Here is a 62362-nt window from a genome sequence, read left to right as displayed (position 1 = left end):
TACCACAAATTAGAAAAAATACAAACCTTCTTGAATACCACAAGATGTTTCTCTGCTTGGGATGCGGAAACCTTTCCTGGTCTCTTCCGACCCTGAGCGGAGGGTGGAATCAGGTGTATAAGCAGTAAAACCGATGACAGATCACTGTCCCAACCTGTAACAACACAAGTTCAATGTTAACACACTTCAGTTACGTTGTTTTCTTTACAAAAGACCCCCAGACAGACAGCAGTTCTACATCACAAGAAGTTCTCTAACTAAAACATCCACAGGGCTGAGTCAAATCTCAAAAGTTTTGTTCAATATACTGCTACAGAACGTACTCGTAAATCTTTCACAGATCCAGCTTCTTAGTATTATGTTGATATTTAAATGTTTACACATAATGTTGATATTGCAATACAACACAAAAGGTAGGCTTACAAGCATCTTACCAAAGTCAACATCCAATTCAGTGCCATCCTCAGGAGGATCAGCTGCCAGCAAGAGTTCTTCAAGCTCACTTGTGGATGGAAGCTTTCTGCATTGTTTGATGATCTTTTTCTTGAACGTGACCGGCCACCTTTCCAGAAGCTTGCTTGAGGTATCCTCTCCGAACATTAGAACAAAATCCTGTTCAACCTGGAGTGGGGTGGTGTTGGTGACAATTTCAGTTATTTGACAGCCAATCAAATTGTATTGCGTGCTAGTTTAGCTAGCTAGTATCACTACAATGTCTTACAAAACAATTCACTTGTCATAGTATTTTCAAAATAACATAATTACCAAGCTTTTGACGTCTTTAAAACGTGGAAACTCAGACAGTATGTTGCTTGACTGCTGGGGGTCGAGGATCATTTTGCGGCGATACACAAACGTCAGTTCCATTTTCTTCTTGATTGTGTCTGCATCAGCAGAATGTTTCATCAGTGAGATTGCTTTGTTGCACTCATCATCAGTCAGGGCAGTCTCTGGAACAAACTGGGATTCTCGTCTGACAGTCGGTCCTCCAGACATGTCTTCACCAGTTGATCCTTTGGCTGATTCTACACAACACGGGAAAATTTCAATCATGTCAAAAGTTTTAGTAGCCTGGCTAACTTTTAAAGGAAGTACTCCACTGTAAAATATACTTTTTGAGCTGTAAACTAAATGATATGAATGATATGTTTGATGCTAGGGAGTGTGGCAAGCTGGTTTAGCCAAGGCCAAATGGGAAGAAGGCCAAATTACAGGTGTTGGCCATCTGAGGGGCAGAGGACAGCAAAGGGGGGGGGGTGGTTACATGATATATATGAATGTATATGGAGCGTGATAAAAAGGTGACCTTGAAATTGTGGCGTTAATGGCGACGCAAGGAAAAAATTTGGGTGCACCTACATTTTGTGCTGGTGCACCTAAATAAAAAAGTTAGGCGCACAAGTGCAACCAAGACAAAAAGTTAGTGTGGAGCCCTGCATCAATGCTGGTGTTAATATTGACATTATTTCTTCACAATTTATGAAATCTGCAGTTTGTGGGTTGAAAAATGTATGAAAATGCCATCTACTGGTTTAAATCACCCTAAAGTTTGCAAGGCCAGTTTGCCAGGGGTTGCCTCGACCAGTCAGTGTCGAGGCAACCCCCCCCTTATGTCACAGTCCTTTGTAGGTCTCTGATGCATATTTTCTTTAAATTTGCTAAGAGGGAGGGAGCTAGCAGAATTGAAGGATGTAGTTACACATTATACTATATGTCTGAGAAATAGTGCAACAAATGCAATTATTGATCTAGCAACTGTTTTGTTCCATACATTTTCCAGTATTACCTCCGAATGATGATCGCCTGTCTTTGGCGGTGCCTCTCTGAATAGTTTTAATCCTCCAGGCCAAGTACCCAGTTCCACTCTCGCCATCATAATAATGCTCCTTGAAGGATGAAAGGATAACAAAAATGGATACTTCATTGAAAACAACATGGTCTGGTAGGATTCAAAAACTTCCAATAATATTTAACATTACAACTATTACTGTGTGCAACTCACATAGCCATTCTTAGAGAATGGGTCACTGAGGTACGGGAATAAGGTCACTATTCCTTTGGCATACATTTCTTTCACCTGTCTGGGTGGAGATGTACTGCAAAATTGAAGAAGAAAGGATTGTGCAGTCATATTCACTTAGATTCAGATTTAGATTTACAGATTGAGAACACAAGGACTATTAACAAATTACCCATTCATTTCTGTCATGTCAGCTGCCAGCATGTTCACCATTTTGCGTCTTGTTTCATCCGTCAAGGACTTGGTTCGGTTGTATTCATTTATTATACGTTCCCCACCGGTTTTGTTGGTAAGAGCTGATTCCACCAACTTAAAACAAAATGCATAACAATTCTGCATGTTATGTCCACTGCAAATAAACTGGAAATAAACTAATATGATGTCAGAGGATGTCCCGATCCAATCTCAAAGATTGCAAGTGCTACAAAAATCCAATGAAAAAGCCAATAATGGTAAGAAACTCCCTCCAGACAGCGACAATAACTTGAATGTACTCGAAGTGTGCACTGTATTATCAATAAATAAATAAAAGTATCTGATCAGGACTCAATATCAGCAGATACTTTTTTTAATCGGATAGGGCGCTTTAAAAAAACTTGATCGGGACATCCCTAATCAGGACTTCAAAAATGTTTTGAAACCATGTAATTTACAATGTATATTAATGTAATTTTAATTCTCTGAGAACAGATTCAAGAACAGAATTTAAAATGTCAGAATTGTCTTACTTGCTTGGCTTCTGTATCCAGCCTCTGGCGTTTTCTGGAGGGGCTATCTGAAATAATGACTGTATCCTCAGAGTCCAAGGTATCAAGGGATGATGGTTGGGATTGCTCAGAAGAGGCCACCATGGAGACAGATTCTAACCATGATTTTTAGAAGAAAAAGAATTATATATAGTTCCCTCATAATCTAAGACACTTATTTAATAGACACCATGAACTTCATAAAACAAAGAAATAACGTATTCATTAATTAGTCTAATTAACTGAAACAAACTTGAGTCATATTTGATGGTTAGCACCCCAGTTGAGGGATCCTTTATAATATCCTCAAAAACATCATCATCCAATTCAGTCCCTGAACTGTCAACAATTTTCACACCTTCTGTTACAGCTGGGACACCAAACTTTGCAAATGCTAGAAAAAACAGGGATAAAAGCTTGTGTAAACAAAAGTAAATCATTATTTATATAATAATTTCACTGTGTACACCTACCTTACCCTATAAAATAGGTTTTAAACAAACACTATTAAGTGATTAAAATGTTTTTTTTTGTAGCATCATAACTATACCTTAAGCAATGCATCCACAATTAAAGTGTAGTTACCAAGGGCAAAACAGAAGAAATTTAGACGTACAAAAATGGACCAGTTCCAAAAACCTGAGAACTTAACATGTCCCATCATTTTAGGAATATTCCAGTATATCAATTTTAAACAGCTAAATTCAGACAGTTATTACTAACATTGTCAAATTCTTACCTGCAATCAAAAAGTCTTTCAGATTTGGCTCAGTTATTCTGACAAATTTTTGGACATCTCCAAGTTTAGCTTTAAGCAGCATGCTCCCTGCAAATAGTATCAGTACAATTTCTCACAGTTAAAAAGTTGATGGTCTTATTTTAGCAGTATTTCCTCAAATATAAGAAAAAATATTGTTTCAAGCCACCAAAGTGCTGAGAAATGATCAGCACTTTTGCAGAAATGGCCAGTTAAATTGAAGTTACTGTCAAACACATTAAAAAGGATAACGTCTGATTTTCATCCTTGTAACATTAATGTTACCGCCTTGCCCGCACAATTACTGCAATTGTTGGGTCTTGGTATATTATAGAGTGTGGTCTAGACCTACTCTGTCTGTAAAGTGTCTTGAGATAACTCTTGTTATGATTTGACAATATAAATAACATTGAATTGAATAATGTTAGCTAAACGTTACACCATAAGTGTGTGCTAAGATAGTGCTTAAGTATTTTAACAGTACTGCTGCTGCTTTGAAACCCGAAAGTCATTTTGTATAATATCCAGGAAAAAAATAAAGGCACACCGCTTAAGCAGTGTCCAAGGTTAATGTCTACCCGCCGTTAACATAATAAATCCATGCCACCCGCACATAGTTAGCCAGTCAAGCTAACGTAGCTAACTGTAGCTAGTTTAGCCAACTCCCCTTAGTCTTTGCTATGTTCCTGTAATATCTGAACGTTAACAAGAAGTACACAATCCCCCCTCCACGTTGTATTAACATAACTTACAATAAATCGGGCTGACATTGTCTAGTTTGAACGTTATGTTCGTCAGTTAATGTTAATTAACGTTAGCTTAATACTGCTGGCACATGGACTGGACAGAAGTCAGTCACAACATGTTAACGTTAGCCTTTTTAAAATTCGACATTTTAAGACCTAAAACCAACTAGAGTGCACTGTTAGCAACGATATAAAGTAATTCTTAAATGCTGCTTCTGTTAAAATGACAAATAATGTGTGTATAGTCGCTTAGGAGAAACTTACCGCAGTCATTCCACATGAAGAAAATGGCGCCGTGAAAATGTGTGGTCCGTTTGAGACGAGTCGTAGGTGGGCGGAGCTTTCCAGAGTACGTCTGACACTGCGTCTTTTAACAACGTACTTTTTCACCAACACTGGGCGGTATCTTACTCCAACTGTTGTAGTAATAACTCTGTAAGAGTCAATGTACTTTGACACTGCATATTTAACACTATGGAATTTACTGTGTAGGTACACGTCAACTATGACAGACAAATTGAGGAGAAAAGAATCCAGAAAATCACATTGTAGGATTTTTTAATGAATTTATTTGCAAATTATGGTGGAAAATAAGTATTTGGTCACCTACAAACAAGCAAGATTTCTGGCTCTCACAGACCTGTAACTTCTTCTTTAAGAGGCTCCTCTGTCCTCCACTCGTTACCTGTATTAATGGCACCTGTTTGAACTTGTTATCAGTATAAAAGACACCTGTCCACAACCTCAAACAGTCACACTCCAAACTCCACTATGGCCAAGACCAAAGAGCTGTCAAAGGACACCAGAAACAAAATTGTAGACCTGCACTAGGCTGGGAAGACTGAATCTGCAATAGGTAAGCAGCTTGGTTTGAAGAAATCAACTGTGGGAGCAATTATTAGGAAATGGAAGACATACAAGACCACTGATAATCTCCCTCGATCTGGGGCTCCACGCAAGATCTCACCCCGTGGGGTCAAAATGATCACAAGCACGGTGAGCAAAAATCCCTGAACCACACGGGGGGACCTAGTGAATGACCTGCAGAGAGCTGGGACCAAAGTAACAAAGCCTACCATCAGTAACACACTACGCCGCCAGGGACTCAAATCCTGCAGTGCCAGACGTGTCCCCCTGCTTAAGCCAGTACATGTCCAGGCCCGTCTGAAGTTTGCTAGAGTGCATTTGGATGATCCAGAAGAGGATTGGGAGAATGTCATATGGTCAGATGAAACCAAAATATAACTTTTTGGTAAAAACTCAACTCGTCGTGTTTGGAGGACAAAGAATGCTGAGTTGCATCCAAAGAACACCATACCTACTGTGAAGCATGGGGGTGGAAACATCATGCTTTGGGGCTGTTTTTCTGCAAAGGGACCAGGACGACTGATCCGTGTAAAGGAAAGAATGAATGGGGCCATGTATCGTGAGATTTTGAGTGAAAACCTCCTTCCATCAGCAAGGGCATTGAAGATGAAACGTGGCTGGGTCTTTCAGCATGACAATGATCCCAAACACACCGCCCGGGCAACGAAGGAGTGGCTTCGTAAGAAGCATTTCAAGGTCCTGGAGTGGCCTAGCCAGTCTCCAGATCTCAACCCCATAGAAAATCTTTGGAGGGAGTTGAAAGTCCATGTTGCCCAGCGACAGCCCCAAAACATCACTGCTCTAGAGATCTGCATGGAGGAATGGGCCAAAATACCAGCAACAGTGTGTGAAAACCTTATGAAGACTTACAGAAAACATTTGACCTGTGTCATTGCCAACAAAGGGTATATAACAAAGTATTGAGAAACTTTTGTTATTGACCAAATACTTATTTTCCACCATAATTTGCAAATGAATTCATTAAAAATCCTACAATGTGATTTTCTGGATATTTTTCTCATTTTGTCTGTCATAGTTGACATGTAACTATGATGAAAATTACAGGCCTCATCTTTTTAAGTGGGAGAACTTGCACAATTGGTGGCTGACTAAATACTTTTTTCCCCCACTGTACGTTATGTCTAGTCTATAGACCAGGCTGTTTTCAGGAGCATAGATGTTCAAGAAGAGTACAGTCTAGTAAATACATCTAAAACCATTCCAAATGTACAATAAATTATGCCTATATGCTAGGTCAAAAATTCACAAATATGGTTTCTCACAGAAGTTTGTTGCCCACACAAACTTCCCTTATTGTTTGGTTTGTTGGCACCGTTTTCAACACTTCCTGTGAGCAACAAAGACTGACAACATGGAAAGCTCAGCTCCTTCCCTGCTCCAAGGTTTGCTAACTGCATCCAGTGTTGCGTGGCGACTCCTCTAAGCTGTAGTTGCTCAGCCGTTGTTGGGGGCACTTCAGGGAATCTTCGTATGTAGGTTTATAAACTGCTCACGCACCAATATTTACAAGACGGTCACTCAAGACTGGAATTGATTCGCTTGTTCTAGCATTGATGTCACCAGAGCCGGGCTTTCGGCCGGAATGATTTTGTCTCCGGCCCGAGTCTTTTGCCCTGCTGGGATGGTGTAAAACTAGGCTACACTGCAATGAATACTCCAAACATCAGCCCTGGCCTGCCCTGCCTTTTTAGTGCTGCCCAAAACCAGCATTTCTGTGTATGTGGCACTTTAGGAGGCGGAGTCATAGACAGGTTTGCACCTACAGTTTAATTTTGTTTAATTTCTAATCTTTATGGATGGACTAACATCCTTGTACTGTGTAATAATTTGCAAACATTGTGAATATTTAGTTGGAGAAAGGATTGTATGCTGGTGTGTAAAATTGTGATGTCTTGTTACTACAGGGGTGTTGGAGGGGATGTATTTGTTTTTGTGCAATTAATTAGGTAGAAATATTGTCCTGTAGCTAATTGACCTGTGATTTATTAAAAATTATGATAAAATCCAGATTTTGGTGCCTGCGTTTGTACATATCTGCAAAAGTCCTGTGTCCCCCCTCACTCTGCAGTTAATAATAATAATACAAACCTACTGCTAATGTGAGTTTACACAGTTCCAACATAATCCAAAAACTGGTAGCCTAAAATCCCAATCCTGCTATATTGCAGGTAACTAGAACATTTCATGCAACAGTGGTTTAGGCTGCCACCATTTGGATTATTTTGGAACTGCACAGTGCAAGCAGCATGACTAGCTCACATTAGTTAGCAGTAATGTGACCAACATCAACACAAGGCTTTTTTATTTATTTATTGCCAATCAAATATTGGACATGGTTTATGAAAACATTGCAACAAAATGATACAAATACTTTCCCCAACCATTTTTCTTCATGAAAAATTACGATATAGTTATGCACTTGTAATTTGTACTTGCTAATAGATTTTTATAAATATTATTGACACCATATTCCATGGGTTTACTGTAGTGATGGGTCATGCGCACAAGCATCGGCTCTGAGAGCCGGCTCTTTGTAGTGAATCAGAAGAGCCGGCTCGCATCGAGTGAGAGCCGGCTCCCAGTTTTTTGCCCATTCGCTGCTTAGGTTTCACTTTCACAGAGGTCTGTTATGATTGGCCAGCATGGCGACCAGCATGCGGCATTCACGTGAGAATTAAGGATGTGTAAACAGAGAGGGGGCGGGGCAGACACACCACTTGACTCCACTGCAAGTGAAGAGAGAGACAGAGCGGACTGAGGAGCGTGTGTGCGTCTTGCATTGTCGTGTCGTTTAACTATGAGTGACACTAGAAAGCGAAGCAGCATCTGGCTGCAGTTTAAAGATATTGGGAACAAGAAAGCAGAGTGCCTTCACTGCAAAACGAAGGTCACTATAAGAGCAGGTTCCACCACAAACCTGCATAGACATACAAGAACTGTCCATCCTACAGTGCAGTTAGAGGAGAGAGGGCAAGCCAGCTCACCATCTACTGATCCTGGTGTGTCTCATACCAGAACAACAGCTGCTGTAACGTCTACTGCCATCCCCATGCGTGCAAGTATAACCTCTCCTACTGCAACTCAAAGCAAAATAAGTCAGTTTTTACCTAAACTGATGACCCCAGCCAAACAGCACAGTATTGATGATGAGTTGGCTAAAATGGTAGCTTCTGATTTTCAACCCTTTTCCATTGTGGAGGACAAAGGAATGAAAAACTTTGTCAAAGCCCTAAATCCCACATACACTCTACCCAGTAGAAAAACACTTTCCCAAACAATGATCCCAAAACTATATGACACAGAACGTGCATTATGGCAAGAAAGGGTGACAAAAGCTCCATCAGTTTGCCTGACAACTGACTGCTGGACCTCCAGAACAACCTGCTCTTTCATGTCTGTCACTTGCCACTTTATTGAAGATTACAAGATGACATCTTGCCTTCTGGACTGCTTCGAGTTCACCGACAGACACACTGCAGAAAACTTGGCAGTGGAGCTACTAAGAGTGGCAAAAGAGTGGCAAGTAGAGGACAAAGTGGTGTGCTGTGTGAGTGATAATGCTGCAAACATCACCAAAGCCATAAAAGTTTTGAAGTGGACCCATCACCCATGTCTGGCGCATACACTAAACCTGGTGGTTAGAGATGCTCTGAAGGTGATCAAAACAACCGTGGATAAGGTGAAGGCTGTTGTGGAGTTTTTCCACAAAAGCACAGTAGCAGCACAGAAGCTAAAGTCCACACAGCGCCAAATGGGGATTCCTGAACTGAGGCCCAAACAAGAGTGTGCCACCAGGTGGAACTCAACATTTGATATGTTGAAACGAATGCTTGAAATAAAAGATGCCATCATCTCCACCCTGGCCCTCATCAACGCATCTATTGAGCCATTAAGCCAAGAGGAATGGGAGCTGGTGAAAGAGGTCTGCGCCGTCCTGCAACCATTCCAGGAGGTGACTGTGGAGATAAGTGCAGACAGGTACCTAGAACCATTGAAGCATTGTTTTCTCTACTACTATTCAGTCACTATTATACATTGCAAACACAACACATACAGTATAATGCATCACGTATAATATGCCACATACTTTTAAAAAACTAAATTCTAAAAGTTGCTGTTTTCTCTCCTTCAGCTATGTCACAGCCTCGAAAATGCTCCTGCTTTGCAAAGGTCTGCAGCTGGTGACAGCCGAGAACCAATGGACAGTAACTGTGCAGAAAGTGAAGGAATTAGTTGCAGCTCTTTGTTCAGCCATGGACCGCAAATTTCTGCGGATGGAGTACAACACTGTCCTTTCAGAAACTACCTTATTGGATCCAAGGTTTAAAAAACTTGCCTTCAGTGATCGTAGAGCTGTTGATGAAGCTCTTCAGAGGATTAGTGCAGCAGCAGCAGCAAAATGCACCCCCAGCAGCCAGCCAGCTCCACCATTACAGGGCCAAGTGGAGGAGGAGCAGCAAACCTCTGCTGTTTGGAGGCTTTTTGATGACAGAGCTACAGGAGATGCTTCAAGGAGAAATCCGACAGCTGATGCTATAATGGAGGTGAGGAGCTACCTTGAGGAGCCCCTCATCCAGAGAGCAGAAGACCCACTGAGCTGGTGGCAGGCCAAGGCCTCAGTCTTTCCACTCCTGGTGAAGGTGATGGAGGGGAGACTATGTATTGTTGCCACATCAGTTCCTTCTGAGAGAATCTTCTCCAAAACAGGGCAGATACTCACGGAGAGGCGAAATCGTATCAGGCCTATCAGCCCATCCAAGCTGAGGCATCTGATCTTCCTGAATGCCAACCTGCCCTGAGGACTAATGCTGTTTGCTGGAGTTTGGTTCTGGTTTTGATTCTGTTCTGTGGATTTGTTTGAAGTTTATTGTTAATTTGTGCAATAAAAAAGTTTAATTGAAATAAACAAATGTAAGAGTGGTTTTGTCACAGAATAAATGCACAGAATTAGGCATTATAAGGTCTCTCATAAAAACACTGAAAGCAAAAGGGTTTTCAACACATAAACCATGATTTTTTTTCAAAGTTAAGGTAAAATATAGGCTACAAAAGATCCTAAATAAAGAGCCGTTCGGGAGTCGAAAGAGCCGGCTCTTCTTTGGGAGCCGAGTCAAAAGAGCCGGCTCTCAGAAAAGAGCCGAACTTCCCATCATTAGTTTACTGACCAAAATCCATTGAATTAATATAAAGAAGTGTTAATTATTTGGCTTCAGAGAGCAAAGCGCATGGAAGAAAGCAGTGAGATATGCAACATAGTGTTGTTTCTGCAAAATCTTCACTGCAAGAGTGCGGGGCGCTTCATTTCAGTCACGCAGGGATCAATGTGATTGGTCAAAAGACCAAAGTGGAGAAAAAAGATCAGAATTGGGCTGCCTGTGTAAACACAGCCTAAGTTTACTTGTCACAAACCATTGCACTTGACTAGGCAGTGATTGCTTCAGTAAATTAAACCAATCGCCTCCTAAACAATTTGTGCTTCTAATATGTAAGCTTATCAAATCAAACGACTATCATTTGCTAATTATTGAATTAGCTTGTGATAGCTGTATATATGATGCTCCTGTTAAGCCATAATCAGAAATTCTTCAACCAACCTTTAACAGTGTCTTATAAACATGTTTCCAGTTGCAGGTGGTTTGGAAAAATATTCTATACACTTCTTGGACTGTGCATGGAGGTTCCTTGACATCTTAGCTGTCGGAGATCTTGCATTTCCCAACATCTTTACAGGAACTAACGTAACAGTTATTTATAACGAGTAGAAGAGGATGACAGCGCGTCACAGTGTAACCCAATCAAAGATTTACACACACGACACCATTTATCACTCGGTACAGAAAGTGGATTTAATATGATTCTGAACATTTCCTTTTCGACCTGCAACTAGAAACAGGAGTTTGTGAAACACCGGTTCCTTCCAAATTGAGAATGAAGAAAGTATCGTCAAGTAAAATGTTGGTCGCAATATTAGGACCATAAGCACGACCTCAGACACTAGCTTTAGATTTGCTGCTGAGGTTCCAGTTCACATGGCTACTAATATGTCATTTCTGCCTTTGACATACCACCAAGGGTTTAAATACATCTTAGATTAGGTCTAATCTAGACTTTCTAAATCTAGGTTTATAATTGCACCACTTACATTTTTTAACTGGATTAGTTAATCTGAGGTTAAATCACTAAACTAAGATTAGTGACACATGTCATAATGGATTCACCATAGCAATATGTTCTAATTCTATGGAAACAAACTTGCACTGGTCATTGCTAGCTAGCAAAGTGAGTTTTCACTTCAGGCTAAGGAATAAATTAATAGCACTTTTTTGTCAAATAAATTAGCTGGCTAGTTGAGTTTAACAAACACGATAAGCCACAGGTGCTAAAATTGTTAATCACACTGAAAATAAAGCACATACACTAATATTTGCAGAATTTAAACCTCCTCCAGTGGTGGTTTAGATTTAATCCCAAAACTAAATTTACATTTGTAATTTTTTTTTTTGGTTTAAAGTCTCAATTAAATCTTTCTAAACTAAGTTTAAGTAGGATTAATTTAAAATAGGTTTAAAGTTTGGTGCAACAAGATGAATAGATAAACCTTGATTAAACCCAGTTTAAGAGTTAATCCATGTTGGTGCAACCCACCCTCAGTCTTGATATGTAAATGCTGATACTGTATTGCACATGTCATGCCTACCACTAGGGGATGTTGTGAATAGAGTTATGATGATACTGACTGAACAGATATATAATTAAATAAAAAAACAAAAACACCCCATCTTAGATTAACTTTTATTTTTCATCCATCAGAAAATGCAAAGTTCATTGCCGTCGTCAGGCTGTCTGAGAGTTTGGTAGCAATTTTGTCTGAAAATAAAATAGTGAGAAAGGAGAAATTGGATAATTCACAGATAAACCTATCAATTACAGTAGTAATGGTAGAATAAAAACACCTAAACCATATCTAAGTTAAAAACCTCAAGATAACAAAATATGGTTGTCAAGTGATCTACAAACCAAGGATTTATACAACACAATGTTAGTGTTAAAACATAAGACATACCAGCTCTTTTCTGTTGCTTCTTCCTCTTCTTCCCAGCAGCCATGAGTGCTTGGCCCTGCTGAAGAGGGTCTACATTCAAGATATCCTTTAAATCGAGGGTCCTGGGGGCAGCAGCATCAACTGAACCACCACTCTTTGCCCTTGGCGCTTTCATCTCCACAGTCATAGGTCCAAACTAGTGTTAAAGGATAAAAAAGACAAGATATACACTGAGTGTACAAAACACTAAGAACACCTTCCTAATATTGAGTTACAATATTAGGAAGGTGCACTCAGAACAGCCTCAATTCATCGGCATGGACTATACAGAGAAAGGGTAACTGCATTCCAATATGGCGACCGGAGCATGGGCGAGTGGGTGTGTCGAAAGGAAGGTAGTGGGCGTGTGGAAAGGAGTTGGTGTGTCGAAAGCGCTCTGCTATAGGTTAGACGGTTTTGATTGAGCAGTGTTGTTTTTCTTTCATTTTTTTTTACCAGGCAACTACCATACATTGAGCTACCATACCGCGAGAGTTTGGACTTCTGTATTTAAGCCAGAGGATGGATGAGTCAGTAGTATTTCACTGTCAGTTTTACGCAAATAATAGTACATTTTCAGTTAAAAAAAAGACAATTGTTTGTTTTTGATTAAAAGTATTGATGATGGGTGTACTGTTGCTTCATGCGTTGTATGCATTACTGTGACTGTCACCCTGATATTGTCTACTAGCTAGGTAGCTACTTACCACACCGTTGCCGGACAGTAGTGTTTGTCAAGCAGGAGCGAAGGGCACTGTGTCCCCGTGTTGCTGCCTTTCATGCCTTGGCCATTGAGTAGTAGACTGTATGTATATATGTATCAAGGTGACATCTAGATGGTTATCAATATTAGTTATTTCTTGTGTAGTAGGCTGCTATCCTACTTGAAATAAAAGCATGTTAGAGACAAAATTACTGCGATACCCAGTAGGAAGCACTTCAAGTCAGCACGTCGATACACCAGTGCACTGGTCACCGGCTTATCTCGTCGTGCAGCCCAATCAGCCACGCCAAACGGTCTTGAGTGCCAACAAATCTGCCCAATTAGCAGATTTGTTTTCCATACACCCACTCCTTTTGACACAACTACTCGCTGGTTGCCATAATGGGCTGCAGCTACCCATACTTGACTCTACAAGGTGTCGAAAGTGTTCCACAGGGATGCTGGCCCATGTTGACTCCAATGCTTCCCACAGTTGGCTGGATGTCCTTTAGGTGGTGGACCATTGATACACATGGGAAACGGTTGTGTGTGAAAAACCCAGCAGCGTTACAGTTCTTGACAAACCGGTGCATCTGGCACCTACTACCATCCCTGTTCAAAGGCACTTCAATCTTTTGCCTGAATGGCACACACAAAATCCATGTCTCAAGGCCTAAAAATCCTTCTTTAACCCGTCTCCTCCCCTTCATCTACACTGATTGAAGTGGATTTAACGAGTGACATCAATAAGGCATAGCTTTCACCTGGTCAGTCTGTCATGGAAAGAGCAAGTGTTCTTAATGTTTTGTACACTCAGTGTTAAAGGACTTTTAAGTGGAACCCAGCACAAGTCATAATACCACTGTAAAAGTTAAACAATACATTTTCATCTGGGTTGTGTTCAGTAGGCATGAAAATGGGGAGTTGCTACAGTAACTTAAAGTCATGCTCCGGAACTTTGGTGATTACTAAATACAAATGTTTTACTTCCTGCTCTGGCCTGGATGTGTGAATTTGTACCTCAATACATGCATAATATATGAGCAGAATTACTGTCATACCTCAATTGGCCACGAAATCCCTCGTTTGAAAGTTAGCGATTTTCTGGAAGCTGTGCTGTGCCGTGCCATTTGCCATACATTTCCCCCCAATTGGGCCAGCCCCCTAGCAATTCAAGTTCAACCAATGAGCTTCAGCCCCTCTTCATATGAGTGACAGCTAGCAAGATGCACCCACAGCAGAGCGAGAGAGAGCAACATAGGGGGACCACTTTCGGCTCATAAGCGCTACTTTAAGAACTACTGAAGTATACAAAAGTACTGCAGAATCCGTTGAACTTGTCAAGTAAAAGCACTGCAATACCTCAGGGTCCTGATCATCATCCATGGATTCAGTTTCATCCTTGGACTCAACTTCATCCAAAGCTCCACCTTCCATTTCCAGGTCACAAGGTGGTTCTTCTTGACCACCCTGAGTCATCCCAGCAGTTGCCATGCAGAAACCCATTTGGACATCAGTGCAAGACGACACTACAAGAAAAACAAACATTTAGCACATACATTCTTTTTATCCCAATATAACTTTTCAGTTACTAGGCAACTATAAAATGTGTGTGTGTGTATATCATACCAGCTAGCACTTCCTGGTTTCCCTTCTCTAGTTCCTCCCAGTCGAAAGCTTTGCCCATCTCTGCCACAATCTCAGCACTGACATGAGTGGGAAGAGTGTGCGTCTCCGGGGGGTGTGTAAAGTAGCTGATCCTACCCCTACAAGACCGTAAATTAAACAGAACAATGGGACTTTATTAGGTAGGTAGTAGCTTTGAAAACCTCAGACGTATTAAATGTTTTTACAGTTTGCACCTACCCTGTCCAGTCCATTAGGACACTCTTTGCCGCCTTGTCATTATCAGGCACTCCTCCCTTCCTCAACTTGCCCTGTCGCCGTGCCAACAAAGCCAGAAACTCTAGAGCTGTGTGGAAGTCTGGAACACCATAGTGTTCCATGATCTATGGAAAAACAAAATGAAAGAATATGACAACATGGACATAAAATCTGTCACTGCATTGCAGTGAATATGCCGTTAAATAATCTTTGGATACCTGTGTCTTATTGCAGCGTCTTAAGATGGCTTCGATTGGAGGTAGAGTGTCTACAAGCTGCTCAATCTTTACACAATTCCGAAGGATCATGGCCGCGTCAGTTGTCGAGGTTGCCATGACAATGCCAGGACAATCTAAAAGCTTGATGTGCTTGTCCAAGTGTATTTCCTGAAGGCACCTAAAAGCCATCATACAGGTCAGTCAAGCAAGGAAAGAACATGTAGGCCTAGACATAAATAAAGCCAAAAGCTTTGTACTTACTTGGTTACGCCAGGAGTGGCTCCAATATTGCATGCACGTGCCCGCTTCAAACTGTTTATCAGACTGCTCTTTCCAACATTGGGAAACCCTGAAAAAAAGAAAACCATCCAAAATATTTTATATCTTCAAAACTTTGCCCAGTTTAAACAGTTTGGAATTACATAAAAACATATGCTGAGGCGGCCATGATCCTGATTGAGCAGGAAGCCTAGTGGTTAGGAGCATTGGGCAAGTAAGTGAAAGGCTGCTGGTTTGAATCCCTGAGTCGACTAGGTGAAAAATCTGTCGATGTGCCATTGAGCAAGGCACTGAACCCTAATTGCTCCTATAAGTCACTCTGGATAACAGCGTCTGTTATATGACCAAAATGTGAATGTAAAATGTACCCACCAACCACACCAACAGTGATGGCTGTCTTAATGTCTAGGTTGCGGCAGTAGTTCCCCAATAGTTTCATCAGGCATTCCGCGCCCACACAGGCACTGCTACACAGGAGCTCAGCGGTGGCCTGGGTAACCGGTACATTGCTTCGCTTCTGCAAATGGAAAAACACATGCAAGTATAGCTACTAGATGCTAACTGAAAAAAGTGTATTCAGTTAGCATGTAGTACAGATGGCCTTATTGCTTAACAGTAAAACAGAAATATTGTATGGAACATGAATGGAAGAATGGATTTCAGTAAATGATGCTGTGCATGTTCTACATATGGCATTCTGAATTGTTTTACTCACCAAATTCTTGTTCTGTTGCTGCGTTGAGGCTTTGAAAGCCACAGTGGGAAATTCATTGCGAAGATACTTGATCCATTTCTCCACAATCTCCTTGGACACCAGGTCTAAGAGTACAGTGGAAAGACATGTCTGTCAGTTAAAGATAATCTGGCACCATGCTTTCTAATGTATAAACCATGCATATTAATGCATCTCTCTTACTCACTCACCAATCTTGTTAAGCACTAGGACTATTTTCTTGTCAGCGCCGCTTTGAATAACAGCCTGCTCCACCTGAGGACAACGGCAGCCAAGAGGGTCACGGGCATCCAGAACCTCCAGAATCACATCAGAGGCCTCAACCACCTTTCATACAGAACAGGGAATACAACACATTATTATCATAATTTACAAGACAATTCGACTTGATTAAAGAAAACATACCTTTTTGAATTCCCTGTAGTACGCCTTTCTTGAATTCTCATTTTCAAAATGGACATGCTTCTCTAAACTCCGCATCTCAGTTTCCTGCAATCAGAGAACAAAAAAACACTAATGACAAGCTCTCATTTAATGAGAAAAACAGCAATGGGAGAGCTGCTCTTTCTTGACAGACTATAATCTACACTAGTTAAATTACCCTCTGCTCAAACTCTCTTTGTCGCTGAAGAATATCTCTCTGAAAACTGTCCAGACTTCTCCTCTTCATCAGCTCCCGTTCTCTTGACAACCTCTGCTTTTCTTGGAGCTCCTGAAGCTGACCATGGCAAAGAGAGCAACACATTTTAAATACCTATAAATCAATTGCCAAACCAGAATTTCGCTATTGTCATGACAGAGATTAACAGTTGTAATAAAAATATATTTATATCATGGTTCACCCTTTTCTTCCGGACTTCTTCTGGTTTTCCATACTCTTTGAGATGGCGTGCAATGGACAGCTCTGAATTTATTTTCCCTCCTTGAGCATCAGTCTGTTGTCCATCGTTGCCCTTCAATTGAAATTAAACTCAAATGAGATACGGCCAATGATGTTAACATAATAAAAGTAGCTAAACTATAGTTAGTTAAACTATAACTAGTTAGTTACAGTATACAAAATGTGTACAGTGAGTCTACTTCACACGGAGTCAAAAAAGTATTATTATATTGGACTGCAGAGACCCTTCTCAGTTCATTAGCTATGTTTTTGTCAAAAACCGAGGTTTTCTGTAGCTATCAATGTTGTACAGTATACGGCAAAGTGAGATCAACTGGCTGGCAGTTTCGTGTCCAATGTGGTCACAACAGGTTAACTAGTCGCCGCAATTAGCAACTAGTGTATTGCTACTATACTTACCAGCGTCGCATGTAAAATTCAAATGGAATTTTATTCAACATTCTGGCTTGCAGTGCACTGTTCTAAAATATAATCTATTGAAAATTGTCCGACTGTGAATAACATGTTGCTAGCTAATTTATAACCTTACTAGCTAGCTAACTTTGAGTAGCAAGCAGGCCAGCTAAAAATACCTTTTGTTTTCCTCGGAAAAGTCTTTTCGCTCGCTTTTGTTCTGCAAAACCCACAACAAGAAAATAAGTTACACATCAACGAGCTACAATGTTAATTCAATGTTTAAAGGATCAACGTCATATGATATTAATTTAGCTACGCACTGCTGGCCTTCGACATGATTCCACATGTGGAGAAAGGTTGGTGATGGATTGCACGGATCTGACGTCAATTCACAATTTCCGGTTAATGCCCTTCAAAATAAAAGCTCAGCAAACCCAAGAGACGAGAAGCGCATGCAGCTGCAGATTATGCGCGCTGGAGGCTTCTTCTTCTTCGATGAGGTTTAACGGCGGTTGGCATCCAATTTGTTGCATTACCGCCACCTACTAGACTGGTGAACAACTCCCTTATATTTTGCTTGAAAAATAAAATAAAACAAAGAAATACCCTACCATCTAACACTACACTCACAAATTCAAAATTATTATTAATAATTAACACCACCCCACTCCACTATTTACATATATTCATTCCTACCTCATGCCCTCAACCTGAGATGATGGAACATCACCACTTAAATAATATAATAATATGCCATTTAGCAGACGCTTTTATCCAAAGCGACTTACAGTCATGCGTGCATACATTTTTTTGTGTATGGGTGGTCCCGGGGATCGAACCCACTACCTTGGCGTTACAAGCGCCGTGCTCTACCAGCTGAGCTACAGAGGACCACTTAACACTCCTTGTAACTCTTCTGATGTCAAGTCTCGCACACCCAAATACCTCTCTGCAGCTGCCACCACAACCTCAATTTTTTTCGACTTACGTTCCATCCCTGCAGTACAATTAATAACCATTGCTATAAATGCTGAAAATCCAATCTTACTGAAACATATCACTTGTTGTCCTATCCCTCTGTACTGGTACATCTCTACTACTCTCACCACTCCTCCCCCTTCCTCTACTTTCTTCATTGCCTCAGCATATGACAACTTGACAACTCAGTTGCCGGAGAGGAAGGAAACTGCTCATGGATTTCATTTGTGACTTTAAAACAGTTACAGAGTTTAATGACTGTGAAAACTGAGGATGGATCAACAACATTGTAGTCCTTCCACATTACTAACCTAAATGACAGAGTGAAAAGAAGAAGCCTGTACAGAATAACACATATTCCAAAACATGCATCCTGTTTGCAAAAAGGCACTAAAGTGAAACTGCAAAAAAATAGGTCAAAGAAATGAACTTTATGTCCTGAAAACAAAGTGTTAAGTTTGGGGCAAATCCAACACAACACATCACTGAGTATCACTCTTCATATTTTCAAGCATGGTGGTGGCTGTGGTTTGGGGCAAGGACTAGGGAGTAAAAATAAACAGAATAGAGCTAAGCACAGGCAAAGTCCTAGAGAAAAACCTGGTTCAGTCTGCTTTCCAACAGACACTGGGAGGCAAATTCACATTTCAGCAGGACAATAACCTAAAACACAAGGCCAAATATACACTGTAGTTGCTTACCAAGACGACATTGAATGTTCCTGAGTGGCCTAGTTACAGTTTTGACTTAAATCGGCTTGAAAATCCATGGCAGAACTTGAAAATGGCTGTCTAGCAATGATCAACAACCAACTTGACAGAGCTTGAAGAGTTTTAAAAGAATAATGTGCAAATATTGTACAATCCAGGTGTGCAAAGTTCTTAGAGACTTACCCAGAAAGACACAGCTGTAATCACTGCCAAAGGTGATTCTAACATGTATTGACCCAGGTATGTGAATAGTTATGCAAATTAGATATTTCTGTATTTCTAAAAACATGTTTTCACTTTGTCATTATGGGGTATTGTGTGTAGATGTGTGAGAAAAATCAATTTTGAATTCAGGCTGTAAAACAACAAAATGTGGAATAAATCAAGGGGTATGAATACTTTCTGTGTCTGGAGAAATTCTTCATCAAACGACAGTAAAACCTTCTTTCCTTCAGCTTTCCATCTACCAAGTGGTTCAAGCTATGTGCATCAGCTTCTCCTGGCATGTCCCAGGCTGGACCGAAACCACAGTATCTAAGGAGATGCTAGAGATTACACCTTTTGTCAGTACCCTACTCAGAAAATCATAGCACACCACGTCATACATCAATATTTTTGAGAGCCACAATGCACAATCCTTTTTCTCTTCTGACACACATGAAATGAACATCATACCACTCCTGGTCACTCTGACTGCCTCAACCTTTCCCCATGCATCCCTCCCAATCTCTGTGACAGCCAACGGGTCTCCCAAAAAACATCCTTACTCATGAATTGCTCTCCAACAAGGAACGAGGCATTAATAGACAGAGGTTTATCTTCATTAACAACTTTAGCCCATTAGCTCCTTTCTTAAATGTCACAGTATTTCACTAATTTTCTAAAATTTCACTCAACGCACCACCAGATTTGAACAGTACTTCCGCTTCAGCCATCTTTCTTCTAGCCATGGTTGTCTCTCCATCAAAGCATCAAATGTATCACTCTATATAGTTGATCTAATTTAGTCTGAATGTTTTCTTCAACACAACAGCATAATGGAGGTGATGATTCAGCAAATTCATTATATTTACTGTAATCAATCAACAGACAATCATCACCAAAGAAGATGAAAACCTGTCAAGTTGATGAATGTTCTGAGTATATATCAGAAATGGGGATTAATATGATAATTCCAATTTAATGGGTGTGTTTGTAAATTCAGAGGGTGTTCAGTGTTCAGAGTGCACACTGGACGCTCTGGCCGAGGAGTAGGGTTGATCTGAGCATTCTGACCTCACAATGGCAGTCAAGCACCCAAACTAACTGGTTAAAATTGGTTAGCTTGCTAGCTACTTCCAGACACAAATGAGAGAACACCTCACTCTGACCATTTTACTCACCCTAGCAGAGCTGGTTAGGCTGTTTTCATGTTATCTAGAGCGTTGGTGACTGTAACTGTGCTGCTGGCAACAATTTAATTATGTTTTTTGCCGACGTTTACTGACACCGGTCATATTCAACTGGTGTTGGGCGTTCGTAAATTCAACAGTTATTCTTCGCTCTGGCACACTCAGACAAGAGTGCTCTGAAATCGGAGTAGATAGCCAGAGTGAATTTACAAACACACCCTATGTATCACACCAGCCTGGTCTCATAGACTAAACGTAACATAGTAAAGGTAAATCCGGTTGATCACCAACACACACACTGTACACCACAAGTCATGACCCTCACCCTCTCATCCACACATTTTAAATACTTTATTTGAATCCACAAATCACCTACAATCATGAAGGATTCAAGCATTTCAAGGGTCTTTGTATGCATGGACACCACAGGAGGTTGGTGGCACCTTAATTGGGGAGGATGGGCTCGTGGTAATGGCTGGAGCAGAATAGGTGGAATGGTATTAAAAACATATGGTTTCCATGTGTTTGATGCCATTCCATTCACTCCGTTCCAGCCATTATTACAGTATGAGCAGACCTCCCCTCAGAAGGCTCCACTGATGGACACTTAAGAATACAGAAAGCACTTTCTTCTCCAAGCAGCTAGGCTGCGCATAACAGCTGAAACAGAGAAGTACCTAGCCTATTGCTTTGCTTTCTGGAGGCCACGTACTGTAAGCCTATCTCCATGGCCGAAACTGACAAATATCAGTGCTACTAACTTGCACCTATATCCGAGGCTGTCCAAGTGTGATACGAGGGGCTGGTATTTAAGTAGACTTCCAATCATTGCGCTAACGCTAGTTAGCATTGGCTCGCAAAACTACCGCTAACTTCCTTCATACTACACACAGAGACATACAATTTATATCCCAGAGTTAATCTGAATCTAGGTAAGTAGAACAAGACAGAATGCCAGAATCTCACATTTTCCCTTTAAGAAGCTTGTCAGCAAAAGTCTGCTTCATTTAACAGTCAAATGAGCAGCTCACTTCCAAAATGAACACACACACACACACTTGCTTATGGTAGTCCATCTTATCAGATGATGACCTTCCAATTCTGCCTCTATTTGTGAGTCTTTGTGAGACTCTTTGCAGACAGGGCATGTGAAGTCTCCGATTGGGGGTGTAGGTTCATTCCTGGCTTTCTTCTCCACAGCTCATTCCTCCTCAAGCTTTTGCACTCCTTGCTGGCAAAGCTGACACCAGATGGAGCGTTCAGAGGCAGTATCCTCCATCTGGGTAGGGTTAGGGCTGCACTTTTTCATTAGTTTGTCCTTGTAGTGCCTTTTCTGACCACCTGTAGAGCAGCGGCCCCAGGACCTTATGCGGCAGGCACTTCTTTGGCATCCTGATGTCGTGACCGAGCCAGCGGAGTTGGTGCTGGGTGATGGCAGTCTCCATACGGTTGCAGTTGGTTTTGCAGAGTATATCAGTGTGGGGCGTTCGGTCATGCCAAGTTATCCCCAGGATGCACTGGAGATACCTGAGCATCTTGAGCATCTTGATGTGGCGACTGTAGATGTTCCACGTCTCGCAGCTCTTGAGGAGAGTTGTGATGATCACTGCCTGGTAAAATTTTTGTCTGTATGTTGAGCATCGTCTTACGTCAGATAGCACGTTTATTCCGCCTGCACTGATCGGTTGAAGGAGGAGCGTCTGACGTAAGACAATTTAAGATTAGGTCATTGTTCTTTCAGATACACATGCATAGCTGCGGGAAGAGGTTTTGAATAGGGGGTGCTGAGATACTTTATAAAGTATTTCCAGGCTAACAATAAAATACAATTCCTAAAGTGATGATTAGCCTAAGCAAGGACAATTCGGTAACAGTAGTCACTGCAGCCTAAAGTCAATTGAAATACATTTGCCAGAATTATATAATTACTCTGTCTATACAGAAAGAAAGAAAATCATTAAAAATACTTCACCAGAGAGCATGACTTAGCCACGGTGTGATTGAGGATCATTATCTTGCTATGGATTGTTTCAAATCACAAGCGTGTAGGCCTATATGCCTAGTCGGGAAGCCCGCAACTTGGGCAGCGCACATTGTAATAGGTCTAGCTAATTATTGAGATGCGTCTGTCAGTGAAAAGCAATGCATCTAAAATATGTGAAGATAATGTGTCTTGAATATAATTTGAAATGTTGAGACACGAAGAAGGGGAAGGGTGTGTGGCAAAGGTATTGGCAGGTCTCTCTCCAGAATGCACTCAGCTCTCCAGAATGCGCTGAGCTGTCTCCCTCCAAATTCTTGCCCATTCATTGTTTTATTGTATTAATTGTTTGCCATTTGATTGTTTATGTTTTATCAAATCCCCATTACATACTGTATGTCACTAGTAGTAAATGTACCATTAATCCCCGTCATTTGGTTACATTTATTTCTGTTAATGCATGGATTTAATTAGGCCTACAGTCATTTGCCGTTCTCATTCTCGGACTGAAAACGTTGTTTGCAGAGTTTACAACCTGCTGCTACACTTGTGAGAAACAAGCTTTGGTTTATTTCATACCATCATATACGAGTTTTGAAATTTTTTCTGATTGTCTTAACTCACCACCACTAGTAAGCTGAGCTTCTCAGTCATATTTTTCTTCACCAGTCCATTGTGAATGATAATAATTCCTCACAGTATTAAAAAAATATTTTCAACACTATCCCCCTCGACAATCACCAGGCCTCGTTGTGAAAGAGCAAAATGTTATGCTCTGAGGATCCCATAGGCCTATATCCAGTGGAAACATCATAAAATACCTCAACACATTTCCCTTTGCTCAAAAACAGCTGTGTCTGTCCAGAGCTCACTGGCCTGGGAAACTCTGAGGGCCAGAAATAGGCTAGTTGATACAAAGTCGCAAGTTCGCAAGCGACAGCTTTGGCCGGACCTTCATGTATACAGTCTTTGGGGCGGACCCAGTTGATTGATTTGATAGGCTAAAATGTTATTGCACTTCACTAGCGATAGCTCAAGTCAAGACAGATAGAAAGGGAGGCAGACAGGAGTAGTAGAGAGATGAATGCGATTGAAAAAACCTGCATTTTCATCAGGATATCTTCTGTTTTTATTTGTCGGCTTTATGTTAGTTGACAATGGAAGTTATAGGCCTATACTGATACATTGGCCCAGGCTAGCTCTTAGTTCCAGGCACTCATTTCTTTAGTCGCCAATGGCTCACAGTGAATCAATGTGTCCATATGGCAGAGGCTGGTGGTCTCGCATTAGTGGAATTTTAACATTTAGATTTTTATCATTTTAATTCCAATGTATATTTTTTTACCACTTGACAATGATTTTGAGAAACTAAAACGTTATTATTTTAATGAAACTGATCAACAAAAATTGGCATATGAAAATCTTAACTAGCACATAGATTGGTAGAAATGGTTGGATAAATTGTAAGCTTCCCCAAACTTGAAACTCACAAACTTGAAACTCACATGCCACCTAGGAATAGACCGTTGTGAACAGAGTGCACATTTATTGGTAACACTTCATTTTAAAGGGTCCTTATTACAGTGTAATTACATATGTAGGTAGGCTAATTACACTGTAACAAGTATTGTAATTCATTGTAATAATTCATAGTTACACTGTAATAACAACACGTAGGCTAACTGGTGGTAATTGCACTCTGTATTTACAGGAGTATAACAACGAATGCTTGTTACCATGCTTGTTACAAATGTTAAAGTTTCCGATAGCATCCCAAGTCACCATATTTCAGCCTTCACAAACCACATGATAAGGGTAAGTCAATTGAAAATCGACCACCTCATTGACACAACTCTGCAATAAAGATCTGAAGTCTGATGCCCAAGCCCAATGGCAAATACGGGTTCACAAACGGTTTACATCATAGTAAACTTTAAATAGTTAAATAATTGAATGGTGCATTTGACAATGGGTTAATTACTTTAACCATCAATTAAACATTATTAGAGACATTAATAAACGTATATGGTTAACATCGGGAGATAGTCATTTGTGCTTGCCAAATGGTAAGCCTATTAAACTTGGTTGAATAATGATTTTATAAATGCACTTAAAATGGTAATAAGACAAACTCTTATTCCTTCATGTAACCTTGCAAGGGTTTCACTGTTGAGGAACATTCTCACCTTCTCACATTCTCACTTTGGAAAGCACGAACCACTGCATTTAACCATGGCAAGGTGACGGGGAATATGGCAGAATACAAACAGAGTGGTCGTTCCCTCCGCAAGGCAATCAAACAGGCAAAACGGCAATATCAAAACAAAGTGGAGTCGCAATTCAATGGCTCAGACACGAGACGTATGTGACAGGGTTTACAGACAATCACGGACTACAAAAGGAAAACCAGCCACGTCGCGGACACCGACGTCTTGCTGCCAGACAAGCTAAACAAGTTCTTTGCCCGCTTTGAGGATAACAAAGTGCCACTGACGCGGCCAGCTACCAAGGACTGTGGGCTCTCCTTCTCCGTGGCCGATGTGAGTAAGACATTTAAACGTTTTAACCCTCGCAAGGCTGCCGGCCCAGACGGCATTCCTAGAAATGTCCTCAGAGCATGCGCAGACCAGCTGGCTGGTATGTTTACGGACATATCCATTCTCTCCCTATCCCAGTCTGCTGTCCCCACATGCTTCAAGATGGCCACCATTGTTCCTGTACCCAAGAATGCAAAGGTAACTGAACTAAATGACTATAGCCCCGTAGCACTCACTTCTTTCATCATCGTGCTTTGAGAGACTAGTCAAGGATCATATCACCTCCACCTTACCTGTCACCCTAGACCCACTTCAATTTGCAACCCGCCCCAATAGGTCCACAGACGATGCAATCGCCATCACACTGCCCTATCCAATCTGGACAAGAGGAATACCTATGTAAGTATGCTGTTCATTCACTATAGCTCAGCATTCAACACCATAGTACCCTCCAAGGTCATCATCAAGCTTGAGGCCCTGGGTCTCAACCCCGCCCTGTGCAATTGGGTCCCGCTGATCCTCAACACTGGGGCCCCACAAGGGTGTCTGCTCAGCCCCCTCCTGTACTCCCTGTTCACCCATGACTGCAAAGCCATGCACGGATCCAACTCAATCATCAAGTTTGCAGACGACACAACATTAGTAGGATTGATTACCAACAACGATGAGACAGCCTACAGGGAGGAGGTGAGGGCTCTCGGAGTGTGGTGTCAGGAAAATAACCTCTCACTCAAAGTAAAAAAAAACAAGGAGATGATCGTGGACTTCAGGAAACAGCAGAGGGAGTACACCCCTATCCACATCGACAGGACAGCAGTGGAGAAGGTGGACAGTTTTAACTTCCTCGGCATACATATCACTGACAAACTGAAATGGTCCACCCACACAGATAGTGTGGTGAAGAAGGCGCAACAGCGTCTCTTCAATCTCAGGAGGATGAAGAAATTTGGCCTGTCACCTAAAACCCTCAAAAGCTTTTGCATATGCACAATTGAGAGCATCCTGTCGGGCTGTATCACCGCCTGGTACGGCAACTGCACCGTCCACAACCGCAGGGCTCTCCAGAGGGTGGTGCGGTCTGCACAACGCATCACCGGGGGCAAACTACCTGCCCTCCATGACACCTACAGCACCCGATGTCACAGGAAGGCCAAAAAGATAATCAAGGACAACTACCACCGAGCCACTGCCTGTTCACCCAGCTATCATCCAGAAGGTGAGGTCAGTACAGGTGCATCAAAGCTGGGACTGAGAGACTGAAAAACAGCTTCTATCTCAAGGCCAACAGACTGTTAAACAGCCATCACTAGCACAGAGAGGCTGCTGCCTACATACAGACTTGAAAATCACTGCCCACTTTAATAAAATGGAACACTAGTCACTTTAATAATGCCACTTAAATTATGTTTACATATCTTGCATTACCCATCTCATATGTATATACTGTATTATTTACTATCTTAATAATGTTTACATATCTTGCATTACCCATCTCATATGTATATACAGTATTCTATACTATTTATTGCATCTTAGCCTATGCCACTCTGATAATGACATTGCTCATCCATATATTTATATATTCTTATTCCATTCCTTTACTTAGATTTGTGTGTATTAGGTTTTAGTTGTGGAACTGTTAGATATTACTTGTTAGATGTTGCTGCACTGTCGGAACTAGAAGCACAAGCATTTCGCTATACTCACACTAACATCTGCTAACCATGTGTCTGTGACCAATAGATATTTCAAATCAAATCAAATCAAATGTTATTGGTCACATGCGCCGAATACAACAGGTGCAGACATTACAGTGAAATGCTTACTTACAGCCCTTAACCAACAGTGCATTTATTTTTAATGTTTTAATGTTTAAAAATAAAACAACAACAAAAAAAAGTGTTGAGAAAAAAAAGAGCAGAAGTAAAATAAAGTGACAGTAGGGAGGCTATATATGCAGGGGGGTACCGTTGCAGAGTCAATGTGCGGGGGCACCGGCTAGTTGAGGTAGTTGAGGTAATATGTACATGTGGGTAGAGTTAAAGTAACTATGCATAAATAATTAACAGAGTAGCAGCAGCGTGAAAAGGATGGGGTGGGGGGGCAGTGCAAATAGTCCGGGTAGCCATGATTAGCTGTTCAGGAGTCTTATGGCTTGGGGGTAGAAGCTGTTGAGAAGTCTTTTTGGTGCAATTATTTATTTATCCAAGGAATTAAGGCATCATGTCAAGATCTGCCCATCTGCACAACACGCTCGAATAACAACAACCTCGAACGTGCCCACATGCGTTGACACTGACATAATGTAACAGTGCGAAAAGAACGGGGTCGAGAAGAAGTTCTGTAGCTAGGTTTCCATCCAATTGCCGACAGAGTTTCATGCAAATATTCTAAAATCCGCAATAAGGTACAACATTTCCCGCCAGTGGTGTTTCCACCAAACTGACTTGGCAAGGAGGTTCAGGTTGTCATAATGGGTAATTGACACATTCATTATCAGTAATTTTTAAAAGTATAATATAGGATGACACCAGTATGGTAGACCCCAGGCAGTGACCTATATCTGATCTGTTATTCTAAACTCAATCAATTTAACCCAGATGGTACACTTCTTGCGGGGCAAATGCTAGCAACAAGTTTGAGTGGAGATTTTGAAGAGTGCACATTCACGGATAGGTAATTAGAGCCTATTGAGCCTCCAACCTTTAATCTCAGACACCCAGCACATCTGTCCACAAGAGATACAAACCTTGTGAAGGGTTATTACTGAATCAGATGCAGCTGAGAAGAAACTAAAGACTAAATTGGTGAATTTAGTGGAAACTTGACCATTTGTAACAAGCATGGTAACAAGCATTTGTTCTTACACCTCTGTAATTACAGACCGCAATTACCACCAGTTACATATTATTACAATCTAACTGAGCTATTACAATTGACTACAATACTTGTTACAGTGTAATTACACATGTAATGACACTGTAATAAGGATCCCTTAAAAGTGGTACCCATTTATTTGTACTGCATAATTACAATGGTTGTGGAGAGAGAGAGAGAGAGAGAGAGAGAGAGAGAGAGAGAGAGAGAGAGAGAGAGAGAGAGAGAGAGAGAGAGAGAGAGAGAGAGAGAGAGAGAGATGTAGTAACTAAGATAGTGCTTATTAAAACTGAGCATAAATGGACAGCTATGCGATCAATCGCGGAGAAAAGCGCTCACCTCAATCCAGCACCAGCGGGTGGAAGCACCACTCACTGGGCTGTGCCCAGCACCGTGTCGCTTGCTAGACGGGCTAGTACACCTTCCAGTGGGGGCTCCTCAGAGGAGGAAGGGGAGGACCGTCCTCCTCAGTGAATTTTATAAATATTAAAATAGTGAAACATTGAAAAAGTTATCCTTTTTAGATAAAACTATACTAAATATATTAACGTCACCAAATAATTGATTAAAATACATTGTTTTGCAATTAAGGTCTACAGTAGCCTCAACAGCACTAGGGTAGCACCATGGTGTAGCCGGAGGACAGCTAGTTTCCATCCTCCTCTGGGTATATTGACTTCAATACAAAACCTAGGAGGTTTGTGGTTCTCACCCCCTTCCACAGTAATTATGACAACTTAATGGTGCTGAAGGAGATGGCTGCCGTTTTACGGGCTCCTAACCAATTGTGCTATTGTGTGTTTTTTCGCGTTATTTGTAACTTATTTTGTACATAATGGTTTTGCCACCGTCTCTTATGACCGAAAAGAGCTTCTGGATATCAGGACAGTGATTACTCACCTCGTACTGTACGAAGATCTTTTCTTTAATGAGTCGGACGCGAAGGATTTTCTTCAGACACCCGACAAGGCCCAAATCCCTGTCATTCGCATGAGAAATAGACAGAGATATCGGGGACAAAGGTCGGGGTGCCTTGTGTAAGGATCCGACGGCAAGTGCGTAATCTGCCTCTACCATCAGTCCTATTAGCCAACATACAATCATTGGATAACAAAATAGACAAACTAAGATCACGGATATCCTACCAACGGGACATTAAAAACTGTTATATGTTTAGCCAAGTCATGGCTGAACGACAACATGGATAACATACAGCTGGCGGGATATACAGTGGCTTTCGAAAGTATTCACCCCCCTTGGCATTTTTCCTATTTTGTTGCCTTACAACCTGGAATTCAAATGGACTTTTGGGGGGCTTGTATCATTTGATTTACACAACATGCCTACCACTTTGAAGATGCAAAATATTTTATATGGTGAAACAAACAAACAAAAAAAAGAAAACTTGAGCGTGCATAACTATTTACCTCCCCAAAGTCAATACTTTGTAGAGCCACCTTTTGCAGCAATTACAGCTGCAAGTCTCTTGGGGTATGTCTCTATAAGCTTGGCACATCTAGCCACTGGGATTTTTGCCCATTCTTCAAGGCAAAACGGCTCCAGCTCCTTCAAGTTGGATGGGTTCCGCTGGTGTACAGCAATCTTTAAGTCATACCACAGATTCTCAATTGGATTGAGGTCTGGGCTTTGACTAGGCCATTCCAAGACATTTAAATGTTTCCCCTTAAACCACTCAAGTGTTGCTTTAGCAGTATGCTTAGGGTCATTGTCCTGCTGGAAGGTGAACCTCCGTCCCAGTCTCAAATCTCTGGAAGACTGAAACAGGTTTCCCTCATGAATTTCCCTGTATTTAGCGCATTCCTTCAATTCTGACCAGTTTCCCAGTCCCTGCCGATTAAGAACATCCCCACAACATGATGCTGCCACCACCATGCTTCACTGTGGGGATGGTGTTCTCGGGGTGATGAGAGGTTTCGGGTTTGCGCCAGACATAGCTTTTTCCTTGATGGCCAAAAAGCTCAATTTTAGTCTCATCTGACCAGAGTACCTTCTTCCATATGTTTTGGGAGACTCCCACATGCCTTTTGGCGAACACCAAACATGTTGGCTTATTTTTTTCTTTAAGCAATGGCTTTTTTCTGGCCACTTTTCCATAAAGCCCAGCTCTGTGGAGTGTACGGTTTAAAGTGGTCCTATGGACAGATACTCCAATCTCCGCTGTGGAGCTTTGCAGCTCCTTCAGGGTTATCTTTGGTCTCTTTGTTGCCTCTCTGATTAATGCCCTCCTCGCCTGGTCCGTGAGTTTTGGTGGGTGGCCCTCTCTTGGCAGGTTTGTTGTGGTGCTGTATTCTTTCAATTTTTTAATAATGGATTTAATGGTGCTCCGTGGGATATTCAACATTTCTGATATTTTTTTATAACCCATCTTATCTGTACTTCTCCACAACTTTGTCCCTTACAAATCCATTTAAATTACAGGTTGTAATGCAACAAAATAGGGAAAACGCCAAGGGGGATGAATACTTTTGCAAGGCACTGTATGCCGGACTTTGTGGTTCACTATGAGCAGACGAAAACACAGGAAGTCAAAACTTCCCAATTCTACCAGTGAAATTAAAATGTGCTAATTCTAGCTTGTGGTTTGGATAATTTTTATGTTTAGAACAAAAACGTAATGTTGTTAATATAGTAATGACTATATGCTGTGGCAGAGCCAGGATGAAATTTCCCTTTAACCCGTAATCCCTAGCCCAGCTAATGTTAGACACCTAGCCACCTAGCTAATGTTAGCTACAACAAATTGGAATTTCTAACATATCATAGGTATTGCAAATTCATAACATATAATACGAATTGCAATTCATAACATATCATACGAATTGTAATTCGTAACATATCATATGAAATGGATGATGGACATCCACAAATTAATACATACCATACCAAATGTAACATATCATACTAATTTGAGTGTCCCGGATTTACATTTACTATGCTACATCTACCCCTGAGTCTAGGTTGCAGGCAAGCAGGTATAAGGTCCCCAGCATACACAGTAAGCTATAATCATGGCAACAACCATCCTGGACACTTCCTTCTGAGCATTCTGTGTTGACTCAGAGTCTTTCTGCTGCACGGCAACCTAAAGTAGGGTCATTCGGAAGGAATTTTAAATGGTAAAATATGCCTTTTCAAAAGGTACACTTGACCATTACTGTAGTTTCTCGTCCTCTCCCACCTTTGGTTTTATTGCTGTTGGTGAAGGTGAAGGAAGATGATTTAGTTGTCTCTTGGTTATGTTGCCTGGCTGCAAAAGCAGCACTTCCCCAATCCTCTGACATTTCTGAGAAAGTATCTGAAGAATATGCTAATCAAGAAGACAACATATTATTTCCATTTCAGTCATTGAATTGTTCTAAAATATTTACCTTGCCAGTTGTTTGTTATCACAATTGTGTTTTTTGCCTTTACCTGTGGGCCGCTTTTTTTCTCTCTTGTGGTTGGCTTCTCTTGTCTTTTCTTGCTGATCATCTGTTGTGGTGTTAGCAACCAACAAGATGATGTACCCCAATCTGTGGGGTTTTATACCAGCCATGTTGTCATCAAGATTAATCTAAATCAGAAATGGTCACACACACACACACACACACACACACACACACACACACACACACACACACACACACACACACACACACACACACACACACACACACACAAAGTAAACAGGGAGTATTCTTTGGGAGGATAATCAGACGTTGGTCCTTTAGGCTGATTGGGGAGATAATCTCTATGCTATCTGCTTTACCATATAGTTCATTTGGGGTGTGTCATGTGAGTTTGGTCTTTAAACATGTAAACAATCACTGATAATTGTTATAAACAGTGGATAAAAATAGAAAGTGAGACCAGAGGGTATTTTCATTTTGCTGCATGCATGAAATTTATTTTAATCAGAAAAAAACATTGTTAAATACATTGTATACACAATTATCTATTTACTATTATAATTTTTTGTTTTGTTTTTTTATTTGCAAGAGGGATTCAAAATGTTTACCTCATAAGTTACTTTAAAAGTAAGGGGTTTTCAAACCATACATTGTTCACATCATTTTGAGATTATCAGATTTCCATTGCCAGTTTATTTCAGTTCTCCTTAGCTGTGATGCTGTCTAGTTTAGCCACTGCAGAGTGAAGGGAATGCCGTCCAAGATGACAACATTTTCTTGCCACTTGAACAGACATTGATAATAGTACTATATACACATTCCCATAATATACCACTCAAATAGCTATAGTATGCATATCAATTACCACACCATTCTCTGCTTGTTTAATTGAAGACCATGGATTAAAAAAGCTCCAAGGGGTGGTCCACAGCAATTTAGTTTTTGTGGGCAACGTTTTTACACACCTTGCAACTGTATGAGGTAAAGCTTAATAATCTCCTGAAAAGTTGTGGGAGAATATTTGTTTAAGAAAACAAGAGGATGTACTGTACATTTGAAAAGTTCCATTTGGAAAATCTCCTCAAAACGTTCACGATTGGTTTCCAAGAGGTACGATGTTGTCTGGGGTTTATGCAGGTGCCACAGAGGAAACCTCTGTTTTTGATGTAGACACTTCAGAGCCATCATCTTCTGCCTTTCCAAAGAGCTGCATGATGCAAGTACGGAACTGGAGAGAGAGGAATAATTAAAATTACTATCTAGAAATTGAGCGAACACATTGTCAGCTGATGCTTTTTAAAATAAATAAAAATGTACTTCACAAGAAAGGCAACTGTGAAACATTTAGAAAAATGTGTATTGTTAGAGCTTTGTTACACGAAATCAGTAAGATTAAATAAAAAACAGTGTCTGAGAATCCTGTTAAGACTTACCTGTCTATTCATGAAGACATATATAACTGGATTGTAGATGGTGGCGCTCTTGGCAAAGTAGGCAGGGATGGCGGCAGCCAGAGGGTGGAATGCATACCCAGGGTTAGCCGCAGCAAAGCAGGCAAAGCAGGTATAAGGTCCCCAGCATACACAGTAAGCTATAATCATGACAACAACCATCCTGGACACTTCCTTCTCAGCCTTCTGTGTTGACTCTGAGTCTTTCTGCTGCGCAGCAACCTGTGGTCATTCAGAAGGAATATCAAATGGTTAGATTTAACGCTCTAATATGCCTTTTCAAAAGGTACACTTGACCATTACTGTATTTAACAACGTAGTTGCTTGCTACAGTATAGTATATTTAAAATATAACTTACTGCACGGATGGCTAGCCACACGAAAATGTAGCAGAAGATGATCACGGCCAGGGGGAGGAAGCAGCATGTAATCATGAGAGTAATCATGTAGGACTTGACTCCAGGATCCTCATTGCCTCCGAACACATCAGGTCCACAGGAAGTCTTCAGGCCATGAGGCCAGTACCTGTTGGAGGGAGAGAGATAAAGAAATGTGTTAAATAATTTAATCTTTTGAACTTGAATCCTCAGTGAAATAAGAAGAGAAATCCACACCTGCTCCAGCCAAAGATGGGGGGAGCACACCAGAAAGCAGCCCAGACCCAGGAAAAGATAATGCCTCCCATGGCCCATTTGGCATCAAACTTGACACTTCCAAAGGGCTTGCACACCACCACCCATCTCTCCCAGGAGATGACAGCCAGGGACCACAGAGCAGCAATACCTGTGCATAATATATACATACACTGTAAATTAAACAAAAGAGAAATTCTGATTACTGTCACTATGCTATGTTCTGCCAATTACTATTTCTCAGCACTGTGTAGCAATTTATAATTTTATTGTTAAATATGAGATAATATTTTAGTCCATGTAAAACTGCATCTTACCGCACACAGAGACAGTGTATCCCTCAAAGACACACATTGGATGTCCCAGAATGAAGTAACCAAAAAACTGGTTGCAAACGCTGATGGTGCTAGCCAAAAGTGTTTCTCCAATGTCAGCAATAGCAAGGTTGACCAAGATCCAGTTGAGAGGGTGTTGGAGCTTCTTGAATTTTGCAGTGGCCACCAGTACCAGGCCATTGGTGAAGACTGAGAGGATGACCACTATGATCATCCAAAGTGTTGAAATATTGTACACCCATCTTGGAGCAATGTGGTAGTTGGGGCCCTCAAAGGGATCTGAGATAAAACAGAGAAAATTATTTTTCTAAGAATGTGAAAATGACAGGTGCAAGTGCCTGGTTATATTATCTACATGCTTTTAGATGATCAATTAAAATGCAAAAGCAATGCAAATTACATCAATGGTATTAATTCATTCAAATTATACGTATAAAGTGCAATTTTACTTATGCCATCTATGTTGTATAGAACTTCAATAAAAACATTAATAAATACAGGAAATATAACCTCATAATTTAAATAAAATAAAATATATGAATTGAAAGTTTCAATCAAGGTAGATGCATTTGCTTGTCCTCTCTCACCTTTGGTGTTATTACTGTTGGTGAAGGTGAAGGAAGATTCTCTCGTTGTATCTTGGTTTTGTCGCCTGGCTGCAAAAGCAGCCCTTCCCCAACTTTCTGCCATTTCTGAGAAGGTATCTGAAGAATATGCACATCAAGAAGACAACATATTATTTCCATTTCAGTCATTGAATTGTTCTAAAATATTTACCTTGCCAGTTGTTTGTTACCACAATTGTGTTTTTTGCCTTTACCTGTTGGTTGCTTTTTTTCTGTCTTGTGGTTGGCTTCTCTTGTCTTTTCTTGCTGATCACCTGTTGTGGTGTTAGCAACCAACAAGATGGTGTACCCCAATCTGTGGGGTTTTATACCAGCCATGTTGTCATCGAGATTAAGATCGAACACACACACACACACCCATAACTTGAGTTACGCTGGCTTGGACGAACTGAAGCCAAGGTTTGAATTTAAGGTTAATCCTTCTTGGATAAGAAGTGCTTTTGGTGTCACGTAATTTAGCATTCAGGTGAAATTCCTTATCCTCTTCATGCTTAAAAGGAAACATTGTTGACTTAACAATTGTTCTTATTACTTGTAAATAGTGAAAACATATTTTGACAATATAAATGTTTTTACTATAACAAAGTAAATAGGGAAGTAGTCTTTGGGGGGATAATCAGACGTTGTTGATTTAATTTACTTCATTCTATGTTCAAGCTTTTCCTGCTGTAAATACAAACCAATGATGAGGAAAGTGGACCACTTTGGTCCTTTAGGCTGATTGGGGAGATAATCTCTATACTATCCGCTTTACCAGACAGTTCATATGGGGTGTGTCATGTGAGTTTGGTCTTTAAACAATCATTGATAACAGGTAGCAATGAATAAAATTGTTTTAAACAGTGTATAAAAATAGAAAGTGAGACCAGAGGGTATTTACATTTTGCTGCATGCATGACATTTATTTTAATCAGAAAAAAACATTGTTAAATACATTGTATACACAATTATCTATTTACTATCATTTTGTTGTTGTTGTTTTTTTATTTGCAAGATGGATAGAAAATGTTTACCTCATAAGTTACTTTAAAAGTAAGGGGTTTTCAAACCATATATTGTTCACATCATTTTGAGTTATCAGATTTCCATCGGCAGTTAATTTCAGTTCTCCTTTGCTGTGGTGCTGTCTAGTTTAGCCACTGCAGATTGAAGGGAATGCATTCCAAGATGACAACTTTTTCTTGCCACTTGAACAGACATTGATAGTAGTACTATATACACATTCCCATAATATACCACTCAAATAGCCATAGTATGCATATCAATTACCACACCATTCTCTGGTTGTTTCGAAGATCATGGATTAGAAAAACTCCAAGGGGTGGATCATAGCAATTTAGGTTTCGTGGGTAATGTTTTTACACACATTGCAACTGTATGAGGTAAAGCTTAATCATCTCCTGAAAAGTTGTGGGACATTTTTTGTTTAAGAAACACAAAAGGATGTACTGTACATTTAAAAAGTCCCATTCATAAAATTTCCACAGAACGATTTGTTTCCAAGACGTACGACGTTGTCTGGGGTTTATGCAGGTGCCACAGAGGAAACCTCTGTTTTTGATGTAGACACTTCAGAGCCATCATCTTCTACCTTGCCAAAGAGCTGCATGATGCAGGAACGGAACTGGGGAGAGAGAAGAAGAATGGAACATGAGGAAAGAGATTCAAAATATACTGTATGTCTACATTTAGGTAGACATGAGTCCTTTGTTAACGACTTTATTATTGATGGGTCAAAATATACTGAACCAAAATATAAACGCAACATGTAAAGTGTTGGGCCCATGTGTCATGCGCTGAAATAAAAGATCCCAGAAATTTTCCATACGCACAAAAAGCTTCTTTCTATCAAATTTTGTGCGAAAATGTCTTTACATCCCTGTTAGTGAGCATTTTTCCTTTGCCAAGATAATCCATTCACCTTTCAAGAAGCTGATTAAACAGCATGATAATTACACAGGTGCACCTTGTGCTGGGGACAATAAAAGGCCACTCTAAAATGTGCAGTTTTGTCACACAACACAATGCCATTGATGTCTCAAGTTTTGAGAGAGCATGCAATTGGCATTCTGACTGCAGGAATGTGCAAAGAAATTGTTGTCAGATAATCGAATGTTCATTTCTCTACCATAAGCCGCCTCCAACATTCTTTTAGGGAATTTGGCAGTACGTCCAACCGGCCTCACAACCGCAGACCCCGTGTAACCACGCCAGCCCTCCACATCTGGCTTCTTCACCTGCGGGATCGTCTGAGACCAGCCACCCGGACAGCTGATGAAACTGTGGGTTTGCACAACCAAATAATTTCTGCACAAACTGTCCGAAACCTCAGGGAAGTTCATCTGAATGCCCATCGTCATCACCAGAGTCTTGACCTGACTGCAGTTCAGTGTCATACACAATTCCTGGAAGCTGAAAATGCACCAGTTCTTTCATGGCCTGCATACTCTCCAGACATGTCACCACCCATTGAGCATGTTTGGGATGCTCTGGATCGATGTGTACGGCAGCGTGTTCCAGTTCCTGACAAAATCCAGTAACTTCGTACAGCCATTGGAGAGGAGTGCTACAACATTCCACAGGCCACAATCAACAGCCTGATCAACTCTATGCGAAGGAGATGTGTCGCGCTGCATGAGGCAAATGGTGGTCACACCAGATACTGACTGGTTTTCTGATCCACGGCCCTACCTTTTTTTTAAGGTATCTGTGTCCAACAGATGCATATCTGTATTCCCAGTCGTGTGAAATCCATAGATTAAGGCCTCTTTTTGTTCAGTGTACATGTAGCTATCAGACAAATACACCGACCTGTTTGTTCATGAAGACATAGATAACTGGATTGTAGATGGTGGCGCTCTTGGCAAAGTAGGCAGGCAGTGCAGCTGCCAGAGGGTGGAAAGCATACCCAGGATTAGCCGCAGCAAAGCAGGCAAAGCAGGTATAAGGTCCCCAGCATACACAGAAAGCTATAATCATGACAACAACCATCCTGGACACTTCCTTCTCAGCCTTCTGTGTTGACTCTGAGTCTTTCTGCTCCGCAGCAACCTGTGGTCATTTAGAAGGAATATCAAATGGTTAGATTTAACATTTTAATACACTTGACCATTACTGTATTTAACAACATAGTTGCTTGCTACAGTATAGCATATTTAAAATATCACTTACTGCACGGATGGCTAGCCACACGAAAATGTAGCAGAAGATGATCACAGCCAGGGGGAAGAAGCAGCATGTAATCATGAGAGTAATCATGTAGGACTTGACTCCAGGATCCTCATTGCCTCCGAACACATCAGGTCCACAGGAAGTCTTCAGGCCATGAGGCCAGTACCTGATGGAAAGAGAGACATAAAGAAATTGGTTAAATAACATAATATTTTGAACATGAATCCTCAGTGAAATAAGAAGAGAAATCCATACCTGCTCCAGCCAAAGATGGGAGGAGCACACCAGAAAGCAGCCCAGACCCAGGAAAATATAATGCCTCCCATGGCCCATTTGGCATTAAACTTGACACTTCCAAAGGGCTTGCACACCACCACCCATCTCTCCCAGGAGATGATAGCCAGGGACCACAGAGCAGCAATACCTGTGCAGGGGAACAGTTGTACTCAAAGTTAGAGACACTCTAATTCTATGTGAAAACACAGCACCATAATAACATGCACCAAGGAAATGCCTATAGGGAACACTTTGTGTCGATTAATTTCTTTATACATTAATCTACAATTTCCAAATATTACTGGTACAATAAATACAATAAAAATATTTGTAAAACTGAGGAGCCTCTTACCACACACAGAGACAGTGTATCCCTCAAATACACACATTGGATGTCCCAGAATGAAGTAGCCAAAAATCTGGTTGCAAATGCTGATGGTGCTAGCCAAAAGTGTTTCTCCAATGTCAGCAATAGCAAGGTTGACCAAGATCCAGTTGAGAGGGTGTTGGAGCTTCTTGAATTTTGCAGTGGCCACAAGTACCAGGCCATTGGTGAAGACTGAGGCGATGACCACAAATATCATCCAAAGTGTTGAAATATTGTACACCCATCTTGGAGCAATGTGGTAGTTGGGGCCCGCAAAAGGATCTGCAAAAGAACAAGAGATTAAAATTATATTTTAATATAGAAAATGTTAAATGTAATATCAATTCATGACTTATTGACATAGTCATATGAGGACAGTAACCAATATTTTGAACAGAATGTGTGCATCAAATGTTATGAACAAGAAAAACATTGTCCCGACACAAATAATTCAATGAATTGCTTGTATCATTATGTGTACTGCTAATGCCAGTTCCAAATGGTATGTCTGCTGTTTGTGAAATAACGTATAAGAGAACTACACTGCAACAAAAAACCTTCAGCAACATCAATTTAACTTAAAAAGGACACCATTACTCTCTGTAAATCTACAATATCTACAATATTTTGGGGGAATGTACAGAATTAGGCTCTTTCAATAGTTCTACCAAATGATGTCACCCTCAGGTACTACACTGAACAAGATGTACTGTACCTTTGGTGTTATTGCTGTTGGTGTAGGCGAAGCCTGATTCTCTCGTTGTATCATCGTGCCACCTGCCAGCAAACACTCCTAGCTCTGCCATCCTGGACTGCTTAACAGGAGTTTCTGAAGTTGACTGCTGAAGTCCAATTCGTTCTTCTCAACTATGCTAGGGATTATATACCATCCTTTGGGCCTTTTGAAAGGATTATGGCCTTGGAGGAATTAGGGCACGGTTGGCACTAGGGCCATGGTATAATTCGTGCCATGGCATGGGCTGGACTGTCTTTTCTTAACTGTTATTTACCACTAACAACTAAGTAGAGTGGATTTCAGAGGCCCATAATCTTGTCTGAGAAGGCTTTGGTGGCAGAGAAGGTTAAAGGTAATTTAAATGCCATGCTGACGTAACTGGGTCCCAGACTGGTCAGTGGAATGGCAATAGGGTAAGGGGTTTTAAAGTGGAACCTTTAAAAAATGAAAGTTGTCTATGAGGAATACGTATGATGACTGACTACACTTAAACAGGAAAAATAGTGCTGAGAGAAATCCAGGTAACAACAGGCCGTGTAGGCCCACAAGGCCCTGTTGAAGCTGGAATGGTTGATAAGTAAAAAAAATAAGCCTTTATAAAGTGCCTTGCAAAAGTATTCATCCCCCTTGGTGTTTTTCCTATTTTGTTGCATTACAACCTGTAATTTAAATTGATTTTTATTTGGATTTCATGTAACGGACATACACAAAATAGTCCAAATTGGTGAAGTGAAATGAAAATAATAACTTGTTTCAAAAGATTATACAAAATAAATAACGGAAAAGTGATGTGTGCATATGTATTCACCCCCTTTGCTATGAAACCCCTAAATAAGATCTGGTGCAACCAATTACCTTCAGAAGTCACATAATTAGTTAAATAAAGTCCACCTGTGTGCAATCTAAGTGTCACATGATCTGTCACATGATCTCAGTATATATACATCTGTTCTGAAAGGCCCCAGAGTCTGCAACACCACTAAGCAAGGGGCACCACCAAGCAAGCGGCACCATGAAGACCAAGGAGCTCTCCAAACATGTCAGGGACAAAGTTGTGGAGAACTACAGATCAGGGTTGGGTTATAAACAAATATCAGAAACTTTGAACATCCCACGGAGCACCATTAAATCCATTATTTAAAAAATTGAAAGAATATTGCACCACAACAAACCTGCCAAGAGAGGGCCGCCCACCAAAACTCACGGACCAGGCAAGGAGGGCATTAATCAGAGAGGCAACAAAGAGACCAAAGATAACCCTGAAGGAGCTGCAAAGCTCCACAGCGGAGATTGGAGTATCTGTCCATAGGACCACTTTAAGCCGTACACTCCACAGAACTGGGCTTTACGGATGAGTGGCCAGAAAAAAGCCATTGCTTAAAGAAAAAAATTGCAAACACGTTTGGTGTTCGCCAAAAGGCATGTGGGAGACTCCCCAAACATATGGAAGAAGGTACTCTGGTCAGATGAGACTAAAATTGAGCTTTTTGGCCATCAAGGAAAACGCTATGTCTGGCGCAAACCCAACACCTCTCATCACCCCGAGAACACCACCCCCACAGTGAAGCATGGTGGTGGCAGCATCATGCTGTGGGGATGTTTTTCATCAGCAGGGACTGGGAAACTGGTCAGAATTGAAGGAATGATGGATGACGCTAAATACAGGGAAATTCTTGAGGGAAACCTATTTCAGTCTTCCAGAGATTTGAGACTGGGACGGAGGTTCACCTTCCAGCAGGGCAATGACCCTAAGCATACTGCTAAAGCAACACTCAAGTGGTTTAAGGGGAAACATTTAAATATCTTGGAATGGCCTAGTCAAAGCCCAGACCTCAATCTAATTGAGAATCTGTGGTATGACTTAAAGATTGCTGTACACCAGCAGAACCCATCCAACTTGAAGGAGCTGGAGCAGTTTTGCCTTGAAGAATGGGCAAAAATCCCAGTGGTTAGATGTGCCAAGCTTATATAGACATACCCCAAGAGACTTGCAGCTGTAATTGCTGCAAAAGGTGGCTCTACAAAGTATTGACTTTGGGGGGCTGAATAGTTATGCACGCTCAAGTTTTCTGTTTTTTTGTCTTATTTCTTGTTTGTTTCACAATAAAAAACATGTTGCATCTTCAAAGTGGTAGGCATGTTGTGTAAATCAAATGATACAAACCCTCCAAATATCAATTTTAATTCCAGGTTTTAAGGCAACAAAATAGGAAAAATGCCAAGGGGGGTGAATACTTTCACAATCCATCAAATTACAATGACTAATGACTGATGACAAAGTGCATCTGAAATGCGTCTGAAACACTGACTTTATTAGAATCAACAACTCTTCAGATGTACATTTTTGTTTAAGTGCCATCTTTTAAGTATAGCAAAACTGTTGAATATACAGTATAGTGATGTAGAATGCCACCCTAAGACATTATTAGGCCTATACTGTGTAACATGCCAAATGGGCCAGTTCTCTGATATGTGGGTTAGACGGATTTGTCTTCCGACTAAAGCAGCTTATTTGGACAAGTGGGGTCCTGCAAGACGTTACCTATGAAAGTCTAATTAGTATTGATAGGAGTGCAGTCAGAAACGTCCTAATCTCTCCTGATTGATGGTCCATTTAGGGGAAGCAGGGTTTATCCAAAAACCTGAATGGAGTCAGGTTTAATCCCTCACGGCAGTACACCGAAGGTTAAGTTAAGGGTTTTATTTAACTCTTGGTATCGTTTTCCATTTCCTACAGCTGCTGAATGAGACGTTTAACTAACAGCCTAGAGAATACCTCCAAGAATAGTGAAGGATGGAGCCAGCAAACATGATGATGTGTGAGAACAGTCTGTTAATGAGTTACCTCTCTCTCATTGTTGTCTTTTATGTGCTGTCTTTTGGTTCTATTTTCACTATTCTTGACTGTTTGACTGTTTGACGGTTGACAGATGCTCCTCCTTTTATGCGCAAAATGTTTTAGGCTATAGCACAACTGAACCATTAAATTGAAGGAACTTGGCTTTGATTGTAGCCTAGTCCCATTCTTGTAACGCCTACCTGCCATCTCATAATCGAGCTTCTCCGTAAGATGCTGCATTGCTTCGAGGGTAAGTCTAGAATTCCACTAGTTTTGAACTATTCAAGATTGGTAAAAGTTCACTACTAGCAGTACTCATATTTTCCCCAGACTTTCTTCAAGAAAATAATGCTCTTGTGTAAATTGGGATTTTGGCATTGCCTATGAAAGACTAATGTACAGGGATATACTGTGAATGAATTGACTTTTAATAATGTTAGTGGTGTGATCTAAACAAGGGTTGAAAATGGTATTTGTGTGGCCTTGCGTTCGTTTTACATCAATTCATGATTTAATTTCCTTCACATTACTTTGTTATTTAAAAAATAATCATCATACAGTTGGTGTTATTACTACTATTGCTGTCATAGCCTAATTTCTTGCTATTATTCTATTTAGCATATTTATTTATGAATAATTTAATGTATTTTTTATTTTACCTTTATTTAACTAGGCAAGTCAGTTAAGAACAAATTCTTATTTACAATGACGGCCTACACCCGCCAAACCCGGACGACGCTGGGCCAATTGTGTGCCGCCCTATGGGACTCCCAATCACGGCCGGTTGTGATACAGCCTGTAATCAAACCAGGGGGTCTGTAGTGACGCCTCAAACACTGAGATGCAGTGCCTTAGACCACTGCGCCACTCGGGAGCCCAATTATTGATAATCATTGTGTTGTTGTTGTTTTGCTGATGTTGTTTTTCTGGAAGGAATACCCTCCATAACAATCTGTATTAGGTTATAGTTTTTTTTGACAGATTTTGCAGTAGCCTACATAATAAAAAAAGTAGTTTAAACATTTTTAGGCTAACGATAGACAATTTTATCCCTTAACAATGTATACCTTTTTATCCCTTAACAATGTATACCTTATGAAGACCCATGGAGCAGCGCACAATTGGCCCAGCGTCGTCCAGGGTAGGGAAGGGAATGGCCAGCAGGGATGTAGCTCAGTTGGTAGAGCAAGGCGTTTGCAACGCCAGGGTTGTGGGTTCGATTCCCACAGGGGGCCAGTATGAAAAAAATATATATATTGTATGCACTCACTAACTGTAAGTCGCTCTGGATAAGAGTGTCTGCTAAATTAATGATTTATGATCCAATGTTCTTGCCTCTTGAAACCTATACTGTTGTCAACACACTTGTGGCTGCATGCATGTTTTAATTAAGGACTGAGAGCTGCTAAGACCTAATTAAGTAATTAAGGACTAAGAGTAATTAAAGTGCAGACTACGCCAACAGGTAATGACATCTGTTTTGGGTGGCAGGTAGCCATGTGGTTCAGAGCATTGTGGCCAGTAATTGAAAAGTTGCTGGTTCAAATCCCCAAGCCGACAAGGTAAAAAATCTGTGAGCAAGGCACTTATCCCTAATTGCTCTGGATAAGAGTGTCTGCTAAATGACTTTGATTTAAATGCTAATCGAAATAAATCACTTTTCTTTCAGAAGGTGGGACCAAAAGCATTTAAATGACGGAAGAACATCATGACCTCAATGACTTCAGGCTGATGTCTTTTCTGTCTTTTTTAAAGGAGAGTGAAATTCCACTTTTGTATTTTATGTTGCATCAGTTACTTGATGTGGAATAGAGTTCCATGTAGTCATGGCTCTATGTAGTACTGTGCGCCTCCCATAGTCTGTTCTGGACTTGGGGACTGTGAAGAGACCTCTGGTGGCATGTCTTGTGGGGTATGCGCCAGTAGTTCAAACAGAGACACTGTATGAGCCTTCCCACTGGGCACAGTGGGAAGGGCGCAGCGGTCTAAGGCACTGCATCTCAGTGCTTGAGGCGTCATTACAGACCCACTGGTTCGATTCCAGGCTGTATCACAACCGGCTGTGATTGGGAGTCATAGGGCAGTGCACAATTGGCCCGGCGTCGTCCGGGTTTGGCCAGTGTAGGCCGTCATTGTAAATAAGAATTTGTTCTTAACTGACTTGCCTAATAAAATAAAATAAAAATTGGGTAATATTTGGTTGAGATGTTGATAATTGAGATTACAACCTATATTCACCCACTCAAAAAGACATCCAAAAGTTAGTGAATTGGTCACTCTGACAGAGCTCTAGAGTTCCTCTGTGGAGATGGGAGAACCTTCCAGAAGGACAACCATCTCTGTAGCACTCCAGGCCATTATGGTAGAGTGGCCAGATGGAAGCCACTCCTCAGTAAAAGGCACATGACAGCCCGTTTGGAGTTTGCCAAAAGGCACCTAAAGACTCTCAGACCATGAGAAACAAGATTTTCTGGTCTGATGAAACCAAGATTCAACTATTTGGCCTGAATGCCAAGCGTCACGTCTGGAGGAAACCTGGAACCATCCCTAAGGTGAAGCATGGTGGTGGCAGCATCATGCTGTGGGGGTGTTTTTCAGTGGCAGGGACTGGGAGACTAATCAGGATCGAGGGAAAGATAAATGGAGCAAAGTACAGAGAGATCCTTGATGAAAACCTGCTCAGGACCTCAGACTGAGGCGAAGGTTCACCTTCCAACAGGACAACGACCCCAAGCACACAGCCAAGACAACACAGGAGTGGCTTCGGGACAAGTCTCTGGATGTCCTTGAGTGGCCCAGCCAGATCCCGGACTTGAACCCGATCGAACATCTCTGGAGAGACCTGAAAATAGCTGTGCAGCAACGCTCCCCGTCCAACCTGACAGAGCTTGAGAGGATCTGCTGAGAAGAATGGGAGAAACTCCCCAAATACAGGTGTGATAGCTTGTAGTGTCATACCCAAGAAGACTCGAGGCTGTAATTGCTGACAAATGTGCTTCAAAAAAGTACTGAGTAAAGGGTCTGAATACTTATGTAAATGTGATATTTCAGTTTCATATTTTTATAAATGTTCTAACATTTCTAAACCTGTTCTTGCTTTTTTCATTATGAGGTAGTGTGTGTAGATTGACGAGGGGGGACTATGTAATTCATTTTAGAATAAGGCTGTAACATAACAAAATGTGGGAAAAGTCAAGTGGTCTGAATACTTGCCGAATGCATTGTATCTGAATTACCCTTAGGGAAATGTTCTGGACTAGCTGGCTATTTAAGCAAAAAATATTCAAATTTTGTCAAGTCGGTTAATGCTTTTACCTTGTCCCTGTTTCCAGCTAATGTTCACTTTGTGTTCAGCAGAGAGTGTATTCAGAGGTAGTTTCGGCTGCACACAGCCTCATCTCTGTGCTGACCCAGACTTTTAATCAGGGTCAGAGTCCAGTGCCACCGCACCAGCAAGCTCAGGTGCATGAACTACATGGACAGGGGCATCATCAAATCAAATCAAATTTATTGGTCACATACACATGGTTAGCAGATGTTATTGCAAGTGTAGCGAAATGCTTGTGCTTCTAGTTCCGACAGTGCAGCAATATCTAGCAAGTAATATCTAACAGTGTCACGAGTTACAAAGCCAGAACCCAGAAGCAGACCAGGACAAGGTAAGTTGAAACGAAGGTGAGTGTTTATTTACAAATTCAAGAGTGATGCTGAATAATCCAGGGAACAGAGCGGGCGGCGTTGATTAGTTGTTGGGGGTGCAGTGGTTGATCCCATCATGGCTCGGCAGCCGCCGACCACCAGGCAGAGGTTGGATGAAGGTCCCGGATGAGTGACTGCAGATGGAACAAAACGGAGGTAAGTAAACAACAAACCAACAAGGTGCAAAACAACAAAACTAACGCTAGACGCTCTAAGACTGATACTCTGGTAAACCTACTGTTCATGGCTAACGATCCGGCAGGGAATGGATGTTAGGCCAGAGCCTAAGAAGGGTGATGATCAGGACCAGGTGTGCAGATTGCTGATGGGATGCAGGTGCGGAAATCAAGAGAGCTCCCCGGAGCGTTCCAGAACCCTCGGGAAACTGGAGATCCCGAGCAGAAAAACTAGTCCACAGACAGGACCCGACTCAGACTGCCGGGATCGTTACAAACAGTTCCATAACAAATACCTAATACACACAAATCTAAGTAAAGGAATGGAATTATTTTATTTATTTTATTTTTAGTCATTTAGCAGACACTCTTATCCAGAGTGACTTACAGGAGCAATTAGGGTTAAGTGCCTTGCTCAAGGGCACATCGACAGATTTTTCACCTAGTCGGCTCGGGGATTAGAACCAGCGACCTTTCGGTTACTGGCACTACGCTAAGAATTTATAAATATATGGATGAGCAATGTCATTGTCAGAGCAGCATAGGGTAAGATGCAATAAATAGTATAGAATACAATATATACATATGAGATGGGTAATGCAAGATACATACATGTTTTTAAAGTGGCATTATTAAAGTGGCCAGTGATTTTCAAGTCTGTATGTAGGCAGCAGCCTCTCTGTGCTAGTGATGGCTGTTTAACATTCTGATGGCCTTGAGATAGAAGCTGTTTTTCAGTCTCTCGATCCCAGCTTTGATGCACCTGTATTGACCTCACTTTCTGGATGATAGCTGGGTGAACAGGCAGTGGCTCGGGTGGTAGTTGTCCTTGATTATCTTTTTGGCCTTCCTGTGACATCGGGTGCTGTAGGTGTCTTGGAAAGCAGGTAGTTTGCCCCCGATGATGCGTTGTGCAGACCGCACCACTCTCTGGAGAGCCCTGCGGTTGTGGGCGGTGCAGTTGCCCTACCAGGCGGTGAAACAGCCCGACAGGATGCTCTCAATTGTGCATCTGTAAAAATTTGTGAGGGTTTTAGGTGACAGGCCAAATTTCTTCAGCCTCCTGAGGTTGAAGAGATGCTGTTGCGCCTTCTTCACCACACTGTCTGTGTGGGTGGACTATTTCAGTTTTCCAGTGATATGTACGCAGAGGAACATAAAACTTTCCACCTTCGCCACTGCTGTCCCGTCGATGTGTATAGGGGGGTACTCCCTCTGCTGTTTCCTGAAGTTCATGATCATCTCCTTCGTTTTGTTGATGTTGAGTAAGAGGTTATTTTCCTGACACCACACTCCGAGAGCCCTCACCTCCTCCCTGTAGGCTGTCTCATCGTTGTTGGTAATCAAGCCTACTACAGTAGGGTCTGTCCCTGCAGACAGAGGTGCAGGGACAGACCCAGAGACCGCTGCATTCCTCCAGTAACCAGGAGATGGCCAGGCTCATATCAGTAGTCCCAGAATACAGGAAATGTGTCATTTTACTGTCTATACCCAACCCATCATAGGGTCTACCCACTGTTTTAACGATTGATCAATTCAGCCAATAATCTCTAAATGATGTTACTTTTCTCATTATCATACCTCTCTCCTTCCCGCCTTCCCCCCCACACCACACACACACACACACACTGAAACTGTTATACATCCAAAGTTGGTAGTTCTTAGTTTGGTACTTTACACAAAATGATTAATAGACATGCTCTCTCTGATACATAGTGACACACACTCAAAACTCTTGTACACCTCTTTTCCACTAACCAACACTGTTTCTCATTACAATTTTGAGATGAAATAAACTCAAACATAACTCACATTGATAGGTCTTTCTCCCTTTAACATGCAGGTCCTTTCCGAACCTCTTCCGGAGGCAGGCTGCCTCTGGAAAAAGAAGAATAAACCCTTCTTCCAGAATACCAGGCAAGACTACAAAGGCCTGGAAACCTTTTATTTTCAGTGTATACTTCCTAAATAGGTTGTATGGCTTCCTGGACGTCCTCCAGAAGCAGCCATGTTATGTTGGATGAGACAGTAATTTATTTCAAAATGTAATTCATCCTTTTTCAGCCGGATGCTGACTACGTAGTCAGTCTCATCGCTCCTGAAATGAGCGGGAGAGGAACCTCCAGGGCTGCCATAGAGAGTCAGATAATAAACTACTTTCAGGACTTTGTTCAAGATGTGGAAACTGCAGGTGAGCCTTGTAAACCAACAGGGTGGGGAAGATAACTGATGTGTTCAGTTGCTGATTACCGGTTTATAATGGTAAAATCTATTGGATTACTGTCACGATCGTCGTAAGAACCGGACCAAGGCGCAGCGTGATAGGCATACATCTTTTAATGAGTACTTTAACACCAACCACAAAACAACAAAACGATACGTGAAGTCTAACAGGTTCACCAACACAAACCTATACAGATCAAGATCCCACAATTAACTGTGCCAAACAGGCTGCCTAAGTATGGTTCCCAATCAGAGACAACGAGAATCAGCTGCCTCTGATTGGGAACCACCCTGGCCAACATAGATCCACACGATCTAGAACATTAACCTAGAAAACTAAACCTAGAAACGAACAACCTGGCTCAACATTAAAGAGTCCCCAGAGCCAGGGCGTGACAGTACCCCCCCCCAAAGGCGCAGACTGCGACCGCGCCAACCAAACACCACAGGGGAGGGGCCGGGTGGGCATTCCGCCTCGGAGGCGGATCCGGCTCCGGGCGCGACCATCACTCTCTCTCTCGCCCTCGTGGTCTGGCCCTGCTGGCCGGAGCTGGACTGAACACCGGTGGAGCGGATTGCTCTGGCTCCGGCGTGGAGCAGCTGACCGGTGCCGGACCAGGCACAGGTGGAACAGGCACGGACCGTGCCGGACTGACAACGCGCACCACTGGCTTGGTGCGGGGAGCGGGAATGGGCCGGACCGGGCTGACGACGCGCACCACTGGCTTGGTGCGGGGAGCAGGAACAGGCCGGACCGGGCTGGCGACGCGCACCACAAGCTTGGTGCGAGGGACAGGAACAGGCCGGACCGTACTGGGAACACACACCACTGGCCTTGTGCGGGGATCAGGAACGGACCGGACCGGACTGGTAACACACCCCAGTACCTCTCGCCGTGCCTCTACACTCTCCTTCTCCCTCGTGACCAGTGGCCCCCGTAACCTGGCGGCCTCCTCTGCAAACCTGCCGAACCGCTCTATCGCGGCCTCCCGCTGCCTCGCCGTCCACGGTGTGAGCCCCCCCCTAAAAAATGTTTGGGCTTGTCTCTCCCCCGTGAACATGGCCTCCATGGCTCCTGCCAGACTCTCACTCTTCTCCTCCCAGGTCCATCCTCTCTCCTCGTCACGCTGCTTGATCCAGTCGAGGTGGGATCTTCTGTCACGATCGTCGTAAGAACCGGACCAAGGCGCAGCGTGATAGGCGTACATCTTTTAATGAGTACTTTAACACCAACAACAAAACGATACGTGAAGTCTAACAGGTTCACCAACACAAACCTATACAGATCAAGATCCCACAATTAACTGTGCCAAACAGGCTGCCTAAGTATTATTCCCAATCAGAGACAACGAGAATCAGCTGCCTCTGATTGGGAACCACCCTGGCCAACATAGATCCACACGATCTAGAACATAAACCTAGAAAACTAAACATAGAAACTAACACCCTGGCTCAACATTAAAGAGTCCCCAGAGCCAGGGCGTGACAATTACAGCATTGTTTTTCACGTTCTCACATTGTCACTATCACAAACACACCAGTAACTGTGTGTTTCAGGAGAAATGGAGGAAAAGAAAGCAGCAGCACACATGAACACGTAGGAGAGGAAAAAGTTGGACAATTAGTGGAGCAATCCAGACTAACAGTTCCCACTGTCCCTAAAGTTATGCAATGGCTGACGGATCAGGGGCACAAGACACTACTGCTGTCTGAACAGCAGGGCTTTAAAATTGTCTTCAAATTTGACCATGAGTGTCGAGTCCGAATGCCAGCGCACACCCTATGCTACCCTACAGTCAGTGCTTGCTTGCTCAAACACAATCACGTTTCCCACAGCAAACCTGACCTCTTATGAAGATTTTAAAACCATCATGATTAAGCCAGATTCCTACTCATTACTCCACATGCTTAATTGCATCACTTTTGTTTTTACTACATATTGTATCAAATGACATTCTGTGTCAATTGTTTCTATTTGAAGGTTTATTTCCTGTCAAAATGATCACTTTTTCCCCATATAGTAAAATAAAATGGAGAAGGAAAATTAAAAGTGTTCACATTTAATGAATGATGACTGCAGCTCTTTTGTATTCAAACACTTCCATTTTAGACTACATTTTAGTCATTTAAATAAACATAGATTCTGTTGTCCATAGTGTGGTGTCAGAATTTGGGGTGAGCTGATGTAACTTCAAGGGATATGTTCTGTGTTGGACTGTGATGTTATGCCATAGCTGGTTGGGGGTCAGATTTTGCTCGGTGAGCAGGGAATGTTATCTCATCCATTGGTAATGGTGTCTAGGTCTGCTTGGAGGCGCGGGAGGAATAGGTGAAGGCTGTTTGACGGGTCAAGGGAGCTCCGCATCTTCCAAACTGTGTAGGACCTTATAAAAGATGTGACACGGCGATCCACACGCCCCGCCATAACCGTTCAATCCTGAAAGCGAGATAGAACATGTGAAGCAACATAATGAAACATTCAACATCATGCCCAGTCCTCTGTCCTACACAACTCATTACTATTATTTAAACCTTTCTGAGCATAAGGAGATGTAATTGGTCAAAGTATTTGTGGTGTCTAAGGAATTTATGACTTTGCTAACGTTTGCAAATGGTATCTTGGAGGATGTTGATTCAGCTTAGGGAAGCATCTGGGGAGCAGTTTTATAGGGGCACCCCATAAAACAGAGGAAGTCTGTTGTGTGGAGTCATGGGATTGGTCTCTAGGGAAAACCACCCATATCATGGTAAATATTATAAATACTTGGTTGAGACAAAGGAGGACAGAACAACATATTATTTTTGGGTCATTGTTCTCCAGATGCCTGCAGATGTCTGTAAACTTACGCTGAAATCTTGTGATATAAATAAACCTTTATAATCAAAGTACAGTGTAAGTGGACTCCTTGGTCTCACAGCAAAGATTAGCATTATTCTTTATAAACAACAGAAATGGCGACGAGGAACGTTTGGGACGTGATGTGTCTCTCCAGTGTTCCATTAATGTGCTGCGAATATAAAAAGAGAATGTTTACTAACTATTAGAATATCATGAGCCTACAGGGAGGAGTTTTTAATAGTGTATAGAGATGTTTTGTAAATGGATGAGAAAATAACTATAAATCTGCAGATTAGGATAAAGGGAAGTTAAGAAACTTCAAAGTAGGATTTGTGTTCAATGTTTTATGTTGGTTTGTGAGCTCTGTTAAATGTTACTGTTTGCCTCATGAAGAACGGAGGTAAAGTTGGCGTGTCTACTTTCTGTTGTTTAGCTGGGAGAGAGCTCCATCCACTCTGAAATCGTATTGGTGTATGAACTACGCATGCACGTGATTTTATGACTTTAGAGTTACGTAGGGCAAATATGCCACTCCCCTGCCTGCACTGAGCTGCTGGGAGACGCAGACTCAGAGCAGACAAAGAGAGAGGAGAAAGATTTAGACACTAATAGTGTATTCTGTTTGTTAAATCGGCTGTTGTTTGACGATGAAACTGTTTTTTTGAGACCTATCGAATTGATAAACTAGAGATATGTTGACGGATTAAAAATAAATAAAATAAAAGGTTATTGAGCTATCTATAAATATTTCTGAGTTAAGTTGTTTGCTTAATTTTTAGCGCAAATGTGAACAGAGGAATATTGAATGGTTGAAATAACTCAGTGTGTGCATAAAATACTAAATTCTTGTCTGTCCTTTGTTATTCTGTCATATGAGAGACGAGAAGGAGGAGACAGAGAGAGAGAGGAAGTGCTGACGTGTACATCACGCGATAGGGTGTGCTGCAACGGATCCAGTCAAACTATTTTTTAAATTTTTTTTATTTCACCTTTATTTAACCAGGTAAGCCAGTTGAGAACAGGTTCTCATTTACAACTGCGACCTGGCCAAGATAAAGCAAAGTAGTGCAATAAAAACAACACAGAGTTACATATGGGGTAAAAAAAAAACATAAAGTCAGAAATACAACAGAAAATATATATACAGTGTGTGCAAATGTAGCAAGTTATGGAGGTAAGGCAATAAATAGGCTATAGTGCAGAATAATTACAATAGTATTAACACTGGAATGCTAGATGTGCAAGAGATTATGTGCAAATAGAGATACTGGGGTGCAAAAGAGCAAAATAAATAACAATATAGGGATGAGGTAGTTGGGTGGGCTAATTTCAGATGGGCTGTGTACAGGTGCAGTGATCGGTAAGGTGCTCTGACAACTGATGCTTAAAGTTATTGAGGGAGATAAGAGTCTCCAGCTTCAGAGATTTTTGCAATTCGTTCCAGTCATTGGCAGCAGAGAACTGGAAGGAATGGCGGCCAAAGGAGGTGTTGGCTTTGGGAATGACCAGAGAGATATACCTGCTGGAGCGCAGACTACGGGTGGGTGCTGCTATGGTGACCAATGAGCTAAGATAAGGCGGGGATTTGCCTAGCAGTGATTTATAGATGGCCTGGAGCCAGTGGGTTTGACTGACGAACATGTAGTGAGGACCAGCCAACAAGAGCGTACAGGTCACAGTGGTGGGTAGTGTATGGGGCTTTGGAGACAAAACGGATGGCACTGTGATAGACTACATCCAATTTGCTGAGTAGAGTGTTGGAGGCTATTTTGTAAATGACATCGCCGAAGTCAAGGATCGGTAGGATAGTCAGTTTTACGAGGGCATGTTTGGCAGCATGAGTGAAGGAGGCTTTGTTGCGAAACTAAGGCCAGTACTGTTCTATTTACAAAACGTACCTTCCCATACAGGATATTTTGTGTGCCTAGCATATTTGATGTTGTGACAATTTGACAGGGACTTGGCAACAGACTGATCAATTGATGTAATTGAAATTTTGAGTTTTTGTGAATAAGTTGGTTTGAGTTGTGTTGGGAATCGAGTACTGACATTATTCTGTAAAATTAAGGTCATTGGGTGCTTATTAAGCAATTGGTTTGTGAGTACTGTAGTGTTGCTGGATTATAGGTCTTTCTTTTTTGGATTGCTCTGAAGTTGACTACTTTCCTTTACTTTTCCTGATCGGATGTGGTAAGATTGCCACTAATTAATAAATTGGTTAAATAAATAAATTTTGGAGAAAAAAAATGTAACTAAAAAAAATCATAGATATATTGATTGATTGATTAATTAATTAATTAATTAATTAATTAATTAATTAATTGTTTGATTGTTTGTTTTAAATTAATAATTAAAAAGGGAGGGAAACATAACCTATATAGTCTAAAATAATAAAATAATTCACAATAAAGGAATATAAAAGAGTTGTTACAATGGGGAAAAAGGACATCAAAACTATGAAAGTAATTACTCCTGTTGATATAGTACAAAATAGTAATCCTCTAGTTAATGGTATTGCAAGGTTATCTGGAAAATGGAATAAACGTTGGCCTGACATTGAACAACCATGGCCAGTGGAAGGGACTCTTAACCCTGACGTCATCAACATAATGAAAGTGCTTCTGTCAATTCATAAGGCAGATCAAAAGAAAGGGAAAAAAAGGGAACATCGTAAAGAAAAGAGACAAAGAGAGCTGGGTGTTCTTAAGCTGTTTGAAAATGAAGGACAAAAACTGATGAAAGATACCAACGATAAAAGAAACAAAGATATAGAGAAAATTGTAAAAGAAGTGAAGGTGACAGAAAAACTAATGACAGAAGTCAGTACACCTTTCTCACATACGGATTCAGCAAAAAGACCCCCACCTTATGAGAAAGAAGTAGAGTTTAAGGACGTCTATCCTCAGCTTCCAGTGATCATTCAGGAGGGTGATTATTGCATCAGAGATGAAGATGAACGAATAATAGAGAGAGGACAAGCAGAAACGACCATAAAAATGAATCCAAACTCCAAAAGTAAGAAGAAAACGAGATGTCTGGAAACTAAGGGTGGAGTGAGGTTCAGGAGGATGGAACTTGAAGATGATGATGATGATGATCAGAGTGATTCAGAAGAGATCATGGGTGGATATGACCCTGTGATCAGATGGAGGTTGGCCAGAGCGGAAAGAAGGGGTGATGGATGTTTGAAGAAGAAGAATACAAGATATTCCAGTTCTGATGAAAGCGAAGATGAAGACAGCGATAAAGATTTGGAGATTAAAGGTGCTTCATATTCAAGAGGATTTTATCCTACAATGACTAGCACAGAAGAAATAGAAAGAGATATAGACCGATGCGTATCATGCCTGGATAAAGCGAATAATTTAGAAGAAGTAAGAGAACTGGAACAACAACTAAAGAAGCTGAAGATACAGAAGAAAAAACTGCTGAGAAAAGGATCCCAAGAATTGGAGAAAAAGTATACATTGAGGCCAAGGGAAGAGGGCACCAGTAAGAAGATGATGCCAGTGATCATTCGAGGACAAAACCTAGAATATAAGCCTTTGCAAAATACCGATATGTCAGATATACTTGAGAAGCTGCCTACTCTTCAAGATGGAGCCTATCCTTGGATTTCAAAATTGGAAGAAATTACGGTGGGAACACAGTCAGCCATAGGAGACATTAAGATACTTTTGGCTAATCTCCTTGGGATTCCAGATATGGAAGAAATATTTCAGAGAGCTGGACTCAATAGATATGTGGGGACTACAGTGAACGACCCTGAATTGTTGGCTGCAAGTAGGAATCGGCTTTGGAGAGCACTGAAAGATACGTTTCCAACAAATGTGCATCCTGATAACATTCTGATTGATCCACTAGGACAACAAGAAAATCCGAGAGCCTATGTGTCAAGAGTTCATCAAGTGTGGAGAAATATTACTGGAAATGATCCAGATGTGAGTCAAATTGAGCAGTCAATTTTGAGAGCTAAACTGCAGATGGGACTGCCCTCACCAGTAAGGAGCAAACTGGCAGAGGTGGTTGGACTTGGAAGCATGACAAAAGGCGTCTATACAGATCATATAGCCCATCAAGTGGATCTGTACAGGAAAAAGGAACACAACCAGAAAGAACAGGACCAAGAAACTCTCAGAAAACTCAATCAAATACAACTGGTGGAGAATAAGAAGGAGAAGAAACAAGCTTTGGTTATGCAGAATCAGTGTGCACCAAATCAACAATCACTGCCACAGCTACAACCGGACCAGTTCCAACCGCAATTGTACCAGCCACCAATAGCGGTACCAGTTGTTTCATATTCACAGCCAGTTTCTGGACAGACACAGAATTGGAGAGGAAGAGGACGAGAAGGCTTAGAAAGAGGAAGAGGAGGAAGATTTAAGCCATACTTCCAGCAACCTTCAGAAGTGTGTTATAGTTGTGGACAGGTTGGTCACTTTGCCCGTGAGTGCAATGGGCCAGGAGGAAACATCAGAGGGAATTTCAGAGGAAGATACAGGGGTCAGTCAAGATCATCTGGAGGACCGGTGAACCCCTATAGGGGCCCGGAGCAAGGATTCTAGGGGTGCCCAGAAGATCCGAAAGGGGGGTGTCAGCTGGTAGCATCAGGACCAGAAAAAGATCCAACAATTGAGGTAAAAATAAACAACCGACCATTGGAAGTGATGGCGGATAGCGGAGCTGCTTTTACCTGCGTTCGGCCTGAAGATGCTACACATCTCACTATGTCCAATCAACTCATTAGGACAATCGGATTCGAGTGAGTAAAACAGCTGATTCCTCTTACGGAACCAATTGAGCTCTGCTATAAAAATCAAAAAATTACAATACCCATACTGGTATCAGAACATACACCTATTGCATTGTTGGGAAGAGATGCATTGTGTAAGTTGAACTGTACAATAAGATGTACACCAGACGGCTGTCTGGTAGAAGTGCCAAAGGAAAAGGTTTACCAATTGTTGATGATGACAGAGATGGATTCGTCTTTAGTATTCTGGATTGGAAATCTCAGTGAAGATTCTTTAAAGAAGGCTAAGGTTAGGAGAAAGATTTCAAAGGAGTAGGGTTTTTGGGAACCATATTGGCTTGAAAAGATTGACTATATCATAGGAAGGAGGACAATCTGTCTGAAAAATAATGTTTACAGGGGGTGACTGTTATTCTTGGTTACATTCCTACACCAAGAGGGGAATAAGATTTCAAACTAAGCTAAAAGATGCTCAGTCGTTTGCCAAGTCTGTGTGTAAAGAAGTCATAAGCAGGTGGGGACTTCCCGATCACATATCCTAAAATTAGTGGGAAAGGAATTTGTGGATGAATCAGTGAAATGGTTTTTGAAAAAATTAAGAGGAAAGTCAGATAAAAAAGTTAGGAAAACTAGGGTTGAAGGAACTCTATGACAGTCAGCTAAGCTTCAATGTAAGTGCACGAGAGAGAACAGTGGTGAAGGGAAATTTAGAGTTCAGTGGGAAGATAGATATGGCAGGAGTTTAGATCTGTTAGGAGCAGTTGCATTGAGAAAGTATGCGTTGCTGAATGATAAGAGAAGAATGAAGATTGAGGGTGATTGCAGTATCTATATTTACAATTCCCAGCAGGAAGATCAAGGTGATTATAAATGTATTTTTTATAATCAACAGTTTGAAAGTGAGGGATTAGAGTTGGGACTGAGAGTTAATGTAGTGACACTAGTGGTGATAGATGGAAATACAAGTAAAGAGTTCAAAGCTTTAGGGAAAATTTATGAATCAACAACAATGACATCAACACTTCAGCCTATTATAACAACAGTGAGAAGCAATTCAACTCTTTTAACATTGACAGTTATTAAAGCTATAAATGTATCACATTTGATTACAAGGGAGCCAATCGCTCAAGCACCAATTTTAGAGGAAAATACTGTCATTAGGGTTAGGATGGGTGGTACAGCTCATCTTCCTTGTAGATGTGAGAGATGGAGTGGGGGTGGTGACGTTCCTCCCACATGGAGAGATAATTATGGAGAAGAAGTGTTGTTATCAGGACCAGAAGTAGAAGCTGTGCCCCCTAGTCAAAGGAAGTATATTTTGTACAACGATATGAAGTGGAAGAGGGTTATGAGTGATTGCTCACTTATTTTGCGTAATGTTACATGGAAAGATCAGGGAGAATATATGTGTACTTATTTAGTGCAAGCATTAAAGTTTGTTCCGGCTAAGAATTATTGGTTAAAAGGCTATGTAACTCGTAAGGTGACGCTTATGATGGAAGATTTGAAGTCTGTTGAAGCTTCCACAGTCACCAAAGGAGTTCAGGAGAAGTATATTACAGTAGCCACTCCAACAGTAAATAATACACAGAGGATATCTGTAACTTTCCCACTGGAAATAGTTAAGAGTGTTAATACATCAACTAAAGCAACTATTTTAATAGTAACTTTGAAAGAGATTAATGGTGCGACGGCAATAACAAATGTAGGAAATATGACACAGACACCAACAACAACTTTTCTGAAACTAAAGGATGTAGCAAGAGTGACTCAGGAGTTTATGATACGGATGGAGAGTGCTGTCAATGGTAGTAAGGATAGTGTTGAAATAGGAGAGCAGATGGTAGTAGAGAATGATGTAGATTCATCTGAAATAGTGCAGAATACTATCATGGAGGTACAGGATGAGTTCTTTGATTTTAATGGAAGACAAGAAGATATATCTGTTCAATACCGCTCGTTAGGGAAGAGAGAAACTAAATGGAAGGCATATGGATTTGATTCTTCTGTTTTGCAAATTAAAGATGGATGGGCAGGTAGGAATCTTTGGTTCCATCAGTTAACTCATTCTGTAAGATCAGTGAGGAATCTTGAGGGTCCATGTCTGTTGAGAATTCCAGCACCAGGCACATGGGGGTCTATCTTAGAGACGGTAGCTAAACCTCTATCAAGTACGTGTCAATTTTATGCTTTATCATGGCTGTTGTATCAGCAACAATCATTAACAGATAAAATAATGTCGTTGTCGAAACATTTGTTTAGGCCTAGGTTTAATTGTTCTTGGTTAAATGAATTACCCTATGTGAATTTGTTAGATGGGAAGGAAAATCAGTTAACAGCGATTCCTGAAGCATTGGAGGTGAAACCAGTGAGGGCTAAAAGCTGTTTTTGTTCTAATAAAACATATGATGGAAAGGGTATGTTTATGGGAATATCAGATTGTGATGATTATATGATGACTTTGGGTAAGCATGAACATAAGGTTAGTAATGAGAAATATAATGTATTTTTTCATGTTCCAGTTAGTAAGAAGAGCAGGACTTTGATGGTGAAAGATCAGCTTTTGCCTGGTAATGTGACTATTGGGAATTTTAGAGATATTTGGTGGGTTTGTGGTGATAAAGCGTATATATTCTTACCCTATGGATGGACAGGATGTTGTTACATGTCGACGTTGAAGCTTCCATATGAGGTTTTTACCATTAAAAGAGGGGAAGCACCGGACACAGATAAATCTGAGTCTAGGTTTGGAAATAGGGTGAAAAGGGACATGGCAGAATTTCATAGTCTGGAAGCCTACCATTGGAGGATAAGTCTAGGAGAGAAGTGGGGACTGGGACTTTTTCCATGGTATGGTGTAACATTTTTGGCAGATCACATTGATGATATTACCTATACTTTGCAGGGTTTTGCAAATGAAACGATAAGAGGGTTTAACCTTCTGTCGAATACTGTTGAAACATGACATGGCTCTTGACTATATTTTAGCAAAACAAGGTGGCTTATGTTTGGCTATGAATTTGACGGGGGATGATTGTTATACTTTGATCCCAGATAGTTCCGATAATATCACTAGTGTTATAGATGCATTGAAGAATATAAGGGATGCGTTTGGTAGATCTGAAGGAGCTGGATGGTCAGCGAAGGCTTGGTTGCAAGATCAGTTAGGCCCAGTGGGAGCAGTGATGGTTCAGATTTTAGTAGCAGCTCTGATAGCGCTGTGTGTGATGTTTTGCTTTTGTACTTTGTTACTGACCTTTGCGAAGGCTATGATTTTGAGATGGGTTGGAGTTGTGATGCCTGGGGACAACACTCAGATGCCGTTGTTAACTGTTACTGATCTAGATGAAGATGAACAAGTGGGACTGGATGGAGTATTGATGGATAGATATCCATTTTGAATATCCGATCATTTTTTAAATGTTTTAAATCTTAGTGTGATTTTAGTATTTTGTGATGAATCAAAGGGGGGAAATGGTATGTGATTCATTTTATATATCATTTTTATATTTTTAGTTGATATTGATGTTTTAAATTGAATGTGTTGTTTTGCAAAAGATACTGTTTGGTCTTTTCTTTTCTTCCAGAAGCATATGGGGGAATGTGTAGAGGGGATTCAAATACTCAAACATGGACAATATGAAAGGACAATATGAATGGACTGGAGGAAGTGGAACAAGGAAGGTGTGGAAATGTTCCGATTCCATCATCAACGATGCATTGGAAGTCGACACTGCTGAGGAGATGAAGTGTAGTGGACTACATTCCAGTGTCTGCAATTACATTTTACATTTAAGTCATTTAGCAGACGCTCTTATCCAGAGCGACTTACAGTTAGTGAATACATATATATTTTTTTTTATACTGTCCCCCGTGGGAATCGAACCCACAACCCTGGCGTTGCAAACGCCATGCTCTACCAACTGAGCTACATCCCTGCCGGCCATTCCCTCCCCTACCCTGGACGACGCTGGGCCAATTGTGCGCCGCCCATGAGTCTCCCGGTCGCGGCCGGCTGCGACAGAGCCTGGATTTGAACCAGGATCTCTAGTGGCACAGTTAGCACTGCGATGCAGTGCCTTAGACCACTGCGCCACTCAGGAGTAAACGGAGCAATGATATATAGACATATTTGCATGTGTAATACATAATTTGTGTCATATTCTTTCTGTATTAATTTTTGTAGAATGATATTTGCTGTTATTGGGTACATGTGGGGATCTCAGATGTTTTTGTTTATTTCGTGGATGCTTAGGGATATTGGGTCTAGGCAGGGATAGAGAGAATCCACAGGAGGGTCCGATGGGTTGACCAGCCTGAATGTGGACATTTTTGATTGTATTTTGTTTGCTGAGGCTTTCATGTGTATTCAAATTGCATCATAGTTTCAAATGCATTGATAAAGATTTATGAATTGATCTGGAGTACTTAGGTGGTTGCCTGGGGCAGAGGGGCCGTGAGAGAATTTTACTGTCTTGATTGATTGATGGATATTTGGAAAGAAAGCTGCCAGACAGGTTTTTCGCTCTCACACTCCATAAAGATTTGTTCATATTTCATATAAATGTATTTACACTCCATAGAAAAATGTGTTTTTGGTTTATTGTTAAAGATACTCAATAAGAGAAATTGTTATTTGTCATAATCCTATTCTTTTTGTTTTCTAGACTTAATTTGTCTCGAAGGGGGGAATATGTGGTGTCTAAGGAATTTATGACTTTTGCAAATGGTATCTTGGAGGATGTTGATTCAGCTTAGGGAAGCATCTGGGGAGCAGTTTTATAGGGGCACCCCATAAAACAGAGGAAGTCTGTTGTGTGGAGTCATGGGATTGGTCTCTAGGGAAAACCACCCATATCATGGTAAAGATTATAAATACTTGGTTGAGACAAAGGAGGACAGAACAACATATTATTTTTGGGTCATTGTTCTCCAGATGCCTGCAGATGTCTGTAAACTTACGCTGAAATCTTGTGATATAAATAAACCTTTATAATCAAAGTACAGTGTAAATGGACTCCTTGGTCTCACAGCAAAGATTCGCATTATTCTTTATAAACAACATATTCTAAGGCACTTTGCATTTCTACTTCACCGTCTGTTGAATTGAACTGTTTCTAAACATCATTTTCTTTAATGCATGTGAGAGATTGACATTGGATTCTATAGCTAGGTTTCCATCCAATTGGCAACAGATTTTCATGCAAACATTCTAAAGTATGCATAAAGAAAATATGCAAATGTTCCTATCAGTGGGGTTTCCACCAAACGGACTTGTTGAAGACACAAAATCAGTGCATGATGAAGTAGTGTACACAAAATCCATATCATTTTCAACTCTACGGATAGTTTTGTCACAAAAACTGTAGCGTTAAATCGCAAATGTGCCCACTCTGGTCTTCGCACAACAGCTTGCAGATACAACAGCTTCACGTACTGTAGGCTGTGCTTGTAGGCTAGTCTACATTATAAGATTATTATGGATAAGAAACGCTAATATTTTTATTTGTCAAACGGCAGCCAAGTATCGATCATCATGTCACCAGAATAAGACCCTACATATTTATTGGAAAGGAGCATCAAGATCACTGTGCACTTTCACCACCCTGTGAAGTTCATAACTTATTTCATCTGTAGCCTAATAAACTGCATGGTTTCCCTGGGCATAGTGGGAGGACCATACAAAATACTGCATCATCGTGTGACTAAATTTACTTTGGTATGATGGTTATTATATCAATATTTGCGCGTAAAGGCATTTCGACTGTCATTTCTCGCATAATTAATTTGACCGGCAAAAAGATCGCACCAAGTCCAATGAACAAATTATCTGTCGGCATTTATCTAATTGTACCGAAACTTCCTGTTTCCATCAAAGCTGTCATTTATTATTTTTTAAACCGTATGACTTTACTTGCCTAACAACTGTGAATGGAAACATGGTCTATAAGGCACTGATTGTTTGAATAAGTCACTCCTTCGGAAAACATTTAAATACCAGTTATGAATGAAACAGCACAGTTTGTCTTCTCTACTCAAATCAATTGCCACATGCGCCGAATACAACAGGTGTAGATCTTACAGTGAAATGCTTACTTACAAGCCCTTAACCAACATTGCAGTTTTAAGAAAAATAAGTGAAGTAAAAAAATAATAATAAGTAAAAAATTGAAATAAAAAATCATTAAAGTGTAGCAGTAAAATAAAATAACAGTAGGGAGGCTATATACAGGGGGTACCTGCACAGAGCCAATGTGCAGGGGCACAGGTTGGTCTAGGTAATTGAGGTACTATGTACATGTGGGTAGAGTTAAAGTGACTATGCATAGATAATAAACAGAGAGTATTGGAGATTTTTAGTTAACTACTAAGACAACATGACAAACCAATTATATGAATTATGCATGTTGTAGAATGAAATGCCTATATGCCTATGGATTAAGAACCAATTTAACAATAGTAGAGACATTTATTTAGTGTAAATGCTGTGCTTCTGAGAAAGGATGGTTCCCTCTAGCTCCCTGCAGCTGGTCTGGGTGTGTAGTCAAGGACATGGGATGGAGATAAACTTCAGGAACAGATAGACCTGTATGGTTTCTCTTTGCTTCTGAGCAACCTGGTCACACGGTCAGGACAAAGAGCTTCAGAATGACCACAGTTTGTTCAGTTCATCCTGTCTTTTACGATCTTCCAAGGGTGCAGCTGTGTGAAGATAGGAGTAGCTGTGTCGAGTACTGAGGATACGAAGAGGCAGGACGCAGACATCAACAATATAAAGGTTTACTTAACACTGAGCAAGAGAACAACAAAGTGCGAGTACACGACAAGACACTAACAATCAAAGGTCGAGGGAGGGTGGCTGTTTGGATAAAGAGGGGGTTCCGGTATGATATGAAAAGGAGACCAAGCAGACATGGGGATGGACAGGAAAGAAGCCAATTTTTCAGTAGGCTCCCAAGTAGACTATAAGTTAAAACTATATGTTGAACATAGTTAAATC

The 62362-nt window shown here is 41.1% G+C and overlaps 5 protein-coding genes across 8 annotated transcripts in view; 1 reads left to right on the top strand and 4 right to left on the bottom strand.

The window, feature by feature from the left end:
* Positions 1-4741, bottom strand: part of LOC121540633 — a 7762-nt gene extending 3021 nt beyond the window's left edge. The window contains exons 1-10 of one of the 4 annotated variants that reach the window (XM_045222959.1): positions 4534-4741; positions 3506-3592; positions 3125-3160; positions 2749-2882; positions 2193-2329; positions 2003-2096; positions 1787-1886; positions 766-1025; positions 435-621; positions 27-154 (exon numbers count right to left, since the gene is read on the bottom strand). In XM_045222959.1, the coding sequence (XP_045078894.1) occupies positions 27-154; positions 435-621; positions 766-1025; positions 1787-1886; positions 2003-2096; positions 2193-2329; positions 2749-2882; positions 3125-3160; positions 3506-3592; positions 4534-4549 (1179 nt within the window). In that variant the 5' untranslated portion in view covers positions 4550-4741. The remainder of the gene's footprint in view (positions 1-26; positions 155-434; positions 622-765; positions 1026-1786; positions 1887-2002; positions 2097-2192; positions 2330-2748; positions 2883-3124; positions 3161-3505; positions 3593-4533) is intronic. The other 3 variants (XM_045222960.1, XM_045222961.1, XM_045222962.1) reach the window with 3 other exon arrangements.
* Positions 4742-7647: 2906 nt separating this feature from the next.
* Positions 7648-11844, top strand: LOC123491612 (E3 SUMO-protein ligase ZBED1-like). The gene is made up of 2 exons (XM_045222958.1): positions 7648-9135; positions 9290-11844. Exons 1-2 carry the CDS (start codon positions 7955-7957, stop codon positions 9954-9956), a joined length of 1848 nt encoding a protein of 615 aa, XP_045078893.1. The 5' UTR covers positions 7648-7954; the 3' UTR covers positions 9957-11844.
* A 91-nt stretch (positions 11845-11935) lies between these two features.
* LOC121575015 (guanine nucleotide-binding protein-like 3-like protein) lies at positions 11936-17753 on the bottom strand. The gene is made up of 15 exons (XM_041887773.2): positions 17673-17753; positions 17529-17569; positions 16898-17008; positions 16657-16773; positions 16461-16544; positions 16247-16382; positions 16038-16141; positions 15695-15839; positions 15305-15392; positions 15044-15221; positions 14808-14950; positions 14571-14707; positions 14304-14470; positions 12221-12395; positions 11936-12024 (listed from the first exon to the last, which is right to left on the bottom strand). Exons 1-15 carry the CDS (start codon positions 17686-17688, stop codon positions 11957-11959), a joined length of 1710 nt encoding a protein of 569 aa, XP_041743707.2. The 5' UTR covers positions 17689-17753; the 3' UTR covers positions 11936-11956.
* A 13950-nt stretch (positions 17754-31703) lies between these two features.
* Positions 31704-34620, bottom strand: LOC121575014 (red-sensitive opsin). Its single transcript, XM_041887772.2, has 7 exons — positions 34475-34620; positions 34242-34358; positions 33637-33933; positions 33302-33470; positions 33047-33212; positions 32670-32909; positions 31704-32464 (listed from the first exon to the last, which is right to left on the bottom strand). Exons 1-7 carry the CDS (start codon positions 34596-34598, stop codon positions 32366-32368), a joined length of 1212 nt encoding a protein of 403 aa, XP_041743706.2. The 5' UTR covers positions 34599-34620; the 3' UTR covers positions 31704-32365.
* Positions 34621-35728: 1108 nt separating this feature from the next.
* On the bottom strand, positions 35729-38900 carry LOC121575013 (red-sensitive opsin-2-like). Its single transcript, XM_041887771.2, has 6 exons — positions 38810-38900; positions 38080-38376; positions 37707-37875; positions 37452-37617; positions 37092-37331; positions 35729-35904 (listed from the first exon to the last, which is right to left on the bottom strand). Exons 1-6 carry the CDS (start codon positions 38898-38900, stop codon positions 35806-35808), a joined length of 1062 nt encoding a protein of 353 aa, XP_041743705.2. The 3' UTR covers positions 35729-35805.
* Positions 38901-62362: the final 23462 nt, after the last annotated feature.

The sequence above is a fragment of the Coregonus clupeaformis genome, chromosome 10 (genome assembly GCF_020615455.1).
Source record: "Coregonus clupeaformis isolate EN_2021a chromosome 10, ASM2061545v1, whole genome shotgun sequence".
Taxonomy (NCBI): Eukaryota; Metazoa; Chordata; class Actinopteri; order Salmoniformes; family Salmonidae; genus Coregonus; species Coregonus clupeaformis.
This window is presented reverse-complemented; position numbering and strand designations above follow the sequence as displayed.

Bases quoted from the DNA above. Each gene is read 5' to 3' on its own strand.
- LOC121575015 (XM_041887773.2), bottom strand. The intron at 16,774-16,897 runs GTGAACCATGAT...TGCCATGGTCAG, and splicing joins AAGAAGTCCGGAAGAAAAGG to CTTCAGGAGCTCCAAGAAAA. The intron at 16,142-16,246 runs GTGAGTGAGTAA...CTGTACTCTTAG, and splicing joins CCTAGTGCTTAACAAGATTG to ACCTGGTGTCCAAGGAGATT.
- LOC123491612 (XM_045222958.1), top strand. From the start codon at position 7,955: ATGAGTGACACTAGAAAGCGAAGCAGCATCTGGCTGCAGTTTAAAGAT. The intron at 9,136-9,289 runs GTACCTAGAACC...TCTCTCCTTCAG, and splicing joins GTGGAGATAAGTGCAGACAG to CTATGTCACAGCCTCGAAAA.
- LOC121575013 (XM_041887771.2), bottom strand. From the start codon at position 38,900: ATGGCAGAGCTAGGAGTGTTTGCTGGCAGGTGGCACGATGATACAACG. The intron at 38,377-38,809 runs GTACAGTACATC...GTTCTTTTGCAG, and splicing joins CAACAGCAATAACACCAAAG to ATCCTTTTGCGGGCCCCAAC. The intron at 37,618-37,706 runs GTATGGATTTCT...TCTTTCCATCAG, and splicing joins CCCATCTTTGGCTGGAGCAG to GTACTGGCCTCATGGCCTGA.
- LOC121575014 (XM_041887772.2), bottom strand. From the start codon at position 34,598: ATGGCTGGTATAAAACCCCACAGATTGGGGTACACCATCTTGTTGGTT. The intron at 33,934-34,241 runs GTGAGAGAGGAC...GTTTTATCTCAG, and splicing joins CAACAGTAATAACACCAAAG to ATCCCTTTGAGGGCCCCAAC. The intron at 32,465-32,669 runs GTAAGTCTTAAC...CTCTCTCTCCAG, and splicing joins ATGTCTTCATGAATAGACAG to TTCCGTACTTGCATCATGCA.